General features: G+C 31.8%; 1 protein-coding gene across 1 annotated transcript; it reads right to left on the reverse strand.

Annotated features, from left to right (window-relative positions):
- Positions 1–1,377: 1,377 nt before the first annotated feature.
- LOC118196553 (uncharacterized) lies at positions 1,378–35,997 on the reverse strand. Its single transcript, XM_035368049.2, has 2 exons — positions 34,213–35,997; positions 1,378–4,051 (listed from the first exon to the last, which is right to left on the reverse strand). The coding sequence occupies exons 1-2, from the start codon at positions 34,553–34,555 to the stop codon at positions 3,576–3,578; spliced, it is 819 nt and encodes a 272-aa protein (XP_035223940.1). The 5' UTR covers positions 34,556–35,997; the 3' UTR covers positions 1,378–3,575.
- Between the last annotated feature and the right edge of the window lie 36,092 nt (positions 35,998–72,089).

Below are 72,089 nucleotides of genomic sequence, written 5' to 3' on the forward strand. Positions count from 1 at the left end.
ATGCAGTTTTTTTTTTTTTTTTTTTTTTTTTTTTTTTTTTTTTTTTTTTTTTGCATATGATTTCCTTGTTACTTTTTCACTAATAAAAAAATCATGGAGTAAATATAAATTCTCGAAATAATTCAGTGAGTCTGAATAGGCGCTTACTCTTACGAGTGCATTGATTAATAGAAAAAGTCACGATTTTGTGCCAAAAATTTAATATTATAATATTTAACGCAAGTATAAACTTTTCGCGACTTTCTTTAGAATTTTCACAAGTGTGATTCTTCTAAAATTAAAAATGAAACTAATAAATGATTGATTATTTATATCTAAAAGAAGAGAATAACACCATTTAATGGGACATGTAACACTGTCGTTTGCTCCTTTAAATCAAAATATTAATAAATTTTTAATATCCTTGATCTGATGCAGTGCTGTTCTAGGCAGAATGCTCGAGTTTATAGAGTCATCATTTCCAACATCTCGTTAGATTAAATTACATTCAGAACCCGTCCTCGGTGCTGTAGGTTGTGGCTATTTCGAAACTCTTTTCATTATTCTCCGTAGAATCAATTTTCCCGCCTCTACTGTCCCTTCACAGACCCTTTTCCCTTCTACTTTACTTCTAAATGTCAACTGAGGTAATTTTCAGATTTCATAAGAGCTCCGTTATTCCTTCGAATTCAGTCTTTGAAAAACTTTAATTATTTGAAATATCAAATCGTTAGGCTGAAATTAAGTTTCCAAGATTAACTATTAAGTCTTCTCATCAAGCTAGTCATTCAAAATAATAATCGGACATTATATTTTTTTTATTCAAAAATATGGCAAGAAAATAAAGGTACGAAAAATGGGTAAAGGAGAACTGTAATTAAAATGTTACGAAAGTTTTCGTAGAAGTCCTACTTTCTCATAATTTATTTATTTTGGTATGAAACGTGTCAAATGATTGCGTTGCTTTACGTCAATGCTCATTGATACTTCCAAATGCCTAGTGAAAGCTATTTTTAATGTTACACTTTAAATGGAAAACAAAATGGAAAATTTATTTAAACGTAGCAGTTTCAGTAAGCTTCAGTAAAAATTTGGTTATTTTTCATAATAGCATTCATTATTTAATGTCTTATTTGTACAAGTGTATACAAAATAACACTTAGTTTTAATATTGAATGTACTATTTATATGCGTTTGTATGTGTGCATGCGTGAAAACATGCATATTTAAGGAAGATAAAAATAAATAAATAAATTTAGATTTTGTAAATGATTGAAAATAGATACCTATTTCTTCAATAGGCATATTTCAAACAATCATACTCTAATATTCCTTCTTCATTTATATACCATGGATAGAAAGAAAGCAAAAGAAGCAGAAAGAGGCCGAGAATTCTTTGGAACATGACTTTATTATTTTTGTCCTATATTAAATACACAGATTTTGCTTCCGAAGTCCTTTTTGAACACAACACTGAAAATTCCTGAAAGAAGCATCCTCATTTGTTAAATTTTCAAACAGTATTAAGTGTAAATAATATAAGACAGCATAATTTTAATCAAAACTGATAAAAAATAATTTAACTTATAAACAGAAAATACTGATGACGTTTATATTTCAATGAAATACAAATGTTCTATAATTTAACATGAACTTTTATTTTATAATCCTTACGTAATATCATCGAAATATGCAAAGAATCAACATAAAAGTACAAATTCAAGAAGCATCCTGGATTTCAAATTCATTAACTGAATAAATGAATAAATAAATAAATAAATAACAGCAGCATATTGCTAACTTAATAAGATAATTACTTTTTCCTACATGTAAAAAAATGCCTTACTGTCTTAAACAGTAGCAAACAAAATTCGTTGCATATTTGTTTTGATTTCCACTTTCCATTCGTTGCTTCATTTTGTTTCTGTTCCACCATGTAGGAAACCATACCATTAATATAATTTCAGATAGTAACTGTTTATTTGATTTTATGATGAATAATATAGAAATTAATCAAGAGTATCTTTTTCCCCACAAAATTTTACATTTAAATATTTACATACATCTTCAGAGCATTAACATTTAAGATAATCAAACGATTAAGTCACAATATTTTGTTTCCTCAGCTGTTTATTAATGCCTCGTGTAATTTTCGTGTAATTTCGACTCGTGTAATTTTCCTTTGTTAAATTCGCTTCTGGGGGAGGGACAGGTATCAGATTCATTTCTAATGGCCTTATGCAAAATTAGAAAGAACCCATAGAGATGTCAGCTTGCATGCATGTGAAGTGAAAAAGCATGAATTTAAACTTGACTAGTAAATGGAATATGCATAAAGACTCAGTTTTTTTTTAATACACTTTTTGATTATCACTTAAGCCCCGTTGGTCATTCTTACAGCTTTTGTTAGTTTTACGTGGATATGCACATATTTGGTTCCATAGTTATCTTTAAAAGTCTTATTTTAAGTGACTTAATTTATAAAGACAACGTTGAGAAACTAATATAAAATTAAAGTAGCGATTAAATTTTTAAAAACCTGCTTTATTTCCTAAATACTTAAAATATTTTGGATGATATCTTAGCTCTGGGAGTAAACAATGGAATGATTTAAATAATTTTACTGAAATCAATAAACATTGTACTATTACTCTTCAAGCTTCAATTCGAACCTCCAAAAGCGTAAATAAATTTCATGTAAATGTAAGTGGAATTTGACTATTAATGGAAAATTAATTCAGTACAATATTGGTAAATTTCGCAGGCTTGATACAATAAATTCCTAGATGGGGCAATACTTATGCTAAGTTAATAAATGATTGCTATGTTAAAATAGAGAATTTTTAATAATATTAAAGTATGTGACTAAACGTGTAAATATGAAAAAAAGTATAAATTTTTCAAACAGAATTTATTATTGCTTTTTAAATTTGTTTAACTATTCCTTATATTATTTTGTAAATTTAAACTAAATTGAAACATTAAATTACTTTTCTCATTCAGTTACATCAAGTAAATCATACATTTTTCATATTTCTATTCAGAAACTCACATACATAATGAAGCAAAGTTTGAACAGACGTTCCAAGAAGGTAGATGCAGTTTTTAATATACTTCTGGTTTCTATATGATACAAAAAAAAAGTAGTCCTTTATTTTTTAAAGCAAAATCAGATTATTTAAAATGCACTGGGACATTGTTGCAATATAAATATATTTTACAACCACATTTGCCTTAATTTACAGCTTATCTCCTTGCTTCACTATAATTACAGTGCTAATTTAAGGTAACATTCTTTGACAACCTTGATGTGATGGTTTATAGTATTGGAAAGGATACTAAATAATTGTTTAAAGTAGCATTTTACTCGAAGCAAAAGAATATTTAATCAAACTGTGAAATTTGTCATTTTTAGTAACTTATCCATCTCAATCGGTAATTTAATTGAGTATATTAAATGTTAATGAAATTGTTATTCCTTGGAACATAATAGTTTTTTAATAAATACAGCTTTAACACATCCATATGAGTTCTGGTTAACGTCTAGAAGCTCAGTGAATTAAATTTCGTTCTAGAAGCTCTAAATATCCTGTTATCTACCTTGTTGCTGACTTTTCCAGTTGCTGATGCTGACTTCGGATTGCTATCCGGTTTACATGCACCGGAATCGGGACCACTATCTTTGGAGCGTTAGGATTGGTGGTAGTTCTACCAGCAGTAATGCCAGCTTTAACGCGTTTCCACTTGGCTCTTCGGTTCTGAAACCAAATTTTCACTTGAACCTCACTCAATTTGAGAGAATGGGCGATCTGTGAGCGTTCGGTGAGGGATAAGTATTTTTTGGAGTGGAATTCCTTTTCCAATTCCAGTAACTGTTCGCTTGTGAAAGCTGTGCGCTTCCGACGAGTTTTCCCGCTTCCAGCCGCCGATCCGCTCCCGTCTCCGAAAGCGGAGGACGAATCGCAAGGTCGAGCAGAATCATCCAAAGATTTTGCCGGACGCGTTGGCAGTTCTTCCGCATCAGACGACTCGCTGGTTCGGGAGGAATCTGTTCTGACTGGAGAGAGTTGACCTGTGTGGGCGAGATACAATATTTTATTTATTAAATACTAACAAAGGAATAATTGGACGACGTTGATATTCATTTGAATAATCAGTGACAAGAATTAAAATTTCAGAGATAATGTAAGATTACGTCAGAAGTAATGTTATCTGATGAATCTAACTCTCAAATAAAGGGTCACTAATAAAGTGTTCATTGAATTAACACTTTTTACCTTTTTTTAGGGAATAGAAACCAGGTACAAAACATTTCTTAACGCGAACGTTTTATGGATTTAACTGCCCTGGTGCATCTCCTTTAAATTTGATACTTGAGAATAAGAGCTGAGCTGGCGGAAGAAATGAGTAAAAAGAACTTTTAAACTACTGTTTCCTTTCTACGTCATTGATGGTTACAAACTGATCGTGATTGAGAAGTTCTTATATAAAAAGAATTTACTGCCGTCGCGCATGACTGTCAAATATATATACATATATTTTAATATCTCTACTTTTTTAAAAAAATTAGGTGCGTAACTTAGTAAGTTTCTTGTTATCCAAAACAACTTAATCAACTCAGCTGAATATCACTTCTCCTATTTTATTATATATTAAATGAGTTTCTTTCGCATCAAACAGACAGTTTCTTTCAGCTTTAAACATGTATTTAATAAAAATATATTCACGCTGTCTTCCAAGTTTAAACATGAAGTTTAATAAAAATACTTTAATTTATTAATAAGATTTTTTGATTTTTTTTCAGGAAAAGGGTTTCAGGAAAAAGTATTAAACTTTGAAATATCTAGCTATATATTTACTTTGAAATATTTATCTTGTTTTCGTGCTTAAGAATTTGCTCTTCATTTTAAACTGAATGCTTTTGAATTGAATTTGCTATGGAAGTTATAAATGATAAATTAAATAAGAAATCACAGAACATCTATATATCTGCTAAAATTTTTGATTTCAAAGTTTTATGATAACAATGATGAAGAAGCGCATTATCTGTTCATTTCTACTGCAGCTGAAGTCTACTAATCACAATATTTTTAATGAATAAAATTTAATAATCTCTTAATCACAATATTTTAATGAATAAAATTTAATAATCTCTTAATCACAATATTTTTAATGAATAAAATTTAATAATCTCTTAATCATAATATTTTTATGATGCATCCTAGTTCTATAATAAATAATCTTTTAAGTTGTAAAATCTCAGACAAATTAATTTTTATTTCCTTTCAACAAACTTTTTTCCGCTCATCGACTAAGTCGCCTATCAGTGTTGTCAAAGGTCTTCAATCCAGAATTTCGTAACTAGTTTGCTTTATACAATTTTGAAATATGAACGTATTCTTGATCTCTGAAAGGAATATATTAAATTAATTAGATTAAATCTAAAATTTCTATAGCATAAAGAATGGGAAGGATCATATCAATCAAATCTTTACAAATGGATTTAGAACTGATTATATTAATGAGTAAACTTAATCCTTAAAATGAATGTCTCTATAAACGTTTCTTAATTCATCCTATTGATATCAAGTTAAGTATTGTGGCAACCAGCAGCAAATGGAACGAGTATGGATCTTATCAAGTTCACAATGATCTGCTACTCACACAAAAAAAATACAAATTATTGTTTGTTCGTATAAATATAAAATAAAAATGTTAAACTTGAAATTTAAAAAATTAAACTAATAAGCTTATATGGGAATAGAAACTCATACAATAAGTTAACGCAAAAATTCTAACTACAGCAGTTCCGCGAGTTGATGAAATTATATTTTATAAATTACATCCGGCAAGATTTTCCGAGCTATTACATTGGCCATGAAAAGTTTATGGTTTTATAATGGCATTATCATTTATGAAAACGTTTTTGACCGTCCATACGAGCTCATACGAGATTCCATTGTATATTTATAAGAAGGTAAGGATAGGCTTGCCCAATATTAATGAATTATTAGAATGAATCAGCTAATAACTGATTCGTTTCTGCATTCACTTTCTGACATCAATATCTGAGATAAACAATAGAAAAAATTGACCAAGTTATTAAGTATTTTCTTTGCTTTTCTATCAGTTTAACAGAGAGTCTAAAATATCACCAGATGTCCTTATTTCTGTTAGTACTTTAGACGAATCTGCATACAATAAATTCTGAACCATTAAAAACCTAATATTTTTATATCGAACTCTAAGGCTGATTTAAAGATATAATGGCTCTAGTGTAATAATAAATTATCACCTGATATAATAAATGAACCTTCTAATGTACAAGTGTCCAGTATTTTAGCTTCCCAGGGCCACAATGGAAGAAGAAGAGCTATTTTGTGCCTTCGAAATTATTTCTAACACCAGTAGCAGCTCGTGACCTCCAAAATACGTAAATCACACATTTGCGTGCATTTCATTGAAAATTTTCGGTTTTGCTCAGGTTTAACCGCTGAAAGATATTTTTGAATTTCACCTCTACGATAGAAATGCGTGGATTAGACCTCGTTAGTTCAAATTTGCTTAGGGTGTTCTATACATAAGAAAGCACGTATATAGGACAAATTTAAGTGAATCAGTGATTCACTTGCCTCACATGGAGAGCCGCCACTGCCTAAGACTAGCGTTGGCAGATGAGCAAAAAAAGCATAAAAATAATATTATATTTAAGTAATTTAAACGTTATTAATCTATGTTTTCTTAATATAATGATTGCAATATAGAGATGGACAAACATAATCAATATATCATAATGATGATAATTACTTTGCGCATTAAGTCAAGAGAAGATTTGTAACCGCCACTCCCCTCAAAATGCATTTTATTTCTCTCCAGCTTCGAGCGTCAAATAACCCGTCCGTTCACGTTGAAAGCCAGCCTCGTACCCCGATCACAGCAATAAAATGCATGACCGGGGTTTGGGGTATTGTTATTTTTTTCGGCTTCATGCTCACTGATATTTGCTTTCGGCCGCATATGGCTCCAGCTTGGGCACCTTTGTTCTAAACAGTATCTTTGTAACTTTTATTTTTAAGGTTTCTTACAGTTTGAAAAAAAGAGAAGGCTAAACTATTCTCAGTGTAATTTTATATTTGAAAAGTCACTCGTTAAAAACGATGTAAAATTTGTAGAGACATTAGGAATTTTTGGAAGCAGGAGTCATGAAAAATGAGGAAAGCCTTCGCCGGTAATCGAACCACGGATCTCTGGAATACGCGCCAAGCATGCAGACCACTACACCACGAAGGCACGCAAAGAAGGCGGGAGAAATAACTTATATACTCCCCCTTTTTAAAGGACGACTGCGGTTTTTAGGGGACCCACTCGCCAAATCCTGGGTGTGGAGAATCATCATCCACCACTCTTCGGGCGCCACTGATGAGACATTAGGATTTTTTGGAAGCAGGAGTCGAAAAATGAGCAACACTTTCTCCGGGAATCGAACCACGGACCTTTGGAATCTAGCATGCAGACCACTACACCACGAAGGCACGCTAAGAAGGCGGGAGGAATATCTTATAAATTCGATAATCAGTTACATGATCACACAATAAGCAACGTGATATAAAATTAGTTTACCAAAGTAAGTCATGGTTATACTTTGTTGAGTCATGGTTACCTTTGTTGAAGGATTTTCTAAAGCAAACTTACTGATAAAAATTGCTTTGAATTTAAATCAAGCGATGAAAACAACAGTTCAGTATGAAATCAAACCCCCAGTGAAGTCAGCTAGATCAGCTCTTTGCATCCATCTTAAAAAACCAGAAGTTGAATGATTTGGGAAGTTACCAGTTTTCAGACTTATCAATGTATCCACTAAAGAGCAAAAATAGTTTAATATTTAGTAATAATTTCTAATACTGTTCTGAAAATCGTACTGCAATGGGGTGTTTTCAATACAAAGTGACAAATGATAATGAAAATCATGTCATCCCTGATTTATGTTACTTCCTTTAGATGTGAAGATTAGTCGCCTTTATCCTCATAGTAAAAGGAAACAAATAAGAAGATATATACTGACAATCTGCTGCCTAAGATATTCTCCTACCAGAAAGATAACTTATTCTAGTGTAGTCCCGGAAAAGACCTTTTGTAGAAAGAGACAAAACATATAATCCCAATATTTAACAATTGAAGCAAAATGCGTTCATCTCCCCATTTAGAAAAACAGATTCCCCACTTTTAAAATAATTTGCATTTTAAATTCAGATAGCAGCTCTTAAGTTAAATTCTCGCTTCAGCAGGGGTCCTTAAACTTGAAGAAACAAAAAAATACGTTCTTGTCTATTAATGTAAGCTATCACTTACCTTCGCATAGGTCTCCGTATTATGGTCGACAGCAAAACGGAAGCAACCTTCTAACAGCGAAGAGCGAATTCGCCAGTCGTCAACAATCTACTATGATTCAGCGTAAGTTGCAAATAAAGAACAACAGTATTACTTCCGCGTAATTAAGATTTGCGTACACTTCTGGACTAGATGAATTACTGTGAGAGCAGCCACGAAAATATGAACAGAGCAAAAACTTAAAACTTTAATATTTGAGAAAAAACACAGTTGTCATTAAATTTTTTAATGCGACCTCAGTAAAATTTGGAATTAAATATTTAGTGTATAAAGAATTTTATCTAAAACACCTCTTAAAGACGGGATAAATTCACGTGGATAAAAATAAGATACACGAGAAAAGCATGACTAAACATTTTCGGACTGACTACCAGCTGCACGAAATTTTTTAAAGGGGTGTCTTATCAATGTAAAAACAGAATGAGGAAAACAAGGAGCAGTAGCTAACATTTCCATCTCCCTCCTGTCTCATTAAATAAAGGGAAACTCAACAAAGAAAGTGCCAAAAAAATCTAAGAATTGCGCCACTTTGCTTTTGCTTTCTCCTCTTATCTAAGAACTTGCATTTCGGAGAACATAATTGCTACAAAAAGTCAGTTATCCTTATAAATGGGATATTTGGTTCAGGTTACAAATAGTTATTTTCGTCTTCCAAGTATTGTGAAAATTGAACATACAAAAATAAATGTTAAATAAAACTTAATAGGAGATAAAATAAAAATGATTTATCGCTCATATTGTACTTTACAGTGTTCATAAATCCAAACCGGTTAATGTTATCCAGGTATTCAAAATCTCCCCCCCAAAAAAAAAACCCTTTAAGCAGTAGTTCTTAGCTGCTGATGTTTTGTATGCTTATAAAAAACGTTACGTTTCACAAAATGCAAACTTGTATACATCATTTTAAAGAGAATTCATTACTGAATTCAATACAAAACACAAATTTCAATTATTTGCAATACAAAAAAGTTAAACGATAATAGTTATTGATATACATTAGATTGCAGTGAGTTATCAGATGATTGCAGTGAATTATCAGTACTTAGTAGGGTATCCTTTATTTTTGATTACACCTTCACATCGACGTTTCATTGAGCTGACAAGAGTTTTAAGCTCTTCTTTCGTTATTACATGATGCCTGGAATCAATTATAGCCTCAATTAGTTCCCTGTATATATGAAATTTATTTACTAAAGAAATATTGATTATATTATCTCCTAATATAAATTTAATATATACATAACCTCTACATCGTCTTCTACTTATTCAATAAAATTATTAATAAATTCATTCGCAATAACTTAGTTAGTTCATGTTAATGAAATTAAAAGAATTAACTTCTCATTAAAAAACGAAGAACTGCTTGACAGTTTTTTGTTATTTAGCAACTCCTCTGACTATAACATTTGCCCTGACTTGGCTAAACACAGAATCCTTAAAAACATAAAATAATATTTATTACTGTAAAATCGATTTTTAACTTTGAATTTATTAAATTTTACGGATCACTCGAAAAGTATTAATAATTTTTCCCATTTAATAACCTTAACATCAAAATCTGTTTCAAATACAACAAAAATGAATGAAATCAGACTTGAAATACGTTGAAATACGTTGACCAGCGTCACAAAAACGCTGTTACGGGTATCTTAATTTTATTAAAAACCAACAATTTAAGGAATTCATTAAATAAGGCACCAATTCAGAATTAACTACAATCCTAGTAAGAATGTTTGCCTTAAAAAGATTAAACACAATATTGATCAGTTTATAATTATTATTAACTACAAAAAAAGTTATCCACTCAACTTCTTTGAAGAATGGAACATTATGTTTATAATGGCATTGAAAATAATATTAATAAACTTCAATTCAATAATATAAATAGTATCAATTTTAACTACAAAGAACTTAAGCAAAGCTTAATTTATTATTACCACTATTGACAAAGCTAACTACAATTTTTGTGTTATTTGTAAAAAGTCCAATCAAAATATTATCAGCAATGAACTTAATAATAAGATTACTTACCAAATCTCTAAAAGTCAAGAAAACTCACTTATTAATAGATCTAAAGCATTTCACAAAAAACTTAAAGTTACCAGTAAACTATACTGTAATAAATTCTCCAGTTTGTTTGTGCTTCCAAAATATCATAAAAAAAAACAATTAAATTCAGATTTATTGCTGATTACCAAAAGGTATAGCTATTAATTTCAAAAAATTATCAAAAAAGTAGGTATTGGCAGATGCAGAAGCAAATTAATATTGAAATAAGTAAAAACTGGATTATGAAAAATCATCGGAAAGTCATTAAAACAAATTTTCAATATTAACTGCTACGATTTTGGATAACTTATACATCCCCTTGCCACTTATTGAAATCTACAATAGTTTAACTGCTCTGTTATCTATCTCTCAGCATTAAAAACTTGATTAATTTTGATAAATGGAATTTTATATTAATTATACAGCTTTTCACAATTTTATTAGGAACCAAAATAAACGTTTGGGGGAAATCATATGGGAATAAACTATTCTGTTACCCTCTGTATTCTGTTTCTCTTCGTTAAAGAATATAACTTTATTAACAATTACAAAGTCCAACACTTTGTTTGAGGGCTTTGTTTTTGAATCTTAACAGTATTACTCTATTTGATAAAAGAAGATTTCTCAATTCCAAAACAATTAAATTAATTAATTGGAAATCTAATATCTCCAGAAAAATTATTGCTAACTCTATTATTCATTAAACAAAAAGAATAAAAAATATTTTAATAAGTTTATTAATTAAAATATAGAAACGTAACAAACTTCTATATAATATCATAAAAAAGCTAGCTAAATCACGGCTTTCAATCTAAAAATTATTTTCAGCACCAAACTTCTGTTTTTAATGATAGGCTACACCTAAACCATTATGGCTGTATAGTTTGGTATATATATATATATATATATATATATATATATAAGTTGAGTTTAATAGGAATAGACATCTTGGTTATCCTATCTGAGGAAACAGGCGTTGAGTAAAGATTAAAGGTGCAAAATTTTAAAGTAGTCAAAAATAGCAAGTTAAGTTTTTTGTGAGGGAAGCTGGAGCTATTATAACCGTTACGTAATCGTTAAAATTAAACCATACTAGCAGCAATGTAAAAATTAAAATAAGAATCAACAGAAAATGAAAAAATTATAAAAATACATTCATCACCCCTACTTAATGTTTCGAACATATTTTTTATATGATTTTATGTTAGGAGATGCTTTATTATTAAGCTGTTATTTACCTTTCCATTTGATTTATGTTTAGGATTATTTTTAATTTACTTAAGCTTTTTTGCAGACTCCATATTTAGATATTTGAAACATTTACATATTTAATTAATTTTCAGTTATTTCTCTAATTTATATAACTTGAAATATATTTAATTAATGCATCCACAGGATATTAATGAATATTTTAAGAATTTCTTAGAAGTGATAAAATTATTTCTAACTCCACATTTTAAATTTTCTGTTCATCTATTTCTTCTTAAACTCACTTCCTATGTTTTATAATTTGCATATATTGCTATACATTAGAATTCGCATATTGTTATATTCGTGCGATTTATTTTTTAATGATGTAATCTTTCACAAACATTTGCATCACAGCTCTAGTTAACAAATGATGTTTCTATCGTCTTGTAATATGTATCTTTGTGTAGAATAATTTTTTGTTTGTAGCTTAAAAACGTCAATTTTCCAATTCATTTCTAGACTTCAGTGAAATTATTTACAAAGACAGAGAGTCATTAATACATGGTTGTTGTTATCTCTAACTGATATAATTTATAATACAATGAGTTCGTGTGATCTATAACTTTTATAAAAAGATTCAGGAATACTGTAATTAGTAATGTATACTTATACGTATTTATATTACAATTATTTCATTTTTTTCTTCCCTTATGCTTTTTTTATTATGTAGCCATAATATTTCACATTGGCAGAGTGATAAATTTAACGCATTTATCAAACATGTAAATCTATACTTGAGTACAATTTTGTGTTTTGTGTCTATTAGTACTATACCTTCTTTTTTTTTAATACATTATTTAACACGTGGCATAACATTCGCGAATAGACTGACGTTCACAACACATAGAATAACTCTAATTAGACTAATATCAAGAGCTTTCCTTTTACTGCACATACTTAATATACAAATAATTATTATTTTATTACATCTAATAAAAGCTTCACTGTATGTAGCAATACATATTTTTTAAAAATTTATCATTAAGAAACCGTAATTTTTTATTCATTGGTAATCTTCATTTCGCGATCTTACCTTCGCATAGATTTTTATGTATCCTTTTATTATGAAATAATAAGCATGGAAATTAACTCAGTTTGTATGATTGATACCTTTTCACAATCTGTCTGCAAGTTCTTCCAAAGACTTTATAACGGCATCGTCAAAATATGAATAATTATCACCTCATTTGCTTAACGTGCTAATTCAGGAATTTTCATTCTATACTGCAAGCATTTGATTCTGGAACTCATGCATTGCATGGTTTGAAACTCAGATTTACCTTTGACTGACAGTTGATATAAACTTGAGAAAAATCAATTTTTGAAAAACAGAGACTTTCTTTTTTATTAGGTAATAAACGATTTACACCAAAGCAGGGTATAGATTATCTTTCGTTGAATATATAAGTGATATTAGGATATTAAGATTAATAAGCCATTTATAACAATGAAAGGGTAACAAAGAGTAAAAAGCTGGAAAAGCAAAAGAAAAGCATCCATTAAGTAGGTGCTAAGATGAAACAGGGTAAAAGCTTAATTCTTATGAAGAAAGTAATCGGAAATCATTCTCATTCTAATTGTGTTGAAAATAGAACTGAAGAATTGTATAATAACATATATAAAATTAAAACTTAATAATTATTATAAAAGTAATAATTAGAATTTCAGGGCATTTATTATGATTTAATGATAAAGTTTGGAAGAGCAAAAGAGACTTTACTTTCTATAACAATTTAATTTCTCGAACTGTGCGAGTTATGCATGCATTTTTTACCAATAATCAGGTTTTAGAACACTATAATAATTCCTGTTAACTATTACATCAGTATATTCTTGTTTGACAAGTATGTTTCTTTATATTATATGTAGAATAAAATAACAGTAGAGCTGCAGGTCTATTGCAGATATCTAAATCTCCAGTCAGCTTCCTGATGCTTATTCTTTCGAGACAAATAAAATTAAGAAATTAAGCTTGTTGTTAGTTTATTCATAAGTTTCTAATTTCCATATTTATTTTAACTGAAATATAATTAGCCTGTGCGTTTAGTTATATAAAATAAAATTTCATTGACCAGTTTTACATAAAACAGGGCGTTTTGTACTTTTTTATTTACTATTTATTATACGAGTATTTTTACGGAAATAAGAATGATTTTTAAACTGTATAATCTTTGCTGAAAGATATGGTAAACGAAAAAACTGGATTCTGTCAACTGCTTTCAGTAGACCTCGCTCATTTTTATATCGCTACTTACTACTAATATTATTTCTATTAACTTACTTACTACTCATTTGATACTTTTTGTCCTATTAAAATCTTTTAGAAACATTTTATATAGCATTTAGACTAACTAAACAGTACCTATTTCTTGAACTGAGCCAAAGACATACTAAGTGGAATTAGAACTTCGTAAATATAATGTAAACATATGAATCAGAAAGAGTTAATAATAAATTGAAATTTAAGGAAAGAGAGAAAAGTTTCATCCAAATAAAATTTTTAAAAAATTAAGAAATAAATTAATCACAAAATCAAGTAACAGCTACCTGTACAAAACAGCTGCCATCAACATACTGAAATGCAAACTATTCAAATATTTACTTCAGGTGGAAATTTTTTTTAGTTACTCTCTCGATTGGTATAAATGTTATTTAAATGCCGAAAAATAGCAGATAAGTTATTCAAATTCCTTAAAAACTAATATTAATGTTAATTAAATGTAGCAGCAGTAAACATGAAAGCAGTCCCCGAAGCAGTAAACGTGGAAAATGCGCAATGCCCTCTTTGGGACTGGAACTCCCGACCTTCCAAATGCTAGCCGGACGTACTTTCCAGTTACACCGCAAAGGCTCGCAGTAAGGAGGGAGAAAATACCTTACATTCTCTCCCACTTAAAGGACTACTGGAGATGAAAGAACCAAGTCGCCGGTGACAAGTTTTCGTCTACCGACCAGTCATCGTCTACAATCGCTCAAGCGCCAAGCGCCACTGTAGAGAAAATTAGGAATTTTTCTGGGGGGGGGGCAGGAAATGTGAAAAATTAGTAGGATCCTGTACTCGAACACTGGATCTTCGAACACTAGCGGGACGGGCTTTTCAATTGCATCACAAAGGCACTTAGTAAAGAGGAAGAAAAACCGTACTACTTCTTGGAAAGAAGCCCCACAAAACTCGGAAGTAATAAACTGTATATACTGAGTCTAAAAAGTCATTTCATTAAAAATCTGCAACAAAATGCAGTAGCAGTATGACAGCAGAAGTGGGAAGTTATGAAAGAAGGCAGACAAACTTTTAATATATTACCAAACTGTGATACTAGTAGATTAATAGATACAGGAAAAAATAAACTATTTTTTCAAACCATGGCCATTTTCTGCCTACTTTTATCCAAAGGCGTTTCATCGGCAGATACCTGCCTGCATCCGCAGTGAATCAGATGATCCTCATTATCTGTTCAAATAGTCAGTAACAAAAGATCCACAACTCGTGATCTATTGCAAATAACTCCAAAATCAAGCATAAAAATTAAACTCCTTCTTCACGAAAAGGAAACTACACTGAAGAAGCCTCGTTAAAATAATGAATATGGGAGCAAACATAGGCACAGACTTATATTAATTTCTAGTGAAGAATGCTCCATCAATATTAATCCAATAATAAATTTCATTATATTTAAAATTCCCTCCTCTGTCTTCTTTCCAGTATTCTATAAACATAAAATATATCGAGCTATTAGATTCAATATCAAAGATTATTCGTATAGCTTATATTTCAGACAAGTAATCATCAGAGCAGCTTATCACCAGCATTGTATTGTCAAAAGTGCAAATACTGCGTATATACAGTTTATTCGTTTATGCATTGATGCTGTAGGAATATTGCACCCTGAAAAAACTCTATACTCGAGGAAAATTTCAATCCTAGGGCAACATCTGTTGGCGCCGCCAATAAAGCATTGGTGCCTTTGTCTGCTTTCAACTATCACAACGTATTCTAATACATTTTTTTAAAAAAATCTCCATTACTTCCTCCACCCCCCTTCATTTTTAATTATTTTAATGCATTATCAAAGATTTTTAACTGCAGGAATTCATCACTGTTTCACTTTTGCCTCTTTTCCATACATTAAAAACGAAATAAGTGAAGTATAACATTGTTTTATAAATGTGTTTATTTGCAAGTTTCGGCTAACATCCACGTTAACAGGCGAGAAAGATTCCGAAGCACTAATTTCGAAAGTGCTCATCATTGCCCCCCTTTATATTTACTTAAATATCATGAAAAGAAAACTAGTCATGCAGCTATAAGCAATCTAGTCATGCAGCTATAAGCAAGTTAAGAAAATATTCCATCTTGCGGAGATTTATCAAAGGTACACTTAAAAAAAGATTCAACTCAGAACTACGAAATATATGGCGCTGAAACATCTTTTATTACTTACAACAAAGCAGTAAAGGTTCATAAAATTAGTTGTTGAATGTAATGTAAATTATATCAAATAGCTATATTATTAAAGTAGTAGTCAGCGCTCGTATAACAACTTCTCATTATAATGAGCTGTTCCATTACAACGATCGGTGTGAAAAGTTCTAAGCGACGAGAGGATATTAAATCCACTTTCGTTATAGCGATCATTCGTTATAATCTTCTTGTTCTTTAGGATGCGAGGGTTCATCACAAGTATCGTCAACTTCATAAATTATTAAGTACTTTTACTGCTTTTAAAACTTTCAGTTTATTAAAAAAATCAGTTTATGAGAGATGGAATTTCAGATAGCAGTATTCTGGGAACTGCAATTTATCAGGCGGCGTAAAAGATGAATTAAGGATTTTAAGTCATTTGTACTAAGAGGCGAAGATGATAAATGCCTAATAGCTTACTGTTAATATCTTACATTTGTGAAGATTCTGTTATAGCCGTTTCTCCCGTCAACAAATAGTATGAGCTTAACGCCTTGATACGTGAAGTAATGCACGAGACAAAACAGTTTTCGAATGCTCACAGATGAATTCAAGTAGAGTAACAGAGCGAATTTCAAAGCAGTCCCTTGCTTTTGCTTTAGCCCTTCAAATGTTAGCACAGTATTATTACAGCTAGCCTTGCATAAAATAACAATGATGCGTATTATTTATCGTCTCCACATCATTATCACCATTCTGTCAGTGATGAATTAAATCAGATAAAAAGTTGAAACTTTCTATAATCATTAATACCTTGTCTTTTCTAAATGTATGTCTCAAAATGCATTCAGTTTTTCTTCTAGAACAGAAGGCACCTATTGTCATGTGTTAGCAACATAAACAAGTAATTACCAGAACCGTAATTACCGTACCAGTTAGTAAAAGATCGTTTTTCAGCAACTGTCAGGCTATCATCGAATCGGCAAACCCATTTAAAGCGATCCTTCTGCTGTCCTTTCCGAATTGCTACGCGAAGTCAAACGCAGGCACATGTGGTGCAGATTGAAAGAAGAAAGGGAAGACTTAATTAGGCAAATCTTTGTGAGAGGGGACATTTTATCCCGTTTCTCACAAGTAACTCTTTGCGCTTTAATTTCGGTTGTAGATAATTAAAATGTTTAAAATTATTAAACACTTTTTTTCATTTAAAAAAAATGTCTTTTCCTAGAATTTATCCTAAACAAAAAAATTGAATGTTTTTATTTATTTGTTTATTTAGCTATTTATTTATTTTGTGTGTGTGTAGGATCAGCTAAAATTATTACTGTTATTTTTTAAACATCTTCCAAAGCAAAGCTATAATTAACATTTAACAAATTACAATAAATATATTCTACTATCGTAAGTATTGCTTAATAAAAAAAAAATATTTTAAATAAAGTTAACATAATCGTGTCATGTTATTTCATATAACACTCTTATAATCAATAACATAATTTAATATTTTACCAATAACACAAAACAGATGCAATTAAAAATATAACTATGTTCTAGACTCAGATTAAAAATACATATATATATATATAAATTATAGAGCGTATACCCGCTTTCATTACAGCCTTCAAATACTGTGACAAATGTTGGTGCAAACTTTGAATGCAGTTAAAGTGCTTTAAATAATGCGGGATCACAAAGTAATGTTTGGTAAAAGATACTGAAATACTGAAGTATTCAAATAATGCAGTTTTTTGGCACTGAAAAAAATGTAATTTCCCTTTCACGAAAAATAAACTGATTATTGCAAGAAGTCTTCGTTATTTAGTTCAGTTTTATGAATTACAGAGCAAAGTGTGCCAAATATATAAAAATTATAAAAAATCAATATTTGTATTCTTATGTGTTATGAATATATTATATGCATACATAGGTGTCTAAAACAATATTTATCAATTAGTTTTGGCGAGCGCTTTTTATATCAACTATTCATCTATAATGCTTCGTCTCTTCTGTGTATGTTATATTTGTGTATGTTATATGCACACTCATAATTAAATTACTAATATAAATGTATATTTAATTACTGTATAATTGAATTAATTTATTAAAAAAGTAAAATAGTATAACATTTATTTCTTCTTTGAAAAAGTTATCAATAAGAATCATAGAAACATTATTCTGATTTATTTATCATAATTTCATATACAATAATAATAATGACAAAGCAATTTATTACAGTCTTGTTAATATTAAAGCAGTAAAAGGTATATTTTAACGTTTAATCAGTGTAATAGCTGAAGATGATGGAAAGTTAATATCTTGTGATATCAGAATTACCATAACTGTACCACATTTAATACATACTAATACGTTTTGAATGATATTTATTCCATTTAGCGACAAAGGTGCAAATCATGGTATGTATGCGATTCTGTGCGTAATTTGTCGAAGATTAAGTTATTAAAGTCATAAAATTATTGCTAGTACTGCTGCCAGTTTGAGATCTAAATGCCTTTGCCGGGCCCTAGTACCTTAGTACTGACCCTTCCCTGGATTATTGAAATGTCCTTAAATTGCCTAGAAGGCATGCATATTTAATTTCATCTGATACGTAAAAAATAGTAAAACATAAAATATGAATTAAATACATATTAAATTTGCTTTAATCATTAAAATAATTCAAAATCATTTTCCCTTAGTCCACTTTATATGCTTTTTATTAAAGTTAATCAGAACTCATGGAAGATTCATATTTTCTTCAAGTTTGTATGATCAGAATATATGCAGTTGAGTTATCTACATGAGGTATCTGTTATCAGAATTTTTATCTGAATCAGATTATGAGCTTATTATTCGGGTCATGCACTATTCAGATTACATTATTATTATTATTTCACTGCAATTATATTTATCCTACAGAGATATAAAATTATTAATACTTTCGAGCCTTATGTAAAATTAAATTTTTAATGCACATTTTAATCATATTGTACGCTGTAAAATTATGTTTATAAAGTTTATCTTCTAATCTGTCAACAAGAAACTTTTAATTTACGGCCTTGTCTTCTAGAGAAAGCGATTACATTTGATGTTAAAAAATACAGTTGTGTGCTAATAAACTTAATGCATTGAAACATAAAAACTATTCATGTAAAATAATAATATAAAGTGCGACATAGAAGAGGCTTCTGAAAAATTGCGAAAAGGCATATGTTTTGCGTTAGTGTAATATATGCCAATATTTTATAGAGTCTTAAATTACTAAGTTTCGCTTTTGGTTTTCATTTCTAAGATACTAGTGAAAAATGATAACAAAAGGAAAATAAATTAAGCAAAAACAATTTTCCTCGGCTTAGAAAAGAGTTAAAATTGTCAAGCCTTAGTAAACAAATAAAAGAAACAAGTATCTTCTAGAGCATAATAAAAAATTATTTATTATTTGCTAATTTAACGTCTGTTCGTTTTGACATAAAATATATATTTTATGTTCAAGCAAGTTATAAATTGCTTGTATAACATCGTATCAGACATAAGTTTTTGGCTTATTTCTATAATAGTGGAACAATTCACTTTTAACGTAGGAGGCTCCGATAAATTAAGGATCTTTTTTTTAAATTTTCATTATAGCAAAGCACACGAGGCTATCTGCCTAAGGGAAGGGATATCTACTTCGATGACTTTTTAAGAGAAACTGGTTCGTATCTACACTAAACACGACGTAAATTACGAAAACGCCAATGCAGCCAGCCCATTCACCTGAAATCGAACTACCAGTGTTCAGTGACTTTATCGTTCGACCGCTGATCGGTCAATAAATTAAGGAAACGACAATATGCAGAAAGTCCCTATCTAGTTAGTTTCAGAAAGTAACTGCAATACAATTCTAGAATTATTTGAATTAAAACCAGTATCATCGATATCGTTCTGAATTTTCAACATATTTATATGTAAGTTTTAATAAGTTGTCCCATACACTTGGCTGTCAAATTATGCAAGAAAAAAATTTGATAGATTCTGTGCATGTGCAGCTAAAAATTATTTTCTTTAATTGCTCATATCTCATTGAATATTTACTATTTTCAATTCAAATTTCAGTTCGATATTGCTCTTAAGCATAGTCACAATTTATACAAGTTCCGTTAAATTTAGTTGTAGGACGCTGTCAAAGTTATAAGCAAAACCCATCCGAAAAAATAGAACTTTACAAGAAAACTCTATCTTTGTCAATACGCCCAAAATTGTTACCAAAATTCATAATAAATACTGCAAACAGTAAGTAAGATATTTTATTAAAGCTGCAGATCATTTCCTGGTTTTTATAATAGAGGGTTATAAAAAGTATTTTTGTTTTAATTATTTTGTTTTTGGTTCTCTAAATGCACTCATTACTGAATTTTCACTAAAAAGTATGAGTTCAAACGTGTTACTTACATAGCCGCAAATTACAGAGCAATTTGTCAAGCATTCCTCTAGAGATTCAAAAAAATGTGTAAATCAAAAATATGCTGTGACTTTGGGCTACAGATTGTAGGTCACAGTGTTGATTGACGCTAGCACTAAAATGACACGATTTGTTTCAATCGGATTTTCCAACGAATTTTGCAGTCGTCCCAGCGTCTGCAAGTGATTAACCAGAGCGCAATTAACTAGTGTATATCAGGATTTGGATTCTAATCTTTCAATTCCTGATACTAAAGAATATCAGAGATTTGTGTTTAATTATTAGCCTAGAGTTTCAGTGAAAATTAAAAGTTAGTTTCGTAGAAATCATACAAATTTTTAGGTTTTTTGGGTAAAGAATATCTTAAAGTATCTGAAATTAAAATAAAAAGAAAGAAAATTTTCTTGTCTTCATTTTATCGGTTTTTCGAGAAAATTTTTGTTTGGAAGTAATGATAGTAAGGGATAGAATACACTGGTGATTTTAGAGTAAGTAAAAGAATTATACATGCATATCTGTCTTTTCTAAGAAAAACTGTGTCTTAAATACAGGAGTTTAAAGATATGAAACATTATGCTTTTACTCTAACTAATGGGAATGAAGAATGTTACTTCATCCGGAAAATGTAGTGAATGAAAACTGTGATAACACATAAATATTACAAATTTATTATATTATGTTTTCTTTCAAAAATGCCCCTTTATTTCTTTCATTACAATAGTAGTCCAATTTATTTTTGGATTGGATGAGACTGTTTGTAATACGAGAATTATTTGCATAATGCGATTATTTTTCACAGCAATTTATCGTCTGACTGCAATAAGTGAAATCTATGTGATAGCAGGATGATATTGTTTTAAACTGCTTTTCTGGTGTTTAGATCTACTGAAGTGATTTATATTAGTTTCAGGTTACTTTTGTATTTCAGTAACGAGATTTAAGCTACTATGTTACATTCGGAGTAATGCTCATAAACGGAGCAATGTTCGGAGAAAATTTCCCACCGGTAAAAATGTATATCAAGGAAAAAATGGCAATACACCAAGAGCGGAATGATGCAATTTACTGCCATTTAGAGGCGCAAGAGCGGTCTCGAGCTAGACCGAGAAGAATGGTATAGGAGAATTATATGCCAAGGCAAGGAGAGGAATTCCACTATGAGGAACATGTAAAAGCAGAGAAGCTTACATGGTGAAGAGACAGCTCTGGAAACTGAAACACAAAGAGAAAACACACAAAAGAATACATCTTCATCTAGCGTAAACAATATTTTATTAAAATTTTCCAGGATGGATGATTGCCTCCATTCATTAGCGGTCTTTCCTCTCACCATCTCTCTTCGCTTCCCTTCACTTCCCCGTAGGCTTCCTTCTTTTTATTTTTGTAATTGCGATCTAGACTCTACAGTGGTTAGGAGAGCCTACTGCGGTACCGAAGGCTGCGGGTTCGAATCCTTGTGAAGGCATGGTTGTAACTGCCCGTCCTTTTATAGGAGGCAACAGTGGTCGCCTATTAGGTGTCTCCACAATAAAATGGACACCACTTCTGGCCTAGGACTGGCTAATGTTGAATAGGCAAGTGACCGCCATTGGATTTAAAAGAAAAATTCGTTATCATTTTTATATTGGCCTTAATAATTACTGATCAGATACAAGTAATTATGCTGTAAAATGTCATTACACACAGTAAGAAACTATTAGGTTTTTACTGTTATCAGTAATATATAAAAACTTCATGACGATTTTTCGTGTTCATCAGCTAATGAAAAATTGAACCAATTGATAAAATTATTGCCTCATGTATAATTCTACAATTATTAATATTTCCGTAGGAAATGATTTTAGCATGTTAATTAGTTAACATTATACTAGACTGTCATTTTTTAATATACAATCTTATAAAACTTTAGAGTAAATACAGTATAAATATTACAGTAACAATTTTGACAAATCAGCAAGAAATGTAACTAGATATATACACGCTAGTATATAATTTAAAATTAGACAAAAATTGGACCTGAGATAACAAATAGAAATTGGACATTAACATTTAAATTACACTTGCATAGATTTTGAATAAAACTCTCAATTTCCAGTCTGATTAGCCGCAAGTCTTTCTTCTTTAGACGCAAAAATGAAGAAGAGGTATCTAAGAAGCATATTCCGTGCATCTAAATGAATGGAATATTGCAGTTAACTATAGGTAGCTAATCGCCAGAGAAGAAAAACGAAACTAAGGTAGATTGCTTGCGTTTTAAATAGCTTCCATGCTTTAAATATTTAAAAATAGGAGAACCATCGTTGAAAAGATGGGACGGGTATCCACTAAATGCACGACCTTTTATTAAGAGGTCTTTATCAGTGCACCGACTGCACGAAACTAAGGATAAGTATTCAGCTTTTGCACCATTCTTAACATGCGAACAAGGATCACACTGAAGTAAAATGCTTAAAAGCTACTAAATACACTACTTTGCTTTCCCTTTCTTTCTAAGAGCTTGAGTTACCAACATGAATATGGTTGTCACAAAAAAATCTTTTATCCTCATAAATCGAACAAGACTACAGATTCCTCTTTTCGACTCTTAAACATTGTGAAAATTTTGAAAAAAAAAATTATTAAATAATTATTAAATAATATTTACTAAATAAAAACTTAGTATGCTCTAAAGTAAAAATTAACTAGCACTAACTTTTAAATTACACTTTTATAATGCTTATAGTAATTCAAAGCATTTAATGATTTCCAGATTCAAAACCTTCGCACAAGAACTTTCAATTCGTAGTTTTTAGCTTCCGATGTGTTTATACTAAATATATATACATATGTATAGTACAGTTCATACATTCAAATAGATCGTTTAGTTTTATACATTTATGCATAAAATTAATCTGTCAGTTGTTGGATTTGCCAGGAGATACTGAATTTAATTTGTAACTTAATTTACATTGCATTTCTTTGTAAGATTAATATTTGAAAAACTTTGAAGTTAGTATAAATGTTTCCACTTATTTCAGATTTACGATTTTATATAATACTTCTCATTTAATTTTAAAAATTCAGTTTATTAAATCTAAAAATTCAATTTATTAAACGCAAAAATACAGTTTGTTAAGCGTTTCTTAATTCCCACCAATGTTGTTATAATAGATGTCTTAATAAATTATTATTTTCATACCCCCTTGATGATAAGTCGTCTCTCAAGCAAAATATCTCGGAGTATTGTTTAATGATTGCCTCACGTGGACTCACCATGTTAATAACGTGCAAGACAGGGCTCTTAAAATCATTTATTGTCTTTATCCTATCATTGGAAAATACGCTAGATTTGGGTAAGTAGAGACTGATTTATTTTTCTGTTATTAAGCCAATTAGGTTATTAGGCCTATGATTCATCAGTCTGGGCGACAGTTACTGACCAGGAACTTAATAAATTACAAGTGGTACAGAACAGATACCTGCGTATCATCACAGGTGCCCACTTTTTTGTATCAAATAAGTAGAAAGTAGAACCCTTTGCGAAGTTCTTACACAAGATTAATAAGCAATTCTGTCAGGACGCACAAGATTGCAACATTATGAATCGTTTCAGTCTCTTCAGCTATGAAATTCTGCAAGGAGATCGGAACTTGCACCCTTACACAGCTTTTATATTAAATGAAAACCAAAATTTCCCTACATAGGATTTAAAATTGTTATAAGAACTCCATATTGTGCAAGCATTCTAAAACTTTTTCCTAATTTTTGTAGGACTTTCTATTTTAGCATGGCACATACTTGTAAATAATATGTAAATAGTAGTCTATTTTCTGGGGAAAATACGTATTTTATGCTTTATGTACTGTTTAATTCTGTAAAATGTGTTTTTCATATCCCTCGTGTGACAAAAGAGTCACCAGCTTTCATCCTGTTATCTGGACCCACTCAAGCATTTTTGTACTTGCATCGCTCCTTGAAGCCCCTATGTTATAGTCGGTATATAACTTGCATACTTAGCAAGCTAGACGCAGCGACAGCAGCAACTGAAACTAAACCCTTGATGATAATTTAAAGTTACTTAATTTGTTAGAGACTCCACATTTTGACATACGACACATTTTCGACCAAGGTTTTCAAACGTTTTGGACTTTTACGTTACATTATAGTGCATCTATCATTCAGGCAACATCTATCATTGGCAAGTCTTGCCATTGCGCGAAACAGCCTTAAACCTCGTTTGTTTTCCACGTGATTTAATAGACTGTTTCCAGAGTGGTTCCGTTTGCTGCTTAATTAACTAAGTGATTTTAAATGAATAAAGATATTTCTTAATAATTTAAATTTTCATTTAAAGTTTCAATAAATTCTGCAATTGATAAAACTTGAAATACTTTTAATTTCTAATATATTCTACTAACAAATATGAATATTTTTGGCATTAAAATAATCAATAAAGAATTTTCTAACACCATAATTTCTTCCTGGGTTATTTAATTTCCTATTCATCAATTTCTTTTCGATCTCCTTTCGTATATTCGTTTTTTATTGTCGATATTGCTGTGGATTAGAACTGTACGTTGGTGTACTCTATTCACCTGATTTATATTTAAATGAACCGCCCAATTGGATAGTGGTTAGTGAATCTGACTATCTTACGCACGGGCCATAGCTCGAATCCCGGAGAAGGCATGGTTGTTTGTAAATGTATAGTGTCTGTGGGGCATGGGGGCACTCAAAATATACGGCGAGCCGGAAGTCCTCTCGAGAAATTGCTGGTAGGGAAAGAGGGGTGGGAGACCATCGGACCTCTAACCTCCCAGGAGATCTCCTGCAAAATATGGAGCCGAACTGAGCAAAGTCGCACTGTCACCTGTATGATGCCCAAGGCTCTTGTCAACGACATGCAGAATCTTGACTTCTTGCCGCGGTGAATTTCGTGCTTGTTCTGATTTCAGACGAGCGAGATAAGTCACAACAATATTTAAATGATAGTTTTCATAAATATTTGCATCATAACTCAATTTCGCAAAATATGTTTCTAATGTTTAACGGTACATATCTTGGGATAGAATAGATATCAGTGCATCGTTTAAAAAATGTGAATTTTCCGATATAGTTTCAGATTTTAATGAAAGTATTTGAAAAGAGAGATGTTCAGTAACTCATATTAGTGATACATCTAATTAATATAACTTACATTATAGCTAGTTCATGTGATCTGTATAATACCCTCATTCAAAATTTTTATTAACATTTTCACCAGTACTGTAATTAACAGTAGATGCTTCTAATGTCTTATGCTTGAAGTATAGTTTTTATTCCCTTTTTTTCCTTTAGTGATACTGTTATGATATAACTATATTATTTCAAGTTGCTATAACAAGTTGTAATAAATTTAAAGCATTATAATTCATAGAATATATACTATTATAGTCTAATTTAATGTGTTCTGCACTTATTACGATCTTTTAATTCACTTGCTAATTTTTGTATCTGCTAGAATTGTTTCTTTTTGTTAGTTAATTAATTGTTCTTGTGTTACTGCTTCTATTTTCTTTAGTTGTTTTAACGTTTACTACTTTTTCTATTTCTTTATTTTAAAATATTCATTTTTGAACCATTTCCAGCATTGCCTTTTAAAGAAATTTTAAAATGCTCTTCCTTTACCCTGTACATAACTATAATATTTATTTTTATTTTTATTAAATTATGATGTATTTTTCCCTCCTTCCAGCAGGCCTTCGTGGTATAACGGTAACACACTCGGCGCGTGTTCGAGAGGTCCAGATTCGAGTCCCGGCGAGGTCATTGCACATTTTTCATGCCCCTTGCTTCAAAAAAAGCGTAATGTCTCACCAGTGGGGTCCGAACTAAAAGGCAGTGGAAGATAATTCGTCGCTACCAGGATTTGACGATTTGGTATCCTCCTTCCCAGTCACTCTTTAAAAGGGGGAGTATGTAAGGTATTTTCTCCCTCCTTCCAGCATTCCTTCATGGTATAATGGTAGCTCACTCGGCGCGTATTCGAGAGATCCAGGTTCGAGTCTTGGTGAGGGTATTGCTCATTTTTCACGTCTCCTGCTTCAAAATAACTTAATGGCTCTAAAAAAATGTTACAATAACTTATAAAATATGTTTTTCAAATTTTGATTTTGAAATGACTAATTAAATTTTGTCCATCGGCAACCTTCACTTTGTAATTTTACCTTTTTTTATCTGCTTGTGAACAAGGCTACATAACGTATTTATGTATTTATTTTTATTCCGAGAGAAACCAGAAGGGAAAAAGATTCGAACTAAAGAAGGAGGTGAACTGTTGAAATAACTCTGAAAGAACTTTTAAAAGTGAAATATATACGTTTAAATGTCTGGTATGCATTTCAGAAGTCTTCTAAGTATTAAAAAGCTCATCAGTTTCAGAATAACTTATTTCTATAAAATATATTGAAGGAATGTAAAACAGCAACACATATCGGTGCAAGTGTAGAGTAAAATTAAATGATATTCATTTTAGAATAAAGAAATTGGCTTTGTAAATGAAAAAGAGCTATCGTAAAAAATTAAATGAGATCTATTCCATAATCCCAGACAAACCAACGTATGGAACGCAAATAAATTTCATACAAGTTTAAAAGCAGGAAATAATTTTGAAATAGAATTGAATTTTACATCTCTCGGTACATCTTCAGGGGTTGGCACAGCAAGAGAAGTAAAATATAAAGAAAAATCCTTTTTTTTTTTTTTTTTTTTTTTTTTTTCCCAACTGGCAAAGGCGCAAACATATAAATTAACAAGACAACCTGATTCAAATTGAGTCAAATTTAATTAAATTAATTTATGTATCCATCAGTCCGTGATGAGGATTAAATGTTATTAGGAGTTAAACTTATCAATGCCCAAATTAATTTAACGTAATTTAATTTTTTTTGCCTGGTAGTATAGTTATTTTGGGGGACCATTTAATGCATTTAAATTGTAAAATGAACCCTCATCTGAGCCATTTATGACCATTAGCGTCAAAAATATGCCGAAGCTGGTGTCTGTATTTCGAAAGACCCATTCAGTATTGTCTTGAACAATTATCTTATAAAGTTTTCTATGAGTGAACCTTTATTTTACACTTTCTCTTCTAAATGAACCTATGGTATACATAGAATCATCGATAATTGTTTAGCAATCAGTGGTAGACATAAAAGTGAACAAATTTGACTAACGTGATACAATTGAACCTCAATTATCGGACAATTCTTGAATCCCCGGACCTCGAAGTACGAGACAAATGCATTTCCATTTAGCTGACATTCCTTGCTAACGGATAAAAGCCTTGGTTCCTCAAGTAATGAGAGATTCGACAGAATATGTCTTCTATAAGAGCTATTTAATAAATAAAATTAACGATTTCTAAAATGTTTTAGCTCTTAAACTTTAATTTTTTTTAAATGATTAATAAATAATCTTTCTATTGCCGAAGTTAAAATACAGCTTCGTTAAATTTAGATTATTTATATTATCAGAAATACGCAAAACAGTAATAGAATAGGTGATTGAAAAATTAATGTAATAAAACTATGCGCATTTTTCCTTTCTAACATATGTAAGAACAAGAAAGAAAGAAATTTTCGCACTACAGTTAACTTAGATTCGTATTACAGTTAACTTAGCATGTACAATATACACAACATCATACTAAATTTAACACATTCCTTCCACATGTTTTTGCGTTAGAGTAGTCAGGACTCGTATAGGAGCCCTGAGTTTGAAAGCAGCTCCCGTATAATTTTTCGTACATTTACATAGTATACATCACCAGTTATGATGATCGATACAGTACTCTGATATGAAAATAGCAATCATCTGTCATAGTATTATTCACTATGAATGGTGAATGACATTGGCAATGGACCACTACATAACAATCATATGCAAATATTAAAAAAAAATAGGTTAAAATTCCCAATGAAACAATGACTTGAATTTTTAAATCAAAATTATCGGTCACAAGAGCCATGACAATGTGGCTTTTGGCAGTTGGCAATGTGGCTTATTGATCAGATGTCTACTCGCAATTATTGTCCATTTTTTCTGGTCTATAATTCGCTAATTCTCAGTTTTCTTTGGAAAGGCGGAAGACGGCTTGATTGTTGCTGTAGTTTTCAGATTCTCCAAATGTGCCGAAAACAGAATCCTTACGATTAGTCACCAAATTATTAACATGTACACTGTTACAGATTTAGAAGCCAAACTCAGACCTTACGATTCTAAATTTCTATTTAAAATTAACTGACTTCTCTGACTTTAAAGTCAGTTTATCCCATTTTCCCCCATTGACAATATTCATACTTTTTGTTTTCCAACATACTGTTAACAGAAATAATCAAATTATATCATTTAGAATATAATTTAATCATTATGGTATTCTTTGTAATATAATTTCATAATTACCAAATGTGGAATTTGGAAGTCTTTTTAATAAATAGATTTCATAAGCGTTTTAGTGTATATGGTTTCTCTTCTAACAGATTTTTATTTCTAGAATATTTTTGCAGCTCCATATTTGTGAGAATATGTAAATGTATTTATCTATCGCGAATTTCTGGTCCATGTAATTTCTCTCTGCATAGAGTCTTTTTTTTTTTCAATGTAGATTATGTCCGCGTATCAGTGAAGAGTAAAGAGAAAGTATAAGATAGGTTTTTATGAACAAAATTTCGCAGAAAAAGACAAATTAAGTAAATGTTTAGAGAAAACGCAAAATTACAGTTTGATTATGAGTAACAATATAATGATACGGGAAATAAAGAGAAGAATTTTAATGACAAAATTCCTACAAATAAAATTGTAAAAAATATTCAGTTTTAAAGAAAAAAGAGGGACACTAATTTTATTATTTGGATGAAGTTAAATCATCAATTGTGCTATAATTTTTAGTGCGGGCAGTTTGGGTATTGTTTATTTTATTTCTGCAATTTTGAAGCACTGAAAAATTTTTATATCACTCTGAACGTTTCCTGGGAAACAAGACAGGAGATGAGAGTTAAAAGCATTAAAGTTGTTGACTACTAGCTTAAGAATGTAATATATTTCTTAGAATTGCTCAAAGAAATTTTGAAATTTCATCTATTTTAACAAGGTATCTAGTTTGGTGGTGTGGTGTATTGAGAATACGGCAAAGCACACGAGGGCTATCTGCCTAAGGGGAGGAATGCCTTCGTGGAGGACTTTCTAAGGGAAACTGGCTCGTATACACCTATCTAGTTTGGTGAATGAAACCATAGTATTTAAAGTATAGTATTATATTCAGTCAATGAAGAACTATTCTTTCTATAAAAGCAGAAAGATATCGTAAGTTCATTAAACATTAGCAAGTTAATTAAGGCTCAGAAAGACTATGATGCTCAAAAATCAAGAATTATGAAAATTTAAGTGAGATATAGAAAAAAATATTATCCATAGGGGAAAGGTTCAGAAAAGGAATAAAATGATTATACTATTTTATTTAACAAAAAAAAAAGTGTGAGGACACTGTACTTTTATGAAAAGCGATAAAATGCAATTTTAAAATTTAATCAAAGTACATTTTTAAGCTAATGTTTATGATATAGTACTATAAAACTTAGAATTGACCAGGAAGTGGGCTGTAAAACATTATAAACTGGGGTAAGCTCACGTTTTCATACGTTTTAAAATTCTACATGTTAGATTGTTAAATGAGCTTAATTATGCGTTTGGCGAAAATATGCTGAACCTTTTATATTTGTTTTACTAAAAACATTCATTAAAAACATATTTGAGCTTGCGGTTGGGGCTCCAATATTAATTAAATTAGCCGTAATGGTAAAGGCAGTTAAACAACCCAGTCCCAGGCAAGTGAAGCAACTGGTATTAACAGAAAAATTATATTAAAACAAACTTGTGTTTTCATGTAGTTTAATAATGATCAGTTTATTTGGTACGTAAGTTAAATTTACTTTTAACGGTTGATTTAACATTGTTCATTCGTTCTAGATCATATACAGTTAAATTTGGTACTGTTGTGCCTAAAAACAGCTCCCAAATACTATAAAATTCTCTACTATCAGTGCTGTTATTCCAAGCATTTTTCTTTTCCTTTTTTGTATTTTCCGTAGACTTTTACTCTGATGGTTTGTAATACTAATTTTTTGATCATTCTGGAACAAACCAATTCCATTTGTTTTTCAGATAGGGCTCGATTAATCAATAACCCAGAGAAATCGACCTTGCTTAATCGGCATTTGGACTAAAATGTCATTATATCAGGAAAATATTAAATAAATATCAAGAACAAACGGTGTCCGCCTATAACATCGCGGCAAAAACATCGCGGTCGAAAACGTCGCGGAGAAAACAACGCAAGGCGAAAACGTCGTGCTACAAAACATCGTGGGAGAAAACATCGCAAAGAGAAAACATCGCAGTTCCAAAACATCGACGTCGAAATTAAAGCAGTTCAAAAAACAAACAATCCTATACAAGCATGAGAAAAATAATTAAAATTTCTCCGACATGAAGATTCTGTGCTTCAAATTTAAGTTAGATTAAAATTTCTCCGGCATGAAGAAAGATAGTCTTCTATAATTTTAGGAAACTGCAATTGTCTGCAAAATTCGTTCAGAACATAACAAAGTAAAGAAAGTAACATTTACCAGAATAAATCATCCATCCGTAATCACTTTTTTAATTTTTTTTTAAATTTTATCACTTTAAATAGAACGGATCTAAAATTTCAGATTAACAATAGCGTAAAATTTGCTCATTAACAGCATGAAATTTAAATTACTCATTTTACTATTCCGGAGTTTTTGCCTTTGAAATACTTTTGCTGAATTTACTAGCTTAAGTCTGAAACGATTTAACGTATCAAAGCAATTTTCAGAAAATAAGGTAAAATATTTCTGTAATTAATAATATTTTACCCAAATAATGAATAATTAACTAATTATTAGAAGCAGTTATATTTTTTACTTGTTATTTCTTTTGATTCAGCATCGAAAGTGGCTTTTAAATAATTATTCTAATTTCAAGTACTAATAGCCATGCCTGATGATTAGTGAATAGCAAAAGAATAAAAAAAGCAACACATGTCTGTCTAAGTTACAATAGTTTACGATTTAAAAAGCTTTTAAAGATTAAGCTAGGGATGCTATCCCTCTCAGCACAGCTTCACTATTTCCTCGGGGCACAAGGTCTTGCTTATCTACTACTCAATAATACTACCGCTAGCCTTTTGCTTAATCATTTTTAATCACAGAAATTTATGAGGAATTAAGAACAAGAAACATATATAAATATAGTTAGGTTTCTTGCTTTCTCTTTCTTCGTTTAAGTGCGCCATTTGAAGTTTTACACAACAGATACCAGAGTAAAATGGGCAATGGGAAATTATTTTGATGCCTGTGTTCCCTGATGATTTTAGCAAGTCTTCGAAACATAATCCAGTTTCTCTTAGACATTTCTTTCCAAAGCAATAGTATTCAACTGTTTAGCTAACTGTGAACTGTTACCTACTTTTCTTTTGACGTTCTACTTTAAAAAATCCTCACAAAGACTTCGTTTAAAACAATGGAATAAAGTATTAATTCAGTTTCTAAAGAAAACCAAAATTTGTTTCTTTGCATTAAATTCAATTAACGTTGTAAAGCTCCATTACGTTAATCTAACCAGTTATAATTTAGCTCTTCACTGTCACCTCTCCTTTCCGTTTCCATATCAGAATGCATATTGAGTTTGAGAGTATTTAAGGCGAGGTTTCCGGATTGTAAAACAGAGCGTGTTTTTGCCTCTCAAGGCCGCGTTACTGGGTTTCTCTAGCTCTGATAATACTTACTAGGTTTCTCTAGCTCTAGCTCTGATTCTTCGGCGTTGCGTGTAAGTTGTAATAGCTGCCGGCATTTAAAGTTTTACACCGGTGAGGAGTTTTTGAGCCAACTTCGCGTTAAATCAGTTGTGTAGACTTGTACTACTAGGGTTAATTTAAATATGAATTTGACTGTTACTTTAAGGTTTAAGTGCTGATTTTGTTAAGCACGCTTTTTATGTTCTGGTTCTGATTTAATAAAAAATTTTGTTTTTAAACCTTCTTAAGATTTTGCAGTTCTTTTCAGACACAGCGATAATTCGCTCTTTGGTTTGCATAAACTAAGTTTGGGCTTAGTTTATGCTAACCAAAGAACACCAAACTCTATAAGGTTTGCTTTTAAAGCATTAGTTCATGAAAACCTCTTTGGTTACTGCTTGTTTTAATTTATATGAAAGGGAAGAGGGTGTTATTTTGTAAGTTATTCAGATTCTGATTTGACTGTCTTGGAGCTTTTTATTTTATCATCTTTAAGTCATTCGGTTTAGTTCGTAGGGAGAATTTTATGCGTTAATCATCCTATTTCATAAACTTGAGGCCCAGCAAGGGAAAACGATTCTCTAAAGAAAAATCAAACTATGCTCTACACAAATGATTACTTCAAATTAACACGCAAGAAAACTTTGCATTTTATTCTGAATTGAAATTTAACTACTTCTGATGAAAAATTAAAATTAAAATTTTAAAAAAAGATCTAACATCAACGTGATGTGATATATTTACCACAAAAAATAACTCTAGATTATGAAAATGCTAACTAATTCTATAACTACATCAAAAAATCAATAATTTCGGCTAAGATTATAAAAGGTTACCGAATCCGAAATTTCAAAGTATACATTAGATCCAAAATGACTACAGGTAAAATAATATTATTTCTAAATATCATCAATTTTTCATTATTTAGTTTTATTTTAAATAATCGTTTATTGTTTAAAAATATTGAAAGTTCTTTTTTATGCTTAACAAATCTGAAGTAGGAAATTTAACTTAAATATGTATAATACCAATCTTATACAAAAGTGTCATTATGAGAACAGCACAGAAAATACTAAATGAAAAATCAAATAATATACTGCGTATCATGACTTTTATATGGAAAATTATCAAAGAAATTTTCATCAAGTAATCATTTTTATAAAGTAAAAACTTTATAAATCTTTATTTAATTTTAACCAATAATGCTAATTATTTTTAATAACATACGGTTTTCAGCGGGATAATGATGACTATCTCTTTATCAAATAGCAAATTAAAAAAATGATTCTCTTTATAACATATTTTCATTTTCAACCATTTTTATTTAATTCTAGGGCCGATCTGATAGAATTCTAGTTTTAAAATACATTTCCTCGTGATGCTCACCTTTATTCTCCGAATGATTATTGAAGTCATATATCAAACAATTAAATATATAACATTGTTAACTTTCTAAGCCCATTCTTCGTTCATTTACTGAAATTTATATTTTTGAAAAAAATTTATATTGAATAAAACTACCCTTTCCAAAAATAATAATAATGCTTCTTACATTTTTTTAAAAATATATTAACACTCTTTTTCTATAATTTAAGCACCGATCATACTCGCATTCAGACAAATTTAAAATTGAAAGGATAACATACTGGACTCCTGAAATCTAAGAAACGTTAAAGTATGTAAATATGCGTACCCGCACCACACGCAGTTTAATCTTTATACAATAGTACGGTAATAAGTAAGGTTTATGAAAAGGAAGTGGTAATAAAGGGAGAGGGGAGTAAATAAATTGGATAAATTTCTGCTGATAAGAGTATTTAATTACTTTAAATCTGCTCGTCAAATTTTAAATAAGTATTAAAAACATCTTACTTGCAGATGACTGAAGAGAAGAAAGAGGTCTTGTGAGAGCCCATATCTTAGCCCCTGAATTTTCTTCTTCTCTCTCGAGTGCTTGGGACCTTGAGGTTACACAAGTGCTAGGAAGTTGTTGACACCTTGTGGAAGAAATCGTTGATGTAACGAGATTCTCGCATGGCAGAGGTGGAAAAGAGACTGGTCCAGAATAGAAATTGCCTCTTGGAAATATGACAAGTCCATTGCAAAAAAGAGGCAGAGGTAACATTTGTCCTACTGGAGGTCTGACAGGATTTGTCGCCTGAGGCGATATTAAAGAGTCAATGGAAAAACTTGACTGATTCGATAAACGTTGCATTGAAGACTTAACTTGAAATAAGTCAGCAGATGGCAATCAGTAGACTCTTTAGCTGTCTGAAACGACTTCACACTTAGAAATTTTGAAGATTTTCCTATTTCTTTTGGCTAGGGATTGAAAATAGCGTTTATTCAACATTTGCTAGAAAAGTGGTTTACCGGTTCACTTGAAAATTCTGCAAAGATCTGCGAAATCACAATAAGAAATCTTAACAGTCCTCTAAATTATCCGATGCATTACGAATAGAAATGAATTAAAATACTGCTTCTTTAAATATGACTAGATTTCACTTTAAGAGCACATTAATTTGTTACCGAAGGTATCACATTTTGAACTACAAGAATTAGCTATACAGAACCTTTCTTATCATATGCCATGATTACAGCGGAGGTATTTAATAAGCATCAACCACTTTTGTTTTGAACATTCACGAAAAGGCTTCTCTCTAGCTCTAGCTGGAATCAGAGTTTTTCGAGTCCATCTATCTGAAGATTTCACATATCATAGAATCAGCCTTTCGAGAAAATAGCTTATGGAAGCATGTCTTCTCTAGTTTCATCTGTCACGACATATTTCACACAAACATCTTCTTAAGAACACATCTATAGATCCCAGAAATGTTGAAAACTTCCACTATGTTTCCCAGATGTTATTATGATCGGGAGAGTTTTTTCAGGTGAAGAGTAAGGATGCACGTAACATTTAACATTTCTAAAACCTATTACAGTTATTAAACAGCTGAAAATGTATCCATCAATATTATTTCGCCTTTATACAAAATAAAAAAATTTCATTTTTCAATCAGGCTGCACAAAGATATTTATGTAAAAACATCATCAATTAGCACACACTCGTTTATTTGATATAAATATTTTGGCAAGACTAAACAAATGTAAAACATAAGATCCATCGTTTTTGAGTAGCCAGAATTTTAAAAATTATAGTTAAGTATTATTTAAGGTTTCCTTTGACATGATTCACATTTAAAATTTCCTTAAATTTATCTCATTAGTATTACTTAAAAATATAGAAGTTGTTGAAAATTTAGCTATAAAAGATGTTTAATGTAACAGAGTTGTAACATGCGTATATTCTCAGATTCGTTTCTTTTTCATATAAATGGCGAATTTTGGATTGTAACACTGACTCTTGACGAGCCTGATTATTTAAAAAACGTCGGTGCGATATTCCATTTAGTTTTTCAAACCTCGTGTTCTTAAAGATGTCAATAACTTTTTTTAATCAATCCCAGAACAGTAAAAGTAGATTCTTCATAACAGATAAAGTCAATAGAGTTTCTCAACACACATATGAGGGATAAAAATATCGAGACGATTAAGTGTTTCGCAAATGAAACCCTCTTTCCAAATGCTTAATTCAGGGGATGCGGTGTCAGGAGCCAAGCCGCTTAGCAAAGTCATGCCACTGTTTCAAAGTGAATACTAAACCTCTCATTCTCTTCCTACTCTTTCAACACCCTTCCCCTCCTCCACCAATGGGTCCCAAATTAGGGTTGCCAAATCGAAACTAGAGGAAGACTGATTTAGAACTTCGCGGCCTGCTAGCGAAAGTCGCCAAGGTAGTGAAAAAAATCGCCGAAGGAAGTTCTCTGAAAACTGCTTTCCAGTGGCGGAAGAGAAACGCCTTTTATATCGCTGATTAGCACAGCTTTTTAAAGTAATTAGAAAAAATGTTTCCGGTACTGAAGAAATTCTGATTCTTCTTTAACTATTTAAAAAAGTATTTAATCATACTGAAATGTCTTGTATTTATCATAAACAGGTTTTCCTGGATCATTTCACATGCAGAAGAATGTAATTTACCGAGTAAAATATTATTATTATTATTTGTTATATCAGTTGATAGCATTATTTGAGTTCTATGAGGTTTTAACAGACGGAATTTAGAATTCGATCAGCTGCTTCATAAAGCAGAGTTGAAAAATCTGTTATAGAAAATTTTATTATTTATTCATTTTTTTAATAAAAGTTTATTTCAGTTTTAAAACAGACGTTCCGCTATATAATTCTTATTGCATTTTGCAGTTTCCCTTAAATTTTGCAGTTTCCCGTAAATTCCCAATTCCCTTAATTTTCCCTTTGCAGTTTCCCTTAAATGTAATTTTACTTACGTTACTTCCATGACAAAAACAAAGGATTAAAGTATTATTTATTCTAACAAAGTGATAATAAATTTTTAAACTTATGGGTTTAAGAGATGAACATATCTCTGAAAATGAACTGCATTCTCAGCCATCTTCGAAGACTGGAATTTCGAAATCGCAGTTGAAAGCCAGCGAAATATCTTAATTTCTTGCAGTCTAGTACTGGAATATTTTCAGTCCGCTTTTTGTACTATACAGAACTTATTTAACATGCGACTTACATAAATTCGCAATTACGTAAGACTCCCCAAAAAACCGTATTATAGTAACATTTTTTTTTTTTTTTTTTTTTTTTTTTTTTTTTTTTTTTAATGGCGAGCACTAGCCAGTTTTAGGCTTTAGTCGCTACTAAGGCCAGAAATGGTGGTCATTTTACTATGGAAGCACCAAATGGGCAGCCACCGTTACCTCCTATAAGGGAAGGACAGAAAATTTACATCCATGCCATTTCCGGGATTCGAACCCGAGCCCTTCGGTATCGCAGTTGGCTGCCCTAACCAATATACCGTCTGGACAGCTAAAGTTCACACTGAAACTTGCCATAAGAAATAAGGGCTCCATAAGTAATTTCTTCTTTCCCCAAGCCGTATCTCATGCATTTAAATAACATTCATGCAGTTAGTTTAGTCACTTGTTTACCGCTATTAGTGTTAAGTGTTTATCAATCTTAAAATGTATTCGCGACGCAAAATCGAAAGAAAAGTTGAAAATAATTGATACATATGAAAACGGAAAAACTTTATAAAGTTATTTTAAACAGTTCGGGATATAAATCAACCAGTTTCGACATTAAATACGATAGTGAAGGATAAAGCAAGTTTTCATAATTGAAAGCATAACGTTGAAAGGCACAGTCATTACCAAGAAACCAGTTTCCCTTAGAAAGTCCTCCATGAATACATTTCTCCCTTCCTAGTAGTTCCTTAGGGCGGAACACGTAAATACTTTTTTTAAATGGCCGGACGCTTTATTTAATAGCCATTAAGCCTTGCGTCACTACTAGGGCCGGAAATGGTGGCCATTTCATTATGGAAGCACCTAATAAGTGGCCAACGTTGCTTCCTATGAAGGGACGGACAATTACAACCATGCCTTCTCAGGGATTCGAACCCGGGCCCATTGCTACAGTAGTCAGAGTCACTACACACTACACCGGCTATATGTAAATGATAATAATAATTACCAAGAAAAGCGTGGGCCTAATTTCTCAGAGGTGGAGAAATTGTTTTGTCTCACAGGTTTCAGGATCTGATACGCAGAAGTGAATACATTTGAGTTTATTTATTATCCAGCAGAAGGCTTGTTCTCAGCATAAAGATTTATAAAAGAAGGCCGGCATCTGAACGTTGGAATTCGAAAATGTTAGCCGCAGCATATATTCCGATGTATTTAACTACAAAGCAATCCACGATGGGAAAAAGCGTGTGATTGCATAATTTAATTTATATATGTTTGTGAGAAGAGCATTTCTAATCACAATCATTCACATCCAAGGCCGACTCTCCCACTACAGAGCCAAATTGGCTATCGTAAGATCTTGTTTACTTAAAAAAAATCTTATTTGAATTTTGTTTTATATTTTTTTGGATATTTTTCACATTTTATATTTCATAGCCAAGAAAAATAGGGCTGCAGAGTGTTTCATTTACACAATAACACTGTGCAAATAATACACATACATACATTCATACATGTGTACAATAAAAAGTACACTTTTTTACGAAATTGCGCTTAAGTAATTTACAAATTAGACTTCCGTAAAGTTCGAGCTACAAATGGTTCAGCAGAATGCATTACTGATATAACTCATGGGATTATTGTAATAGCTAAAATTATATTCCCTTTCCCTAATTTTATTATTTTACATTTTCGAAATTTATTACGTGGGGAAAACCACAACTCCATGCAACCAGCCCATTCGCCAGGATTTGAATTCATGTCAAACTGATAGTATTCAGTAGCCTTTACCGGTGAACCAGTTACATATGGAATAGATCTAATTTAAATTTTGCCAACTTTTAACTTCAGTTTACCATAGGATAACTTTATCTTCCTCTTTCCTTTTTGATGTTATCTTTTCTATTACTTTGTAATCCTCTTTTCGTTGTTTTATAATTTTTAATAACAACTTCGTTCAATTATGGTTTTATAATTCTTAGTTTCTACAGGTCAAATTTTACACGTATTTATTTATTGCTTAAGTCGCATCTACGTGTACATGAGGACCTGAGCTCAGGAAAGTTAACTGCATATGTTTTTCTGTTGTACTTGCTCATTTTATAAAGCTACTGCCAAACAGATTGATTTTTATCGGGTAAAGTTATGGGACAGGTACAATGTTTTATTTTCCCTTCGCACCCCTTTTCCAAGAATACTGAATGGCCAGACAAAAATTGCTATCTAGCAGTTCTTACTCTTGTTTCAGTTATTTAAATTCACCTCAAAATATATGAATGAAAGACAAAATAATAAAGATAAGAAAAATGTCCATTGAGATAACAGAGTTAAGGACAGTAGAGCTATAAAGAATTTACTGCGTTGGTTAGAATTTAATTCCAGTATACAAAATCATAGGAAATGAGACCAATATATACATGTAACAACTCTCAATATTGAACAAACTGGGAAAAATGATGCATTTATACAGGTTATTTAAAAAAGGTAAACCTTTATTTTCTTAAATATTGATACTAGATATATACAAGAGTGGATCGAAAAGTTACATACAAATTCATCCCTTTCCCTAAAACACAAAAAAAATTAAAGCAGTAAAATTGCATGTATTAGCTGTTCGAGAGTGTCTTAGTTCTTATAATCTTTCTTTCATCATCGCATCAATTTTAGTTTTAACAAAGTCCATTTTCTGGACTTATAGCTTTCCACAAAGTACAGCTTCTTCAATCAAATCAACGGGCTACTGATCTTTGTGTCGGCTGTGATATGTACGCAACAAAACTACGTGCCATAATTGCGTTAAATGCATACCGTGTTACTGCGTATATGTTTTTGCCTCTCTGTTATACTTTTGACCAAACAATTTCAGAACACATTACTGTTTGATCCTTCATCACATGCTACTAGTTACACAGTTTCACAAAATGAAGAGCAGAACTTTAATTCCAGCTAGTTAAGTATTCATTGACCTTTAATTAGTTAAAAGCATAAAGTCCTATACAATTATATGCCAAATTCGTAGAGAAGTCATAGAATTCATAGAAGTTCGTAGAGAATAATTCGTAGAGATTCATAGAAGTTCGTAGAGAATCATTCGTATTCATAGAAGTTATCACCATAGGACTGGTAATATGTTGAGTTACTTTAAAGGAACGTACGAAGAAAGAAGGTGGTGAGAAAGTAAATTGGGAAATACAAGGAAAATACTTTAAAGTATAGTAAAGAGTAATAAACAAAACTTAACTAATTACATATTTATGGAATATTCTGGTGATAAAAATATCAATGCGTCATAATAGTAGTAAAAAATGTATGAAAATAAGTGACCTAAGAGAAAAAAATCATTGGAATTATAAAATGGGAATATTAAAATCCTTTTAATTGGTATTATTAAAATGTATCTGATAAATCTGAGAGAATGAAACTTTTTGTTGAGTATTATATGGAGTATTAAGTGACAATAGTTAGCTTACCACCTCCTGATTAACTTAGAGAGATACTATTAATGAAGCAGAATCAAATTAATATTTTTTTTATATTTTAATAAGCTGTAATTTCAGTCAGGTCTTCTACAAAATAATTTGATTTTAATATTTTCAGTTTATTTTCACGCTTAACCAATGGCTGTTTTGTAGCTTTCTCAGTAAAGTTTAATTATATTATTCTATAAATTTTTATTTTAAAATTTTAAAATTGTTTAGTTATAATTTACTTAAATCAAATGTTGTATAACAATCTTAGCAGCAACTGCACTAGATTTAACTTTTGAAAATCCTTTTCTTTTGTTATTATCTTTGTTATCACTTCTTTTGTTATTATATATATTATATATGTATAATAGAAATTTAGATAAATGTGATAAGTAAGTCTTTTAAAGAAAAAGTAATCGTTAACATATCAAATTCTCTTATTTGCACTGTATTAAAGCATAACGTAATAATGGGTGCATGAACTGGAACGCACGCTTTGTAGCTTAAAAGTTAAAGTCCATATCTTTGCTTACTGTATCTAACGATAAAAGAAAGGGGTTGCAGATTACATGTTCACTAGGCAAAGGCGAACATTACAAAAGCAGTGATTTCAGTTAAAAATTTTACAGGCGATTACGTAATTCTTAATTTTCTCACTAGAGTTTGTTGTTAACGATTAATATTGGTTATTAACGATGCCAGTCTGTAAGCGATTGGATGGAAGTTTGGCTCAATCCAAACTATTACAAAACTTTTTTCATACATTTCTCATCAGAAAAAAAGGAAAAGGTATATATTCTACCTTAAATAATATTTTGTTCCTTTGCTATTGCATTTTTCAAAAGAAAGTGCTGCCATTGTTTACGGGTTAAATTCTAGGTGAAATAAAACAATGTATAGCGCGTTATAAAATTAGATGGAACCTTGAAAGAAACCATTTTCTAATTAGAAATAATATTATGAGCATTAAATGCAAAATTAAATTTCATATATATATATATATATATATATATATAATAAAATGATTGTCTAGATATTATTATATAATAAACAGCAAATTTAGAAGCCGAGGCAGATTAAATACTTATTTTTATTTCAATTGATATTTGTGACTTGTGACTAGAATGTACTTGGAACCCTCATCGCACTTATATTCAAGCATTTACATTTTTGATAGCTTTGCGGTAAGAAGAGAAGCAGCAGTCTACAGTCGCTGAGGAACAGAAGTAAAGTGCGTAGTTATTGACTATGGAAACTTAGTTTAAGAGAAAGGCTTCGGTTCTCGAAATTTAGAGTTCCGAATTTGTTAAGTCATCATCGTTATGTAAAAGCCATAGAATAAGGTTTAATCTAGAAATGACGCAATCCAAAAAAAATTAATACCAAAAATTACTATTTTTAGAATAGCGAAATACCCAAATTAAAATTAAGAATTAAGGGGCTATTGTTAATTTAAACTATAATTTTGATTTACATATTTTTTATCTCACATATGTACGTATGAATTTTGTTTGCGAGACGCAGATTGATTCCTGAAGACCTTGTCGCCAGAATGTGGCTCTGCTGCAGAAATGCGTAACATATGTGACGAACCTGCATTTATCCATGGCGGCCCGTAGAGCAAGCACAAAACATCCGATGGTTCAGTTTTCTAATGCTATTTATTATTCGTTATATTTACATATTTACAACTGTCCTATTGTTAGGTGGACTACCTTCACAGAAATCATGTTGCCTAATCAAACGACATTTCGTTTCTACTTACATGCGTTGCGCTACTGCCAAGCAGCGCCCTCTACTTCTTTCTTTACAACAACATATTAAAGTATATGGCAATGATTTCGTAGTCGATGTGATGTATGCATTGAAGTTCCTGGCAATTCGTTTAAATAATTCATGCATATATCAGTCATTATTTCTTGTAAATATCCAGGGTTAAAGCCATTTCTGGTTCTGCCTGTTCGTAGTATTTATTGTGCTTCCGTGTTCACATTTAGCATTCCACCAAACCATTTTTTGTTACCCCCTAAAGTTGTAACTACTAATTCTGTTACACCGTATGCATACATATAATTTGGTTATGATTGTAAGAAATCTTTCCGAAGTGCTTCATTTAAAATGAATCCCTGTCATATGATTCTTACGTAATGTTAATCACGCATATATTTATCAAATGGTAAAAGCAAGATCTTTTATCCAATTAAAATTAAATCAAAACCTTAAATAAACCAATTACTAAATTCCTCCACTGAAAAAATGATTAACTTCACCATTCTTACTCTAAAGTCAATAGCATAATCTTCTCTCTTCTTATTTCTTTCTGTCCTTGTAATATGTTGTCTGTCATCTTTTTTTTTTTTTTTTTTTTTTTTTTTTTTTTGTTGTTGTTGTTGTCGTTGTTGTTGCCAATTATAATGACGCGAAATGTAACTTGTAATTGTGGAACAGTGGGTGCACCTGTCTTTGTGCTTTTGCCTCGCTTTACCACGTTTTATTGAACGAATTACGCAAGAAATAAAGAGAATATCCATGACTGTCCATCATCAGAAGAAAAGTCACCAGAAAAAGCAGTAGCGTCAGTTTCATTTTCTACGTCAACATCAGTCTAAATTTCTATTATTACAACAAAAGTCGACAGAATTATGAGCCTGTGCTTTACCTTTCTGTTTAACAAGATAAAGAATATGCCAGAATTTTAACGCGGTCAAAGAAGTTTATTAGGTTGTGACTTTATTTTTAGCCATCACCTTTTAACCATCACAAATACCCCCTCGCAAAGTGAGTTCAACGTTCAGTATCCAGAATGAAGCAAAAATAAAGAATGAATGAAATATGAACTTGTACGTGTTTTAAAGATGCAAAGCACCAGGACTTCACGGTTCAAAATAATCAAAAATGTACTTTCAACTTCCTAAGTGAGATATTCGTTCTCTTTCTCTTATACTCTTCGTAAGAGAACACTCATAAACTTTCTTATCCAGACAGTGTGATACATTTCTCTATAGTGGAACAAAACTTATACGTGCAGTGGCTGATATGGCAATGAGTTTTAAATTTTACATACAGTGCATTTGCTTAGCTGTAAAATTAAACGTATTTTACAGAAATTTAAATTTCAAATTGTTTTTTCTTCTATTAATTAAATTACCTATTCCATAATTAATGATCTCATTCCGGATATGAATTCCTAGTGTATTTACAGGATTCCTTGCCAAGTGTGGTTTAATTTACTTTGGCCAAACTAAGACAGCCTTAAAATTTCGCGTTAAGCGTTAAAGAAAGAATATGAGGCATATGTTAGGAAAAAGGAAACACAGAAATCCTGTTGTGCAGCAGTCTTTGTCAGAAAACCACACTTTCCATTTTTCTGCACTCAAAATTATTCAAAAAAACATCTTCCATTGGTGAATTAAATTTTCCAGAGGTGTTTCACACTCAAAAAATTCTTTCAGTTCTAGTTAAGGAACTCATTCCGGATATGAATTCCTAGTGTATTTACAGGATTTACAAGTGTGGTTTAATTTACTTTGGCCAAACAAAGACAGCCTTAAAATTTCGCGTTAAGCGTTAAAGAAAGAACATGAGGCATATGTTAGGAAAAAGGAAACACAGAAATCCTGTTGTGCAGCAGTCTTGGTCAGAAAACCACACTTTCCATTTTTCTGCACTCAAAATTATTCAAAAAAACATCTTCCATTGGTGAATTAAATTTTCCAGAGGCGTTTCACACTCAAAAAATTCTTTCAGTTCTAATTAACGACCCTACTTCCAATCCACCTTTCCCTCAGCCTTTAAGGAAATTATGTTTTACTTTCTTATTTCATCAATAGATGGCGCAAGTAGCTTGACTTCTTTCCAGGCATTTTAAACTTTTCACCGTATTCTATCTCGCTCATTTTCACTTAGGCAGCTGTATTTAAACCATCGAAACAAGTCCTGCAAAATTTACAAAATAGTACGTTGATTCTTCTTGTTTAATTTCTCCGGTAATCGTTATTCGGCGTGTTATTTTAACTTAAGTTATAAGCAGCTACAAACAAGCTTATTTTTTCCTTCCGTTTTCCACGTGGTGACCCACATCAGCTCTGCAAGTTCTCTCGGGCCTTATGCCTTTAGACATAAAAGCTGAGATGGAGAGAAAGAAAATTCTTTAGACTAATTCATTATAAGGAAAACTTGGAAATAAGCAATCTTGTTATATGGTAAAGTACCTTAGAAGAAAGAGTCCCGCACTTCCACACACACCCTGCTCATCAAGACATAGTTCCCTGGCATAAAAGTACTCCAACACAGAAAAATATCGAAATCTTTACAGATGGAGCTAAGATTGGTAAACATGTAGGTGCGGCTTTCGTTATGTACAACAATGGGCACGAAGTTCATTCAGAAATTTATAGATTAAATGATACTGCATCCGTGTTCCAAGCAGAGGTTCTTGCTTTACAAAAAGCACTCATCTGGATAGGTTCCACAATAACTGACAACATCCCTATTCGTATTTTTACAGATAGTCGTAGTTCCCTTCAAAGTTTAAATAGTGATAAAATTACGAAAAGAAGCATTCTTAGCTTAAAGGAAATCATAAAACTCTTTTAGATTCCCATTCTCTAGAGCTTAATTGGATTAAATCTCACATTGGAAACGCAGGGAGCGAAAGAGCAGATTCCGAAGCAAAAAGAGCAACACAACAAGATCAGATAGATGTTGAAGTGCCCCTTTCAGAGATTTCGGCCAAACATCAAATCCTGCAAGAATCGCTTAAAACATGGCAGCAAAGATGGGATGAGGACTCTGCAGGACGTTCGACTTATGCCTTTTTTCCACAAATTTCTCTCTCTTGTATACAATCAGATCACATTTTAAATCAAGTCTTGACAAATCATGGTAAATTTCCGCAATATATGCAAAGATTTCATAAAAAGAACACAAGATGTGGCTGCGGGACAAGTGGAGAGCTTGCAGGAGCTCTACATTACAATAACAGTAAAAGAAAGAACAACTCTTTTTCCATCACCATTGTCTTCACTGGAAATATTGGCAAAATGCAATTCTACTCTTAATACCATAAAGTCAATTATGCAACTTATACATGTAAATGACTCAGACTTTATTGTTTATCGTTAATCCTACAATGTTTATGTCATTCTGGTTGTTATTTTTCTTCCATTCACTACAATGTAATGTTCATTTATTTAGTCACTGTATTGTTTACTGTAGTGTAGTGTTTATTGTAGTGGTGTAGTGAATTGTCTATGCAGGAAATTGTATATCTGTTTATAAGTTTATTTGAATTTTTCTATTCTTTTGCTATTATTGTTATTTATTATTTATTTTTGTTATTATTTTATTTATTTGTTATGATTATGATTATTATTTTATTTGTTATGATTATTATTTTGTTTGTATATATGTTTATTTTAATTTTACTCCGCTTTAATTAATTGTTCATTTATGTAAAAAGTTTTTTTTTTTTTTTTTTCTTTCTTTCCTAAATTACGCTAGCATTGTAACTTCACTGGCTGTCCCTTCACTTCCTGTTTTAGCCGTCATGACTCCCCCCCCCCTTTTTTAAGTTTACAAAGCTTTCTCTTTACCTTTCGCCGTTTAGCCTTCCCTCTCAGTCCCTTTTAGTCGATAGGCTTTGCTTCATTTCGCCTGTTCCCCTTCTTTTTAGCCGTAATAGCTGTTTTAGCCTATTGGCTTTTGCCCACTTTGGTAGTTAGCACCTGTCTCCTCCTGCGTAATCCGGAGTGAGATAACGGAGTGGTTAGAAGCGTGGATTCCAATCGTTACACTTTAACAATCGTTTTGTAACAATTAGAATAGTTACAAAACACCGCAGTTGCTTTCAGTAGCAGGAGCGGTTATAAGAGTTTGTTGTTGTTTCCACGTGGTGTGTTCGCCATTTTGTGATTGCATTAGTTTCGGTAAGTGTTTTCCAATTTTTTAAGTTTGATATATGGTTTACAAACTTTGATTTTTTCTTATTTGATTTTTGTGCTTCATTTATTTGATTTTATTTTTGCCAATTGCAAATATTTTATTTTGTATTAATTTTTATTGTGAAATTGTACCAATGTTTTGAGCTTTACTATTGGTTAATTAAGTTAGTTTAATTTTCTTCACTTTTTAATCATGCCTTTCATAAAATTGCACCTGAAACGACAGAAATTTCTCAATCACCTTGACTTTTTACTGAAATGTAAACGTAAAAAAATTGATACCCAATTTCATTCAGATTAAATCTAATCCAAAATCTTCCAATTGTGTTTCAAAAATTCTCTTAGACTGCAAACTAGCCTTGCTTTGGTCTTCTGAGGATACACGACAACAGTTATCCAAAACTGACTAGTTTCGATGGTTTCACCGAACCATCATCCTCAGCTGCAAAAGCGCAAATGAACGAGATAAGATGTGATGATTAGATAAAATAAGAAAGACTAGACAGGAGATAAGTGGCTGGCCCCATTTGTTGATGAAATCAGAACTAAAACATAATTTCTTTAAAGGCTGAAGGCAAAGATGGATTGGAATTGGGGTCATTAACTATAACAGAGAGATTTTTTTGAATGTGAAATGCCTCTAGAAAATCCAGTTTACCAATGGAAGATGTTTTTTGAATAATTTTGGCAGCAGAAATATTGAAAGAGTGATTTTCGGACCAAAAATGTTGGGCAACAGAAGACTTCTGTGTTTCCTTTTTTCTAACACATGTCTTATGTTCCATCCTGTGAACCATCGAAACTAATCCTGTGAAAATTTGAAAATATAACGCTGATTTTTGTTGTTTGACTTCTAAATTAATATCAAGTATACGGTACTCTCATTAGTCAAAGATACAAACTCTGATGAAGAATAACGAAGACCATACTAAGGTAACTAAGACGTGCTAATACGTCACAAGCAGTGCCGTTATAAGATTTTACTCATCTATATAAGCGTATAGAACCAAGCCCATAGTTGAGTGCAGAAACCTCAATGAAGCAGCAAGAGAAGAGGGAGCAAAGTCAGCAAGTAGGAATAAATTCTACGCCTTACACTGTGATAAGCAGAATGGTGACAATGATAATTGTAAAGCTTCATGACGAGAGATCCGCGTAACCTGATGATCGATGACTCTGGATATTGTGAAATGTCTTCCAAACTTTAGACTCACCTCTCGCCTTGAGGTGAAGTCTAAAGGCAACAAATAAAAGACGATAGTTCACATCTGTCTTGTGTTCCTATTTCATTGTACGAACCAGAAAAACCTACAACGCCTCAGCACATGCCGTGCCGCGAAGTTACCTGAAATTCTGCAGGAGACTTTAAATCATTGTGCAAAAGGTAATAGTGTATTTGCGCAACTCAACATTACAGTGAAAGTGCGCAAATCAAGGACGCTAAGAGCTTGGGTACCCACACCAATGAAGAAAGCACAGTTTCATCGCAAGATCAGACTCCAAATTCAGAGGTTAGGAAAAATCCTCAGAAAAAATACTGAGAAGGAAAAACTCCATAGAATCCCGCCTGTTGTAATTAAAGACAAGTAAACATGGAAAGTGCTCAAACCTTTTTCAGAACTCATGGAATAAGTGGATACATGGGAAATATGATTTTAGGAGGGTACAAATTGACGCTCCCATCTGCCAAAGTTTACAGAATAATGACACAGCTGCTCAAGGATTTAGATGTGAAATTTCGTTCGTTCCTATGCGCTGCCAAAGGAAAGAAACTTGAAGGTTGCACTCCTCACCCTGATCTTGAACCCTGAAATTTAAGACCTACATAGAAGAACCTACATAGAAGAACAGTCATGAAACATATATTCAGAAGAAGAGGAGGGGATGCCATTAAACTTTTACATGTTCCTTGTCTCTCTGCCGAAGAATGAAAATGCAAAACAGAGTTTCAACGAAATCTAAATCTAATCTGCGCGGTGAAAATAGAAATGGAAGAAAAATGAGGACCAGCATAACATCAGCAGTGCTACAGGTGTCAGGCTCCACTGTATTCATGCTGAATGACACCATGAAACAAGATGCGTTCGCTGTGGAAAACAACCATTCTTATATCTATAAGTGCCATCACAAGAGCAAAGGAGCCAAACTGTGTGAACTCAGTCTACACATCTGGAATTCTCGTGGCTGTGAATTCCAGAATTTCTCATAATGAAAATTATTAGTTCTCAAAAAACAAAATGGGGAAGCTGTACGCAAATAGTGGTGACTAACACATCCTGCGCACAAACCTGCTTCTAATATCAAAGGAATTATTCCTGGAAGGATCACAGAAGCTGAAACCATTAAAGACATAAAAATCTCTGGTTCTCATCATAAAGGAATCGGGAATGAATAACAATTCCCAATTTCCAGTCAACCTCAAAGTAAAACTACTGCTCCTGGACCTCAGATTCATGGGTGAGCATAATTTAACGTCAGGTTATCAATTCAGAATTTTCCAAGTTCATAACCTGATTAATGGCGCCGAAATTTGTCGGATGGAAATATAGACATGCATGTCTTTTTGGGGATTTTTTAAATTCAAATTTAAAAATTGAATGACATATGAATATCTAGGGCAAATTATCATAATTTTAACAGCGAGAAAAACTCCACAAAGGTGGACCGGGTCCGTTCATTTCCATATCTCAAGACATTCTCTTTTCTTTCCAGCACTTTTCGTTTCAGTAGTCATAAGCCTGTAATCTGGCTCCCGCATAATCATCTGAAATATGCGAGTTGGAAAAATGTCCATATAATAGAAACCCATTCTAAAGTGCTTATATTAGCACACTTAGTTTGGTGCTCAAACATTACTAGGGACAGACTAATATCACTTGCTTTGTGAGCAAATTTTTGGAACATCTTTAGGAGATCGAAACTTTTTCTAGGCGAGCCTTCTTTATGCCAGCCAATTAATAAATCATCTCTGCTAGCGGCCTCCAATTTCAGATTAGCTATTTTTAATTCTCTTTCTTCCAGCTGTTCTCCGCCCAAACTGTATAGTGGTTAGTGACGCTGACTACTATACTGAAGGACCCGGTTCCGAATCCCAGAGATGGTATGGACGTTTGTAGGATATATTGGCAAGAGGGAACTTAAGTACACGGTGAGCCGAAGAGATTGTTGGTAGAAGAAGAGCGGTAGAAGACCTTGGGAGCGCTCCCCCCCCGGATGTTCCCCCTCAAAACTGAGGCGGAATTGCATAGTTACGACCAATACCAATACGACCAATGCTGAAATTCTGGTGACCCGCTACGTATACTTGTACCTAATTCTATTCTGTCTCTCTTCGTTTCCTTCCTAATCATAGCCTGTCTCTCTTCTTAACTCCTAAACCTTTCTTGCTCTCTTTGTCTTCCCTTCGGAGTCTATTTCTTCCTTTTTCTCCCTTTCAAGCCTCACTGAAGTGATATTTTCCAAAAGACATTTTACAAGTTCCTCTTCATAAGCTTTGTTGCTCATAATCCGCTGACTTAAATCCATTATCCTAAGCTCAGGACCGACCTTTTCCCCAAATTCTTCAGCCAAAATTTTAAGATCCTCTTTTCTGGCTTTTGCTAAAAATGCCATGATAAACCCACTACGTTTAATTAAAATCTAGTAACTACTTATAAAAAATAATACATTCCAAACATGAGAAACCAAGTTTAACCATTAAAGTTTCATAACTCTAAATCACAGTATCAAGATAATTTACATCATTATGTGCGCCTTATTCATTCAATTATAATTTGTTAACTTGAAGATTTATGGTAATATAATAACATGTTTTCATTCAGACTATCAGAATTTTCTACCTATGTTAATATATGCGGTCAAAGGTAAATTAAAAAAATCTTAATTGGATGTTAGCATAAAACAGTCTAAAAGTTTCTCATAATGAAAATTATTAGTTTCTCATAACTTCCAACTGAAATAATAGTTTAAATTTCCTAACAGAAAATTCTAGTAACTTTACTATTTAATACACTAAAAGACAATAGTGATATGTCAAAACACCAGTTAAAATTTAGAATATTCAGAATCATAGCAACTCTTTTTCTTTTACACATTCCACCTATATATTAACTTTAACTGCTGCATATATTAAAAGAACTTCTCTTACTACAAGCTCAAATTCCTAAAATATCTAGTTACATTGTAGAGTCATTAGGATTTTTTTTAAAGCAGGAAAGATGAAAAATAAGCAACGCCTTCGCCGGAAATCGAACCACGGACCTCTGGAATACGCGCCCAGCGTGCAGACCACCACACCACGAAGGCACGCTAAGAAGGCGGGAGAAATACCTTATAACATTATTCGAAACAAAAAACAAATTGCAACACATTTTCTTAAATCTTAAGACAAAGGCAATAACGCTAACTAAAATATTTACGGGAAACTTCCCTAAATTAAATTCCAAAAATCACTTAAAATAATTTAATTCGCAGCCTCCGTATAAAAATATATGTCATATGTGAATCAATTATTAATACATAACTATAGTATGATGAAATTATTTATTTTATGTTATGCATCTTAGAATTTATTATACTCTTGCAGTTATGATATTTAGTAATTGTTTTTTAATTGCTTCTAATGTAAACACATGAAAAGAGAGAGAGATGGGAAAAAAAAAAAAAAAAAAAAGAATTTTTTAAGCATGTATCGTAAAATATTAATGACTCTCTTAATCATGCACAGGTATTTTTAACTACCAACAGACAAGAATTACATCATTCAATGAATGAACACTAAAATATGCATTACACTGTCCAGGACATATTAGATGAGGTTATTAAGCTTTTCTTTATTAGGCATAAAAAGAATGGCGAAGGCATCTTCTATTACAATGTTACAATAGAAAGGCGTAATATCTAGAGTTGTCCATTATAGAAATTTTTAAAAGTTAAGAGGCCGGAAAAGGAAAATCCCACCCATAAGGTAAATAAGACGAGTGAAAGCATAGAGAACGCGATGAAAATTGTGTGTGTGTGTGATTTTGGCAAAGCCTCGAGGGCTATCTGCCTAAGAGGAGGGATGCCTTCGTGGAGGACTTTCTAAGGGGAACTGGCTCGTATACACGTTACACATGGGGAAAACCACGAAAACGCCCATGCAGCCAGCCCGTTCGCGGGATTCGAACCTCGGACCGAACTACCAGTGTTCAGCGACTTTACCGCTCGGCCGCTGGTGGGCTCGCAATGAAAATGAACTGAGATAAAGCAAGAAAAACCCATCTGGGTTAACTTAGGACCAGTGGCTTCCAAAATTTTGGGTGCAAGACAATATTTGGCGGTTCTCTCGAAAAGTTTTACATTTTTTTGTTCTGTTATATAATTATAAATATATATTTATCATTGATAATCAGTTTATTTAACTTCTAATAATTACACACACACACACACACACACATATATATATATATATATATATATATAATTATTACTTTGTTAAAACAATATTTTCTTTTAAAAGTCTTCGAGAACTTTTTCTCTTCCTTATCCCTTTCCCAAACCACCATATGCAGGAGGTAGCCGTAATCACATCCATGTGGGTCGTGAGGCTAAAAACTTCGGGAAGCACGGCCCTGAATAAAAATTATGAATATGGAAGGGGTTGAGAATAAGCAAGCACAAATGTTTGAGGTTGCAAACGCCAAGAATAATGCCGTTGGGAAACCGGTGAACTAATGAAAGGAGCAGTAAATTTCAGGGAGTAATTTATACGTTTGCTAAGTATTTCAGAAGCCTTTTTTCAGTTCCTCTCTCTCTCTCTGGGGGGAGGGGGAGAAATTCATTTCTAAAATGCATTTTTTTTTTTTTTTTTTTTTTTTTTTTTTTTTTTTTTTTTTTTTTAAGATTAATACATCAGTCTTCTCCTGTTCGCATAGTTTTTACTAGATTTTAGCCAAGTGTGCTTCCCTTGCAACATCTCGGATTCGAATCTTGCATCTTTGCGGGTCCTCTCCCCAAAGTTCATGTCAAGTTTTCGTGTAATTCTTTCTTCTTTCACATAATATCTTTCTCTTTGCTTTCGGGTTTTTGTTAACCCTTCCTCAAATTTACGGGGTTTTTATAGTGAAACGTTTTGGGGTTCCCCTTTGAGACGAAAGCATTCATATGCAACACAAATTAGTTTCCCGATATTAAAAGAAATATTGATATTTTTTTTTAAATTTTTATTTATAGTTTCTCAGGTGAGTAGAGATTTATTCCACAATTATTCACCGACCTGTGTGAAATAATGTCTTATTTTATAAGTTTAACAAAAAATGGAGCTTATACTAAATTATCTAATTTTTTTACGTTTAGTGTGATAATTCTTATATGTATTATCTGTAGTCATAAGAAGATAATAAGATTTTTATTGAATTACCATGTCATTGATTGAGCAAGATTTCCCAAATTTTCTTCCGATGAATAAATCACGAGAATTCGAATTGCACGAGGAAGAAATTTTGCTGTTATTATTTTAATTTTTTTAAATTTGAACTCATATGTGTTTTAAATGCTTTAGAATGCATTCAGATGACCGTTTCCGGAGGAACTCGTTCTTTAAAAGTATTTTCAGTTTTACCAATAGCTTTCACTAGTCAATATAAAAGAGAAGAATCTGTTTTTAATCAAAAAATATAAGCAAAAGATGAAAGAAACTCTCATACAAAATATTAACGAATCTGTGGTTTCATTATTTTTCGTGAAAGAAATGTTTCGTTTGAGCTCGCTAAAAATCCTTTGGCGACATTTACCGCAGAGCCATTTAAGCGAGAACGTTTCCATTCTTGCACTCTTCGTGAGATGCTGCCACCTTCCCACAGAATGACGTTTTTCGGGTGCTATGAGTATGATTGGATAATGATGGCTATCTGACGGCTTCAACGTAGAACCTGATTCGTTGGTGTTTTGACCTGGGATACTCCGTAACTGTTAAAAACATGATTTGGTATTGTTTCCAAATGAGGATGCTTTTCAGTGCTTTATGATATAAGAGAGCAAAAAGAGCGCAAATATTCTGCTAATGTAGGATTGTCTTTAGAACTAAATTTATCGCTATTGACGGCTTCTCTTTAGCAAGAGGAAGCATATTACAAACAAGCTTCTGAAATATCTAAGCGTTTTTATATCTCCGTTGTCATTTCTGTTTTATTAAGTGGCATCAATGAGAAGATTGTAGATCACATCTTCTTATTATTCACTGGGATAGTAAGAATATTCTCAAATTAATTAATTGGACTTGCAGTTGTGTAACAAATTAGATTTTAAATTAAAAAAGTTATTTTAAAAATACTCTTACACAAACTATTAAACAGAAGTATTTCATTCAGTTGCTTTCAAACGTCTCCAAATTTATGTTATGTTCAATAAAATAAATTTAGTGTTAAATTTCAGCAGTTTTATGACCTTTTTCATATAAAATATGCGCATTAAACTAGTTTGAATCTCTGTCGCACATTACAGGTAGAAGACTCAGCTATTTTTTTTATCTTTACATGCGTTAGTCTTTGGACATTTTGAGAGCTGCAAGTTTTAAGAAATGGTCTAAAGTGGTTTACAATTTGGCTTAGGATAGTCTTGAAGCAGTGCAAAGGATAGATCAGCCACTCTTTTCATTTCAACTTATACGGATGCCACAGCTTGGCTTTGGGCTTGACCTCTTCCCACTTCTAATTAAATAAATTTTCGCAGAGATGTGGAATCAGCCTAATTTCTTTTTTCCTTCAGGTCTGTGATATTTGCTGAAGGCATGGACACTTCGTGTTCTGTCCTTCCTTACCTGAAGAAATTTCTTTATCGCTTCTTCATATTTCTGGTCAAGGATGCCTTGCAGTTCTTTAGAGGTAATAATAACGTTAAAATAGGAATTTAATTTTTTTCAGCTCATTGTCTTTGTTTACATGAAGACTTTTATTTGATTTTTATTATTATTATTATTTACGCGCTTTAAAGCAGAAAATAAAACAAAACTGCTCTTTTATTGCGTGTGGAAATTTGCATGCGGTTTATAATCGGAGCCGAGTTCGTAAATGAATATTCCAGTCACGTACACGCGTGGTTCCTTATATGGAACATTCGTTACGCAAGGTACTTCCTGAGTCAAAGCTCCAATATTCTACGCATTTTAACTTTCTTTAACACTATTCGTTTAATAAATAAAGATACATCTTAATTTTTCTTGTCCTTCATTTCATTGCAGTTTCCTTCATGCTTATTTCAGAAGTATTGTCTTAATTTTAAATACCGTTTCAGGTCTATCGACACGTTCTTTCTTCTTAAGAGTAAGATAAAATATTTTGGAGATAGAGATGTTCCTAGCAAAATTACCTTTCACAGTTTGCTATTAAGCTTCCAAAAAATGAAAAGACTTCATCGTTAAAAAAAATTATAATCGCTGATTCATGTTTCCCGGCTTCAAAGTTAAAAATTGAAAAAACGCTGATTTGAGTTCTCCTTCAGCAGCGAATTCAGAATTGCTAAGAAAGAAAATTGCTTGTTTCATTACGATTCACGATTGTTCATGCTTCTTCTTTTTAATTTTCTTTTAATAAAAATAAATCACTTAATACTGTGTAAAATGAACACCAAATGCATTATTCATTTTCAAATTAATTACAGTTAGGCTTAATTATCACTGTTTTAAAGACAACAGTATTAGCTGGAAAATTACTACAAGGTTTTTTTCTGCTTTAAAGCTATTTTTAATCTCACGCAAAATTTGCTTAACACTGCGTTAAAAGAATCAAGAGAATTGTTTTGTTAAGTTTTTAAAACATCGAAACATTTAAGTTTCTTAATTAAAAAAAATTGCTTTACTACTTTTTTACAGATAAATATAATAGTCCTCTTCCGAAAGGACTGATGACACTTATAGTGCTTGCTGTCGTTAAACAGGAATTCTGAATGGATTTTTAAGTCTGCTGTTTGCTTTAAAATAACTCAAATCAAACACTCTGTAAAATGAATAGGTTAGAAAGTTCAAATTTTAAGCACTATTTTATTTGCATTTTGCTTATTCCTTTTTCCGCCTTCTGGTGGTCTGTTGAACAAAACTGCTGAACACTGGAAATTTAGTTCTAAGTTTAAGTTTTAATGATTTTACACGGCAAAATTTTGTAGAATCTATTAGGCTTTTCGTAGCAGGAAATCCGGGTCTTCTTGCTTGTCGGAAGTGCTACCGATTATGATACCAGAGCACGTAGTAGGGAAGACCAAAATTCCTCACATTCTCCCTCGCTTAAAAGGCGATTGGGAAGGGAAGACACCCAGTCACCAAATACAGGTGATGACGAAACATCATGCACTACATTTTAGTCTTCGTCACTGTAGCTCGCCATATTAGGCATTTAATTTGGAATAGGAAAGGTGGAAGTTCAGCAGTGTCGTCTTTAGGATTCAAACTCCTGATCTTCCGATTGCCAACCGGATGTGTTATCACTTACACCGAGAAGACATGCAACAGGGAAGGCGAAAATTCGTTACAACTTAATTCAGGTTAAAAAGCAAGGAAAAGCCGGAACACTGTTGATGTGTACCTAGAATACTGAAGAATTCTGATTGCGTAGCATGCTAATATGTTGACTTGGTAATATCTAAAGAACTTGGCAGTCGAGGCGGTTTTAATTCCAGTTTTATTTTCCAGTTAACAATTGTGGCCACAATCACTTGGCACTAGTCGTGCCCTTTTATAGAAAATTTACATTTTTGATATTATTGCAAAAGCAAGCAAGACATTGAAGTTACATCCTATCAGGGGAGAGAGCGAAGCTGAAATGCGTAGTTATTCAAGATGGAAGCACGCGTAGAGAAAGGCTTTGGTTTAAAGTTTCAGTTTCCAGTTATTACCTTGTAGAGACATTATGTATATTTTTGGAAGCAGGAAAGATGAAAAATTAACAACGCCTTCGCCGGGAATCGAACCTCGGACCTCAGGAATGCCGGCCCAGTATGCAGACCACCACACCACGAAGGCATGCCAAGAAGGTGGGAGAAATACCTTATAACGTCATCAGCGCTGCGCAGGCTATGCAAAAAGGAAAGGTCTAGAAATGACGCAATCGAGAGAAGTTATTACGGTTTTTAAAACAGAGAGGGATAATTAATGTTTTACCATTAGTTTAAGTTATAATTTTGATTCACTTATTTATCTTACATATCCCCGCCCCTTCAAAGAGAAAAAGGTTTGGCGACAGAAAAGCCTTTTTAGAAACAAGCATTACAGGATTAGCGAAACAAGGAAAATTCAATAGTGGAAAGAATCATAAAATTTGATATAAGTAATTTTTTTAATAAAAAATCTTGCGGATATCATTTATAACAATAAATTCAAGCTCATTTTTCTGTAAAATCACTGAAGGAATGTCGAAGGCGAAAATTCGTTACAACTTAATTCAGGTTAATTTTTTTTTAGTAAGTCCTCAGAGGTAACCTTATTAAGAAAGATTAGCCTCGAGTACTTTACGGTAGTGAATTATATAATTACTGTTTTTCCTTTCTCTAAAGCTTTATTCCCTCCGCGTTTAAACGAACTTTAAATGTACATAAATTTGGATGGTTGAAATAGCAGCTTTTCTTTATTATGCTCTTTATTATGCTCAAAATTTCTCAATTCACTTCCATAAAGAATTTTTAGGTTTCTATACACAGGAAAATTAAGTTGCTGAGTGGATAGTTTTTACAGTACGTCGCATGCCATTAAGTATCGCCAGTGGGCCTTTTCTTGTCTGAAAATTTATCCCCTTAGGGAGCGCTGTGATTTTTATTTCCAATGCACGTCATTTATCAGCATCCTCACATAAGGCAAGAGGTTTGCAGTTAAATCTGCCTTATGTGAAGCTTCCTTGCAAAGCTTTATATACATATGCACGTGTATTAAATATCAATAACCGAACATTCTTGCCTATTTGTTTATCTTTATATGACGAAAGCTTACTCTTTCTTTTGCGAAATAGCTGCTGCAACTAAAACATCTAGAAAATTTTCACACCTTTTGCCAATGTAAAAAATGCAGATGCATTTTTCTGTGCACCTTATAAATTTTATTTGAAACTTAGCTAAATCCATAAGTTAGGTTTGTAATTTGTAATAATTTTTTTTAATCAAGTTCTACTTATGTAAATTAGATTACTTTTATCTGAAATAATAATAATAACAGTTTTAAAAATATCAATTGTATTTTTTAACACTCTGAAAAGAGCTTCGGGTTTCAATATCCTTTTAGATAACCTCTTGAACACAGAACGCAATATGTGTCTGGGGTTATAAATCGTTACGTTTAAAATATCGTAAAATGTAAGAATAACCACTATAGAAATTTAACGCAATATAAATTCTCAAGGGCAATTAAATTTTCTTTTTATTTATTCGTTTTTTAGTTAAAGTATTTCTGAAACAATCTCGTCAAAGCTGTTGCTTGTAAAGTGATTGAAGTTTAAAGTCATTTCAGCAAGCTGAGACGCTATTAATGGAAACTTATTTTGATTCTATTTTCCTAGGCTATTTTACCCCATCTGCATTGAAACTCAGTTAAGTGAAGAAGTTTTTGCACTTTCGTTTTGCAAATTAATCAGCCGTTACTGATATGAGATAAGCATGAGGGAGAAGGGGAGTGAGAAATAGCTTTTAAGCTTGTAGGAAAAGAATGACCGTTTAGCATAGAAAAGTCTCTTTCATACCAACACTTCTAAGCTGATGCTGCCACTTCAGTTTTCGTATTGGGGATCATGTAAAAATTTCCATTTGTATACCTGTTCTATCACAAAGTTCAGAGGAATTATTTTTATTATTATGTTAAATCTATGCTCTTAGTACAAAATATATTAGCAATTCACACATCATCTGAAATGCTGAATACCCATAAAAATATCCAAATCAAAGTTTTCGTTTCTATTCGATCAACGAAAATGTTGTCTACATATGAAGTAGTTATATTATGAGCAGGTATATATCTAATATTTCATAACATTCTAAGACGTAAATAGTGAATGAGAAATGGAAAAATATGAAAGGATATATTCAATCTTACCGTTAAGACAGTATTTCGTGTATTATTAGTATTTTTGCTAATTTTAATTTTGTTATTTAATAATATTAACTCAAAATTTCTGATTTCAGGCACAATACTTGATTTCAAATGCTTGTTTGTCGAAATCTTTTCTTCAATTTTTATATTTTACCAAACTTCGAAAGCATTAAATTCATAAGCAAGATGATTCGTCATAAAATATTGTTATTTTGCAAGATAATAATGCAAGACAGTATTAATAAAGAATGCTCTCATAACCGCATTTCAAGTTCAGAACATTTATTATCCAGTCAAGTTACTAAATTATTCATTTTAAAAAGACTATTGCCCTGTTAACTTCTGATCAGTTGTTTTATGAAGAAGTCACTTTCTTATTAATCAAGTTAGCTATTGTATTAAGAACTCTGTATACACCTTTGTTTGACATGTAAGTTGTAGGCAATGATACCGCAAGAAAATCATCTACTTTATTACAATCAATCATATTTTACCTACTTCAGAAGTTGTTTCAGTTATAACTTAACTTTTCCTAGGAATGGCTGAATAGCTTCATTAAAGAAATGACTGCCTGAGGTAAATTATCTTGTATTTTATTCATTAATTTCCTTTCCTTACCATTTCTTCCATTAACATAAAACAACCTACAGTGTTACTGCGTGATGACCACAAAATGTTTTTGGATCAGATCACCGCCACCAAGCCTTCTGCATCTGGTAGTATTGCTTAACTTTGGAAAACATAGACTGTGGTTGTGATTAGAAGTCATCACCTTCTGTTTAGCTTGGTGAAGCTTTTCTTGCACAGAGAATTACTGAATAGGGAAACTGGCTGAGAATGATTTTTATTTCAGAATAAGGCTTGCATAATTAAGTCTTGACGATGCGGTTTGAGAGAGGCTACTTCTCTACCCACGGAGGAATAAAAGGAGTAGCCTCTTTCCTCCGCTTTTGAAGCAGTTCATTCGAGTTTTTGAAAGCCTAAGGGAGTGTGGCATTTTTGTTTATATCCAGCTCAAGTTACTTTGGAATTTAAAAATCGGAAGATACACAGATTTAAAAACTTTGTACATATACGTGAAATAGATGAATGATTATTTTATATGTCTATTAACTTTCAACTGAAAATGCAGGAGCGAACCGGAAGAAAATTGAACAAAAAATAAATCCAAGAAAAACACAAATGAAGCGTAATGGAAAGAAAAATTATGTTTAGAAAGAAACTAACTTTTGTTCCATGAATTGTTCACCAAGTTTAACTAGTTTTCAAAGGTGATAAAGAAAGAAAAAAAAAATACAAGAAATGCATTCAGGTGATTGAAGAAACTTTATAATGGTCCTTGAAACACATCATGTAATTAAAATAGCTATTAAGCTTCGACTTGCATTATCAATAAAAGAAAATCCTAGCGTTAATATCTGATACATTTAAAAACAATTTATTGAAATTTAAGAAACGGTACAATATGTTTCAGACAGTGCGTAATTATGTTCGTTTAAATAACTGTCAATATTAAAAGTAGATATAATGTCACGAAATTCATATGTATTTTCCAATAATTTTGAATATTTGAAATGTATTACGATATTTTCAATGAAGAAGGATGAAGTTGAAGTGTACTGAACTTTTTACATAAAATAATTCGCTATTAATACCACATCAGAAAGGAAAAAAAGGCATTTGTTTCGGAAATAAAACGTATCACCTATGGAGAAAACACTATATTCACCAATGTTTATGAAAAGTTGTTTAAATGGTTAAATATTTAAAATTTGAGGAGAATTTCATTAACATCAAACCGTATTCATGAAGTAAAGAAGGTTTGGTTCTCTGAATATGGCAAAGCATTCGAAAGTTATCGTCCTGAGAGGAGGGATGCTTTCGTAGAGAACTATTTTAGGGAAACTGACTCGCATTCATATTACACTTAGGGAAAATCAGGAAAACAAACCACTCAGCTAGTCCATGCGTCTGGCGTTCGAACCCCGGCCGAGCTACCAGCATTCAGTAGTCTTTTATCGCTCGAACACTAATGAGGTAGTCAAGAGAATTTAAGAACGGTGAATTAACAGTATATTTTTATTAATATTATATTAAAGTAATTCAGTTAACGAGTATATATATTTCTTAGATAAAAATTCTGATATATGCTACATGATTGTAAATTACCTTACTGAAAAAATACAGTGAATGCACAGAAGATAAAGATTTGCACATGTGGGAAAAGAAAAAAAAATAAATATATATGTGCAGTTATTTAAACATATCTTTTAAGAAACTTGTATATTTTTCTAATCAGTTATGTAATTAATAATTAAATTATTTGCAAACTATCTGAAAATGAGCGATTAATTGATTCATAAATTCCTATGCATGTTACTACCAAGAAATCTAGTTATTAAATAATGTGTCGTATAACAACTTTAACATTTAATTGTAAACATAAATTAAAAGTATTATGTGTAGATGTATGTATAAAGTATTTAAGCAGGAATTATTCGTACTGGAAAACAGTCTACTAATGGGTTATGAAAAGCATAAAAATATGAGATGCTATGAGTACTTAAAACAGTTGTAAAGTACAAATTTTAGAATGTGGATTGTTCATTATAGGAACAAAATTTTGATGAGTATTAAAATAATCATTTCCTTGTATTTTGTAATGCCTCAGCTGCAAATTTTAAAGAATATTCTTAATTTTTTTTCCCGGTGTCCCCTCGCTTAGCTCTTATAGAAAGTAAACTACACTGGAAATCAGAAATCAACTGTAATATTTAACATATTTAATTATTAAAGTAAAAGGTCTTAGAGAGTATTAATTGTAGAGTGAATATGATTTTCTATTTAACCGACACTTTAGAAAAGTTAAAAATCATCTCATATTTGGCAAAATATTTCAGAGGCTCAGGGAACAAAATTTCTTTCTAATATAATTAACGAAAACATTTCAATTAAATTAAAATTATTCTGAACACAGGAAAGTTAATAACAGGTTATTCCGTTTAGAATGAAATATTGTTTAAAATATCTGATGTGGACGCCATATGACTTCCTTGTACGATTTATTAAATTATACACATTTTATTCTGCACTGCATTTAAACTTACATCTTCGAATAATTCTAACTCAATTACCGATCTCTCAAGGCTAATTGAAAATGACATCAAAATTTGCAAATTTTGAAATTAAATATCCCGATCAATTTTTACCGCACGGAGTCAAACTTATTCTAATTTTATTTTTCCATAACGAGTATAAAACTTTCCCAAATAAAAGTACAGGAACCGGGAGACCTCATTAAAAGTACATTTATTATATAGTATTTATGAATTAATACTTATATTTATGATATAATTGCAGAAAGTTTACCGTCGAACGTATTAAAGCCTACAGGTTTTAATAGTAAACTATTGAATATTTTGTTAAATAGGGGAGGATTGTCAACTGCGTTATAGCAGCTGAGTGGGAGAAATCGGTCAGGGCCTCTCATTTTAATACTTGGTGAACCGGTAGAGACATTAGGTAGTTTTGGGAAGCAGGCAAGATGAAAAACGAGTAATCGCCTTCGCCCGGAATCGAACCACGGACCTCTGGAATACCGGCCCAGAATGCAGAACCACTACACCACGAAGGCACGCTAGGAAGGCAGCAGGAATACCTTATATACTCCCCCTTTCAAAGGACGACTGTGGTTTTTAGGGAACCCAATCGCCAAATCCTGGGTGAGGAGAATCATCACTCAACCCCCTTTTTAGTTCGAGCGCCACTGTAGAGACATTAGGTTAATTGGAAAAGCCGGAGGGATGAAAAATGAGCAATCGCCTTCCCCGGGAATCGAATCGCGCATCTCCGGAATACCGGCCCAGCGTGCAGAACCACTACACCTCGAAGACACGCTAGGAAGGCGGGAGAAATACCTTATAAAGCTGTACGACGGAAACGCATATAATATCGTATACTCAAAGAAATAAACTTACATAATATCCTATTAACGATGCCTACTGTCATATTGCTGGCCGGGTTCAAATCCCGAGAAAGACATGGAGGTTTGTAAGCGTGTAGTGCATTTTATAGCATATGGAAATTAAAAAAATATTGTAGAATTGGTCGATTTGTAAGTCTGTCCTCTAGAGAGATCGAAGATAGGGGAAGAAGGATAGGGGATCCTTGGATCTATCTCCTGGACTGTTCCCTATCAAACTGGAACGATAAGATGTGCAAAGCCTTGGTCAAAGACAGATTCAAACTATAACTCAAATAAGCCTCGATGATTCACTTGTAAAAATGCTTCGTAACAAGGTACGCAAAATAAAATCTTTTAAGGTAAAAGATCAGTTCAACTCATTATGAAAAAAGCAGAGTTAAAGTGTTTTTTTTTTTTTTTTTTTTTTTTTTTTTTTTTAAGAAAATGGGAATTTTCTTTTGACCACTAATGAGATTTTCAAATGTAATGATGTCATCACAGTTGCATGTTACCTCATAAGCGAAGTGTCTCAGTCGATTCAAGTTAGCAATTGATCTTATATTGTGCTTTGTATAAGATATTTATTATATAAATTAAAATATTTTAAAGGAATGTGAATCCTAGGCTATATTCAGTTCACTATGAAAAGCTTGGAAATTCTACTAAACATTTTTCATGTCGAATATTCTCGATGGTAAACAGAAACCACAGTTAACATTATTTCCATTGTAGCATTGATATAACTAGCATGTTTACATATAAGAACGAAATACCTGTCTTAGCACCCACAAATGCTAATAATTATCATTCACTACGAACAGTTAATTAATTCACTTTGCATTTAAACTCGTTTTCACTTCTTAACACTAGAATCTATTACATAACTTCACCTTCTACTGCTATGATTTAGTTTGGTAAAATATAAAATAAATTTCACTCTGTAAATCAAATTCTGAATAACATAGTCCTCCACTCGAATATGGGCATCTGGAAGCCCAAATTTGTAATTTGTTTTATTATCTCTCTCATCTATTCATTTTGTAAAATTTGAACGAATTTTTTATTAACAAACTCAACAATTTTAAAGCGAGCAATGGCAACACTTACGGGAAAAAAATATCTCCAGCGAACAAGACTGTGTATCGGAAATTCTCAAGATATGCTCTTTTTAAATATTTTGTGATATAGCTGGTGAATTGAACTTTATGGTTAAATGGGAAGAGCATGATATTTAATAAATAAAGGTAACCCACAAAACGTTAAAAAAACGCGCCTTTAGGTGTCATATAAAACCTGAAAACTTTCAGATTTATTTATTTATTTATTTATTGCTTGAATTTTGGCAAATTTAGCAGCATAAATTGATGTGTGTTTTAAGGGTTAAGGAGGTGAACTGTCAAAATAATTAGCACTAAAGGTCTGAGTGACAAATTACAAAAGAAGCTCTTTTTATGAAGTTTTTCTCATCTCAGGGGCCCAACAGCGGCCGTCTATGAATACTGATTTTTGAAGTCCTTCAACTCTGATTTTTTAAATCGCACTGGCTAAAACTGAAGATAATTTCGAGTTTGAACATAAATCGTGCTAAAATAATGGAAATTTAGAGAAACTAATTATTGCAAGTAGTTAATGCTACAGGAGAATAAAGCAATAGAGCTTCTCTACTCCATTCGAAATGGTAATAGAATTCAGCAGAGGTAAATTCCTCATAAATCCACTTGTCTAAATTTCTTTGATTTCTTTAATGTAGCCATGTCTTTGCAGAATCATATCAAGCACTTTTGATGTTTAACTTTAACCGGAGTTTTCATATTAACATGGAGACCACAAAGCTGATCACAGTTAGCCCATTAGTAGTATTTGATAACTCATCAAGTAAATATAATACCTGTAACAGAATTGGCCCTTTAATCGTTCACCTAAGACAAACCATTAAAATTAGTAGCCAGCTACTAAAAAGGCAATCCTTCAACTATGCAGGGACCAAGTCAAAAATTTGTTTCCCTTCTGCTATACCATAGCGTCCTGTACCGCCGGGAAGAAGCAGCTATAGCAAAAGTGATCGACCTCAAAGTATATACTGCTTATGCTTGTTGCGGTCTTATAATGTATGGGCACTAACGGATACTGCTCATGGTACCCAAGTTTTTGACTTTATTCTTTAGACTTCTATTATGAGTAAGGGACCTATATAAGCATTACAAAAATATCAGAAGTCAATGATTATGTTAATACGGCTGCTGACATCACTAGTACTTCTGAAAAATATTCACGTTCCAACTTTGAAGTAATATATTGTAAAGAGCTGTCGTGATCATAAATCTCAGTCTTAGACGACACTCGATAGAAAATAATCACTTGAATTGTTAAATCGAATGCTACGAATCATATGTCGATATAAACAGCATTTCGAATAGTTTTGAGCATTCTGTATTAAATTGTGTTTTTGTCTTTAAGCTTTGCAAATATCATTATTTATTTATTTATTTATTTATTTATTTTGCTTTTTTTCGATATCCCATTGAAAAAATTTAATGAAACTAACCTTAATATTTTTAAATCCTGATTATGAGACTGATGTACGTTCTCATGGAGATTTATGTTTAGGTCTAATCCACATAAAGTAAAAACTATTTTATATTTTGAAGTTATCCTATTTAATGTAAACTGTAGAAAGGGATTTTTAGATAATTTCCTTTCAATAATAGAAGTTTGTTTCGGTAATAGTTTGCTTTCAGTAATTTTCATTATTACTCTCCTTTAAAAAAAGAAAGAGAGAGAGAAACCAAACATAATAAAATATTTCCTAATGATCTAGCATGGTATATACCTGAACTTAAAATACTTGAACGTGGGTGGCTGTAATAGAAACCAAAATTCCGAATTTAGAATTCAATTTGTTAAGTAACAATAGAAAACAGATGTCATGAGGAGAAGAAAACATGACATATGTTAGCTGCGCTGTGAATCTCAATGATAATCCAAGGTCTCCAATTCTAGGTCTTAAATTCTGTAAAATAACAAATTTAGTGTAGGAACATAACAGAAGAATAGCCCGAAACCCACAAAGCCAAGGAATTACTATACACAATAAGTGAGGATGAACTTTAAATATACAGTACAGCAATATGAAGTCAGAAAAATTATTCCCACATTTTGGAATGACCTCACATCTAAGGATTACGCTCCCTCCTTGACTATGTTTGCATGACGACGACACACTCCACCAAAAAAACATCCCACCTACCTGTTAATTGACATTTGTTTCAAAAACTGAAAAAATCGGGGTTGAAAAAAGATGCAGTCTCTTTTCTTTCACATAATAGTTTATTTTATTTCTAGTTATTAATATAATTATTATTTTCATTTATTGTTACAATCATTTTATTATCAAACTAATTAATATTTGAAATATAAAGGAACAAGAGAGACTGCCGTATTTCACTATGTTGATTCGACATATTTCACTATGTTACAGTTCATGATAGCTACAAAGTTAAAGAGTCAGGTTTTTCATACGAAGTTAGATTTGTAGTACCATTTTCTACAAATTTTCTGTCCATTCATTAAGATTCAGCACCTTTCTCAAACCTAGTGAAAAAAGTTACTAATGCTTGAACTTGAGGTTATGTTAGTTGAAAAATCTTCCACGACCAACATAATTTAGTACATGTCACTACTAACTTCCTAAACTAGTGTAATTTAGTAATATGGACATGCCAACAAGTAAATGTTTTTTATCCATAATTTTTTTTTCATTTATTAAATCTTAGAGATTTTAATGGTTTCCAATCACATTTTGTACCACGTCTAATTGTTTATTATTTGTTTTTTACTATGTCTAATTTCTTAATCCTCCGAGAGTTAAATTTTTCTCGCGTTAGAAAAATAATAGTTTTATTTTTGAGGGGTAATTGTTAGCACATATACCTCGCTATAATAAATATGTCTCGCTTTTTTAATAATTAGTAATTTAATTTTTATTAATATTTTAAGTTTTTAATTATTTCTCTAGGTGCGCTAGGCGTTAACCTCAATCTCAAAGGAATAAACGAAAGGGAAATAATTTTACTTTTGTAGCCTACTGTAGTGGAGTGCTGTTTTTCTAACACTAGTGGCCATTGCGACAGCAGAGAAAATAAATATGTCGACAATATGCTCCGTTAATAATATACGTCGAATGATACTGAAGAACACATACATATATATAGATGTAACTTGTATTTGAAAAAATAAGAAGTATTCATTTCATATTTAACGAATTAATTTAATTATTTCAGGCTAGATAGGATTTTCGTATATTAATCCTAATGCTAGTGTGTGTGAAAAGCTGAATTACTATTATTTGTTCAAAAATCATGGTAAGTTGTCAATTTAATTATATATAATTTTAATTTTAAAATAAATTTCGTATTCCTATTGTAATTTGCATGCAACGTACACTGTCCCATTATCCCTGTTTTTTTTTTTTTTTCTTTTCTTTTGAAAGAAGTGCGTATATGTTTACAGTAAACAAAAATCGCTTGTCATGTTCTTCAAATTGCTGTGTTGTTATTTACTCGAATGAAAAGGTTTCCGATGATGTTGAAAATTCACGATGTCTTCTTTCGATTTCAATTTACTCGTAATAAAATTTATCTAAGAGTACATGACTCTTATCGTCAGAGAGAAAATACGCTTTGAAAATTAGAAGAAAATGCTTAGATGTAAAAAATATTCAGCACAATGTACAGAAGTTTAAAATTTTATAAATTAAGCATATATTTTCTGATTACATGAATGGCAAAATAGAATTACTGTTTTATATTCATAAATAGCTGTGTAAACTCAAAACGTGTGAAATCCTTGTCAACATAAAGGGAAACATTTTGGCCCATTCAAAAAATATTTTACCACTTTAAAAGGTGTAAATATGTACTTAACTCCCTTCAAAGAAAGCAAAGGGGATCCACCTATTAGGTGTCTCCATAATAGAGACCATCACTTCCGGTCTTAGTAGTGGCTAACATCTATAAACTACTACAGACCCTCATAGAAATATATGTATGTATATATATATATATATATATATATATATATATATATATATAAGTCTTAAGTAAAAATAATTATGAGTAATTTTAAATGCCTAAAACTTGCGCTAAAGCTGCTAAATAATAAATTAATAATTTATTATTAGAAAGGGTATTTATATATAATCTCCAAGGAAAATAAATTTAATTAAAGCTATGAATTATTAGAAAAAACTTTAGTAAGTATTTTGAAGTAGCTCTCCAAGTCAGTATCCAAAGTCTGGTGAAGGAAAAAATATAGCACCTGGAAGTCAAAATTGTTCAAGTCAATCAAATCTGAAGATGTGCTGATGGGCACAAGCGCACAACAGGAAACTGCATAAATATGCTGATACAAACCGCTGCTACCTTTGAACATAGCTTTCATAAAAGAATGCAAGTATTTGCATCGACATCTGTGTACGCCAGTCCCGTGTCAAGAATATAGCATTTGCACCCCAACAGAACAAACTATGATGAAGACATCATGAGTCTGCACAACAACTTACTCAGAGGGTGGCCTTATACTCTCAGTGCGATTACTGACATATATATATATACGTCCATTGTTCAAACACAAAGTGCTACTCGGCCCATCAGGTCCATGGAGGTAAGAACCAAAGAATATCTAAGGATTCTTAGAGGATCTTAGAGATTCTTTGGTAAGAACTTCCTACCTCCATGATCAGGTCGCCTGACACCAGATACATCTCTTCTAATTGCGATAATCCACGCAAAGGCCCAATACTTGATGTCATGGCTAATAACAGTGTACCCCTTGTTAACACTCTACCTACTGAACCCCAAGGAATGCAGCATATGCTGCTCAGAGCATTGGCTGATGGGTTGATCGATACGTTTGTCTGAAGTGATACATTTTCGATACTCTTTTATTAACACAGTCCAGGAAAACTTGACAGAATTTATAGCTTCATAGCAAGATTGCCCCTTTCTTTTGACTCCTACGATTAGTCTGGGATCAAGTTATGCACACAACTGCTGTCTATTAAAACTTACTCTGATTACCTTTAGACTCCTAACTCTTTCATACTGCATCCGCCATTCGGTTGCAATCGCTGGAGAGAAAAGTAGTCAGGTACTTAAGATGTACTGATTACTTTGGCACTTAATTTTACTTTATGCATATATGGGAGCGAATGTTACTGCATTCAGCTTTAATTATGGATGGGCGGTGTAACCATATTTATGCTAAACAGGGAAGTAAATAACAAGCAGACAGATTTCTAAATTAAAGATGTGACGCTGAAAGCAACAAAATGAATAAAATTAAATTCGCATAATTTCATCAGATGTCATGCTTCAAAACCCAGACGTAGCAATCAAACAGGTTATCAAAATTCAGCCTTTTGGGAATAAACTTAACATTGTGCTTATCACGGAGTTGTAATTCTGTAATGCCAATGTAATGTCAACTGAAAACGGGTTAAGGAAATCAAGAAATCTCTTCAGAATAGTAGAAAATTGTATCTTACAAAAGAATATCTATCTATCTACATATATCTGTATATCTACGAATATCTGTATATCTGTATGTATCTCTGTATATTTATATAGAGAGAGATAGAAAGATAAATAGATTTTTTTTTGTTCTTTTTGCTGTTGAGTTACGTCCGTATGCTGGCTTATGGTTTGGATCACGGCACCTGCAAATAAATTCCCTCCGTCAGTTCGTCACCCCTTTTCCGCGTTTTGCTTCCTCAACAAGCGCTCATTGTGTAGGGTTGTTTTTGCAATGGCGGACACGTGTTCCTTATCGGCCCTTAATTATCCCATTAGCTTACGGAGATCGTTTGAGGGGGACCTCGAATCTATCAGAACAAAGTGCGGCTGCAGATGGCAACAAAACCCAACTCTTTTAGCAGCTGACGAGCTAATGGCGAATGCCATAATAATTGTTGGAGGACCATCTCCCTCAAGATTTCGCTTCATAAAAACTTCAGCTCTTCCGAAGTAGAGCTGGATAATAAAGAAATTCAAAGAGAGATAAAATATATCCCTTTTGTGGGTGATCGAATGTACCACCAGCTGGCAAAGGTATTAATTATCGGATTTTTTCATTCTAACTCTAAGATACAGTTATATTTCTTAACATTCTTTTAATGAATGTTTGTTATTCTTTTTCTGCAATAAAAGAAATCGAAAGTAAAAAAACGCAGTTCATATGGATTTGTTCTGCATATTAAATAATTAAAAGAAAGAAACCTCGCTTTAAAGCGGATGTTACTTTTGTCAACGAAAGGCTTTTACTTGCTAGTTTAGTGAAATAATTTGAATAAGGATCCCTGTTCGAAACATTCTTATGTTTTGGAAAAGAAATTTATAATGCTCGTATAATGCCATTAACGTTTCGTAACCTTTCCTTTTTCTCTTTTGAAGTTATATGCGTGATTCAGAATGTTTGTAAGGTAAACCCTATAATTTCAACTTTCTCAAATTATTTTGTCAATTTTATTTTACGTGCAACTTTAACAAACACCCAAACAACAGCATGAATAAAAACACATTTTTGAGCAATATATCCTCTCATACACTTTACAGTTATTACTACTGTTTCCAAATTGTTATGACATCAATAAATTTTTCTGAGGTGTCAGACAGCAAGTTTTAATTTTTTTTTAATTTAAATACAGGTTTACAGCGGAAGATAAGAAAACTACAAACCAAATTTAACTCTTATATTTCAAGAATACAATAGGATTTTTCAAAATATGCTGTAATAAAACTTTTCCTGCAAAGAAAATTTGCTTTTGAACAACAATGAAACCATAAGGAAGCTCGAATTTTTTTCTCTGCAAAATACTATTATTTTTATGTTATATTGCGTACTTGATTACCTTTGATTAATCTATTTATCACCTACAAGTGCAAGCAATGTTTTACACTTCTCGAATGTATTATTTTCAAAAAAATTTTGTGTTTGACGATGATTTACTAATCAGGCCATTTAAATGTTATCTATCGGAAACGTAGGGTCGAAAAATTCGAGAGATGGGCAAGAAATGTACATTACCCGTAAATAAAGTTCTTGTCGATAACTCGTATTCTTAATTTCTTCGATTATCTGACACTGAAAATATTTCATACCTTAGTGATACTGAGTCTTTTGCAATAGTCGGATGTATTAAGTAAAACAAGTACTACAAAAAAAAAAAAAAAAAAAAAAAAAAAAACTCTAGTGTTGAAATTCTACATTCATTTGGTAAGGTATAATGATTTTACTAGCTATTATTATTCAGAAATGCTATTCAGAGAATATTACTCTGTTGGGTAGCAGAGGCTTATGCACATCTGTGTAACATATGCATAAGTTGCACATGTTACATAGATGAAATTCTGAATGTTTAGTTTACTTCCCCTCTCTTCATTCTAAATGCTGTCAGGACCAGTGGCGGCCATATTTTGCTTTACATTCTCTGGTTGTACTACCTCATTACAGTTGATGAAAATGTAATTCACATTAGGTATTGAGGAAAAATAATTATCTGTAAAAAATACAGCAATAATGATCTGAAATTTAAACAAAAATATATTTTCAACAGATATTAAAACCTGCTTTAAAGCCTTTAAAAAAGTTACGAAAATTAATACCTAACAAAAGTGTGCATAGAATTACTCGTAGAATGAAGAAGAGCGTATGCACAATAGCTCTCAGAAGGATAAACGGATTACAAAGTTTTAATTACTTTTATGTCTAAATTACTAATAATATTTTAGCCTTTAACAAGTTTGTTTCAAGTGCTAAGCAATTTAATAAACACACAGCGTTGTCTAACACTATTAGTTTATTTATTATAACTAAGTTGATATGTTGGACAAATATATTAATAAAATGATATTGCTTTATCAGTTTGTTATAAACTTCCTAAGAATGACTGTATTTACTTTTCGAAAGTAAAGCTATTTCACAACAATAAGTATAATTTAATACAATAATCTTGAGAAAACTATATTCGCTTTACTCACTAGCTTTTGCCATACTAAATCTCTAAACAATGAAATTTAAATTAACATTCTCCCTCAAATTTTTCCCTCTTGATATCTCACAGCAACTGATTTCAAACTCTAAAAATCTCATACTTGAATCGAAATAATCAAAAGAGTTGGCGGCAGCATTCCTACCCAATATAGCCATATACGAGTCTCTTCTATCTTTTTTTTTTTTTTTTTTTTTTTTTTTTTTTTTTTTTTCTTATTTAGTTCATGATTTACGTATGCTAGTGACGATTTTCTGAAATAGACGGGAGAAAAACGAGAGAAAGTTTATGAGATTACAGCAAAACACTCGAGGGTTATCTGCCTAAGCGGAGGGATGCCTTCATATAGGACGTTCACATACGGGGAAAACCACGAAAACGCTCATACAGCCAGCCCATTCGCGGGATTCGAACCTCAGACCGAACTACAAGTGTTCAATGACTTACCGCCCGCTCTCCTCTGGTGGGCCAAAATGACAGAAGATGAGACCGAACACAAAAACTAAAAGGAAAACTATCTGATCAGTAAACACCTGAGAAAATTTTTCTCAAGGAATAACGTCCTTTTTCCCCCTTTCATTTAAACTTATAAAGCGGGTAAGAAGCAGAAGACTTATAAAGCGGGTATACAGTTCCTTGACATTTGCTTGCGTACCGTTGGGGATAACTAAATAAGGAAACTTAATTCCTGTTCCACTAAATCTACGCTTCAAGCACAACAACAAGACAAAAGG

The sequence above is a fragment of the Stegodyphus dumicola genome, chromosome X1 (genome assembly GCF_044657685.1).
Source record: "Stegodyphus dumicola isolate Sdum_Otavi_A_Nest chromosome X1, ASM4465768v1".
Lineage (NCBI taxonomy): Eukaryota > Metazoa > Arthropoda > Arachnida > Araneae > Eresidae > Stegodyphus > Stegodyphus dumicola.

Bases quoted from the DNA above. Each gene is read 5' to 3' on its own strand.
- LOC118196553 (XM_035368049.2), bottom strand. From the start codon at position 34,555: ATGCAACGTTTATCGAATCAGTCAAGTTTTTCCATTGACTCTTTAATA. The intron at 4,052-34,212 runs GTAAGATGTTTT...TCGCCCACACAG, and splicing joins TTCTCTTCAGTCATCTGCAA to GTCAACTCTCTCCAGTCAGA.